The 60,948-nt window shown below is 48.8% G+C and overlaps 9 protein-coding genes and 1 pseudogene across 10 annotated transcripts; 6 read left to right on the top strand and 4 right to left on the bottom strand.

Annotated features, from left to right (window-relative positions):
* Nucleotides 1-3,093: 3,093 nt before the first annotated feature.
* Nucleotides 3,094-8,036, bottom strand: LOC117848657 (uncharacterized). 2 transcript variants are annotated; one of them, XM_034730145.2, is made up of 3 exons: nt 7,743-8,036; nt 5,362-6,727; nt 3,094-5,131 (listed from the first exon to the last, which is right to left on the bottom strand). In XM_034730145.2, exons 2-3 carry the CDS (start codon nt 6,666-6,668, stop codon nt 5,110-5,112), a joined length of 1,329 nt encoding a protein of 442 aa, XP_034586036.1. In that variant the 5' UTR covers nt 6,669-6,727; nt 7,743-8,036; the 3' UTR covers nt 3,094-5,109. The 2 variants fall into 2 exon arrangements, with proteins under 2 accessions (XP_034586036.1, XP_034586037.1); XM_034730146.2 differs by having other exon boundaries at nt 3,094-4,124; nt 7,743-8,034.
* Nucleotides 8,037-10,319: 2,283 nt separating this feature from the next.
* LOC140222172 (uncharacterized) lies at nt 10,320-11,495 on the bottom strand. The gene is made up of 3 exons (XM_072292377.1): nt 11,394-11,495; nt 10,522-10,910; nt 10,320-10,443 (listed from the first exon to the last, which is right to left on the bottom strand). The coding sequence occupies exons 1-3, from the start codon at nt 11,493-11,495 to the stop codon at nt 10,320-10,322; spliced, it is 615 nt and encodes a 204-aa protein (XP_072148478.1).
* A 3,592-nt stretch (nt 11,496-15,087) lies between these two features.
* On the top strand, nt 15,088-16,015 carry LOC140222171 (uncharacterized; annotated as a pseudogene).
* Nucleotides 16,016-16,405: 390 nt separating this feature from the next.
* On the top strand, nt 16,406-21,263 carry LOC117847520 (uncharacterized). Its single transcript, XM_034728733.2, has 3 exons — nt 16,406-18,089; nt 18,222-18,303; nt 21,151-21,263. Exons 1-3 carry the CDS (start codon nt 16,481-16,483, stop codon nt 21,182-21,184), a joined length of 1,725 nt encoding a protein of 574 aa, XP_034584624.2. The 5' UTR covers nt 16,406-16,480; the 3' UTR covers nt 21,185-21,263.
* A 318-nt stretch (nt 21,264-21,581) lies between these two features.
* LOC117847522 (GDSL esterase/lipase At2g40250) lies at nt 21,582-23,129 on the bottom strand. The gene is made up of 3 exons (XM_034728734.2): nt 22,518-23,129; nt 22,123-22,378; nt 21,582-22,002 (listed from the first exon to the last, which is right to left on the bottom strand). The coding sequence occupies exons 1-3, from the start codon at nt 23,127-23,129 to the stop codon at nt 21,809-21,811; spliced, it is 1,062 nt and encodes a 353-aa protein (XP_034584625.1). The 3' UTR covers nt 21,582-21,808.
* Nucleotides 23,130-24,128: 999 nt separating this feature from the next.
* On the top strand, nt 24,129-31,983 carry LOC117848825 (UTP--glucose-1-phosphate uridylyltransferase 3, chloroplastic). Its single transcript, XM_034730382.2, has 17 exons — nt 24,129-24,865; nt 25,233-25,386; nt 25,537-25,686; nt 25,988-26,149; nt 26,282-26,454; nt 26,541-26,607; nt 26,744-26,910; nt 27,412-27,570; nt 28,430-28,521; nt 28,622-28,716; nt 29,466-29,543; nt 29,737-29,832; nt 30,566-30,640; nt 30,717-30,808; nt 30,885-31,047; nt 31,124-31,184; nt 31,603-31,983. The coding sequence occupies exons 1-17, from the start codon at nt 24,144-24,146 to the stop codon at nt 31,713-31,715; spliced, it is 2,619 nt and encodes an 872-aa protein (XP_034586273.1). The 5' UTR covers nt 24,129-24,143; the 3' UTR covers nt 31,716-31,983.
* A 3,281-nt stretch (nt 31,984-35,264) lies between these two features.
* Nucleotides 35,265-39,190, top strand: LOC117846954 (ammonium transporter 2 member 1). Its single transcript, XM_034728081.2, has 3 exons — nt 35,265-36,802; nt 37,433-37,718; nt 38,365-39,190. The coding sequence occupies exons 1-3, from the start codon at nt 36,179-36,181 to the stop codon at nt 38,922-38,924; spliced, it is 1,470 nt and encodes a 489-aa protein (XP_034583972.1). The 5' UTR covers nt 35,265-36,178; the 3' UTR covers nt 38,925-39,190.
* Nucleotides 39,191-41,030: 1,840 nt separating this feature from the next.
* On the bottom strand, nt 41,031-42,063 carry LOC117847924 (uncharacterized). Its single transcript, XM_034729230.2, has 2 exons — nt 41,456-42,063; nt 41,031-41,364 (listed from the first exon to the last, which is right to left on the bottom strand). Exons 1-2 carry the CDS (start codon nt 41,882-41,884, stop codon nt 41,290-41,292), a joined length of 504 nt encoding a protein of 167 aa, XP_034585121.1. The 5' UTR covers nt 41,885-42,063; the 3' UTR covers nt 41,031-41,289.
* Nucleotides 42,064-42,079: 16 nt separating this feature from the next.
* On the top strand, nt 42,080-44,268 carry LOC117847923 (uncharacterized). The gene has a single exon (XM_034729229.2). It carries the CDS (start codon nt 42,356-42,358, stop codon nt 43,862-43,864), a length of 1,509 nt encoding a protein of 502 aa, XP_034585120.2. The 5' UTR covers nt 42,080-42,355; the 3' UTR covers nt 43,865-44,268.
* A 9,179-nt stretch (nt 44,269-53,447) lies between these two features.
* Nucleotides 53,448-54,992, top strand: LOC117847457 (RING-H2 finger protein ATL66). Its single transcript, XM_034728674.2, has one exon. The coding sequence runs from the start codon at nt 53,695-53,697 to the stop codon at nt 54,277-54,279; it is 585 nt and encodes a 194-aa protein (XP_034584565.1). The 5' UTR covers nt 53,448-53,694; the 3' UTR covers nt 54,280-54,992.
* The last annotated feature ends 5,956 nt before the right edge of the window (nt 54,993-60,948 follow it).

Here is a 60,948-nt window from a genome sequence, read left to right as displayed (position 1 = left end):
AGCCAGCCTTTGCACTCTTCCTGCGTGGTGCCGTTCGCCGCTCCGGCTGCTGATGAAGCGGCAGCAGACTAGCAGAAGTTGCACAAGTGGCTTGATGCTTTTGGTGACGAAGTTGGTCGGCCGCTTCAGTTTCCTCAAGGACCGCTTCTCCTGCAGTAGGGGCGAGTTTGCCTCAACCTCCAACTGCGCCGGCGGTGGTGAAGAAGAACAGAGTACAGAGCATAAAGGGGTGACCGCGGCAAGAAGTGATCTTAGACCTCTCCGTCGAGGGGTGATGCCGGGTTACAACAACGCGGCCTGGCCTCCGGAGATGGCTCCTTTGGAAGAGGCCAGACAGAGGGTGGGGCTCTGAACGTGCCCGCCGACGTGGATAACGTTCACAGTTCCCGGCAAGCTCCTCGATCCTGTGCAGCAATCATCACTTGATCAGCTTCCTCCATAATTAACTTGGCATCTTCCTAAAAAAAAATAAACCTGGCATCGACATGGAGAACGAAGGGTGCTAATTCGTCTGAGAGTCTCGGGAGAGCACATACATGAGGCCTCTTTGGTTCTTGAGCACAAACAAAAGTACTTTACACGTCTCTGTTAACCACAGACAACTTGCAAATTTTGTCTATACTATACTCATCCGATTGTTTCCAGTATCCCTGATAACACCTCAGAACGCCTGACGGTATTAGAGTCCTTGTCCACCTGGTTATATCGAAACTATTTGAAAGATCATTAGACCCAAATTGCCAATTTTCAACTCTAGCAAGGTTTTGTTTAACAACCTCTGGCATCTCACCACCATTCAGGAATCCCAGAACCCCTTCATTTACTCCATTCTTCACCGAAGCCCGTTACTAATTCGCACATCATTGGTAACAGTCTTTGGCAATGCACGTTACTTTTGTTCTTGCCTCAAGATATAAGCCGCTCCACCATTTCAAAATTGACAAGTTCATGGTTCTAATCCTAGCCCCCGTCGCTCGCCTACTCGTGCCCTAACAAGTCGCCACGGTCGACACTCGACAACCGCGCGCCATCCACCGCTGATGGATCCGCTGTGCACGTTCGGCCTCCTCATCTTCCTCATCGTCTTCTCTGGTGACCCGTGCACGGCTGCCGCCTACTTTATATGCTTCTTTTTACATATCGCTCCACTTTAATAAACCAACACATGTTCTGACATTATGGTTCTAAATCCAGATGCTCTGTCTGGTGCCGTTAAAATTAGTATTGCACATGGAATATCTTAATGTATAATTTTAGAAAAATATTTCATAATATTTATTTGTAAAGGGTTCAAGATCCTTATAGATTCATCAATTAGTAAGGTGATGCGGAGAAATATAACGCTTGCATCATTTTTTTAAGGATAACACTTAATTTATGTGTGCAAGATAAGTGGGTTGTCATAGCTAGAAAATCTCCCAGAATCCGACCAAATCCGAAGGATCCAGGCTCGACTCCAGGTCACCAACACCTAGATCGAGACTCAGATCAATCGACAAGCCCACTCTTGATCCACAACCTCCAGGCATTCTCAGAGCCGATCCAGGCATAGCAGATCCGACCATCGACGAGGTGACCGCGCGGGAGGTCGGCTGAAGCCAATTCGTGAAGAAGTGGTGGACCAGAATGCCCACCCACCAGCCCACCCACCAGTCAACAACAACGTCAACCCTCCTGCTAACGACAACGCCAACAACGGCCGTCACCACGACAATAATGACAATCGCCGTCGCTGTGCGAGAGGCGATGATGGCGATCGTGGCTAACTAGAACGGCAACATGATCTTCGTGAAGAGCTGCGCGACCTTCACCAGCAATTGACATCCGTCCCAACCTCAATAACTGCCACTATGAGCGTGAAGAGGCTGAGCTCCGCCGCTGCACCGAGTACGACCGTGACTACAGAGCTCCTAGACTCAACCGCAACATTGAACACGAGGACCATCGTCATCAGGCAGATGAGATGCATCGCTGCACCAACTATGACTACATGTACGGTGGCCCCGTATACAAAATTTATATACTATTTCTCCATAAAATTCTTAAGTTTTTGATCCCATACAAAATTACCACCGGCCCATTTAGAAGCTAGGGATCACATGTCAATCGGTCCACCAGCGCGGCAAAATCACCTAAAGAGGGTTATTTCAATAATTTCCCAAATTTTAGGAATTACTAAATATCCAATTTTATAATTGAGATACGTCAACCTTCGATATGTTGGAGGTTACGTAGACTTTCTCTTTTTCTTTAACACGATGATGTATGATTGTATGGTGTGCTATAATAAGTGTTTCCTCTGTTTGCAACACCGACGTAATTATATTATATCCATTTCAAAATTCAATTTTTTTAGTTTTGTTAAGTCAACTTCCTCTGATTTTGACTGAGTTTGTAAAGAGAATATACCAACATATACAGCATTAAATCCATTAAATCGATCATAATATGTATATTGATAATGTATTAATTTGGTATTATAGGTGTTAATATAATTTACATAAATTATATTTAAGTTGGAAAAAATAGCTTAAGATAAAATTAAAATATTTCATTTTTCAAGCGGGGAGTATTGATTATTATGATCAGCGCTGTGATTTCTACTTTCCAAAAATAATCATGGGTTTGTTTTCTCCGTGTATATTAGGTTTCTCGACATTTTTCAGCACCATCTATTACTACCGTCTATAATTTATATATAGATAAGTGCTAAAGTGCATGATACACAACATAAGTAGGTACGGCAAATGTCGTGCCTCGTATACAGAGAGGCAACACAAATATGCCAGCAGAAACATCCTTTCGAGTTTCGACTATAAAAACATCAGTACAAACGTCTAAACCAGATGGTAAGATTGATGGTTCTGCATTTCAACATACGTGTGGGAACAAAAAAACTGAGCATCAAGAACAACAGATCAAATTAAACTCAGAGGGAAGAACAAATCTGCTTGTAAGGGGATATCCTCAGAAATGCTTTCCAGACAGATACGGTTAACGCCAGTGTTAACTGTATCTAGGTGGTGGGCAAGCAGAGGCTGTCCACCCAGCACCTCTAACACCAATTTGAAAGTGTAGGAATGCATAGGAAGCTTTAACACAATGCTCCAAATAATGGAGGGCCATCTCATTCAGATATATCAAACGTTGACAGTACAATCTTTGTGCAGATACATGGAGCATCGTGAAGTCTCGCAGGACCTCAAAGGTTAAAAAGCTGATACCAAGTAGGCTAAACAATCCTGGCCTTTCGAAAATTTACGGTAAAAACACACAAACATGTAAGTACGCTCTCTTAAGAAAACCATTTAACCCTAATCAATAACATATAATTTAGAACGAAAGATCCAACCAACCTAGAAGAGGCATAATACTAAATATCCATTCACCAGTGTGTTGTTTTTTTAAAAAAAAACATGTTTCTATCTTTGGTTGCATCAGATAGCTGAGTGAAAAAAATTGATGTTGGAACAACAAAATCTGACAAGAATTTCAAAAAGCTTTAACTAATTTAATTGCACACCACTGCAATTGCAACTGCAAAGGGCCCTAACTACTTCAAAAGGGGGACCTTTTCAAGCTACTAGAACTGAACCAAATTGTTACTCCTTACCTGAGATGGAGAAAACAGTACATTCCATGTTCAGCTGTAGCACATTATTATGTAATATACACGAAAGTTTGGAATTTTCTAGAAAAGTTCTGTGTTTTATTAAGAAACGTAAAACTGCACATGTCAAAAGAGAGTAGAGTAACACAAATATGACATCCTAAACTCTACTTATCATGTACTGGAATGCAATATATTTTGCAATTTTTTCCTAGAACATTTTAATAAAGGAAAACGTGATGACAAAAAGCAAAATACATGGTAGACCTTGTAAGGCCAAAACATTTCTGCAACAACTGATTTCTCCCTAATAACAGCAACTGATTTCTACTCCTATCAATTTGAAGATATATTTGTTTCAGAAGTGATACTAACAACATGTGACATTTTGATCTCATAGTAACATAGTGACGACGCATCATTGTGGAATAATTTATTTGCCAGGGAGAGCCACACATATAGAATGGACAAACGTCGTACTTCAATTCAATCTTGTCCTCATGGTCTTTAACTCCTATCAATGATCCAATCATTTAGGCAAACATCATACACGTTTGAGGTTTTGAACATCAGAGGGGCATCAAAATATGAAATAACTGAATCAGAAATTCAACATGGCAGGACAGATCTTATATTCAAACCCTAATGATCAAGAACGATAATGAAGATGGTGCGATCATAATTTAAACTTCATGCCCATTAAGTATGTTTTTGGGTAAAATTCGGGCCAGCCAAATCAATAGAACTTAGCACAATTCACGGTAAACTTATTTCAATAAGTCTTCAATAAAGCTACTGGATCAGATTAATTAGAATATGGACATAGATATGGAACTCTGGTTCTAAATTTAGTTCGATGACCAATATAAAAGTAATCTATAAAAAAATGTATCTGCTAAATATGTTCTTTACAAAGTCAATTTACAATAGATCCATGTCTTCTCTAGCATAATTTAAAAAATATACTAACTAGATTGATAACATTGCATAGAATGTGGAAGATACATTTTGCATTTCCCCAACTTAATGTAAAACTGGAACATGAGTTTATTGATAAAAGCATATATGGAGGCTTTTGGGAGACTGTTTTAGCAGGAGTAATAAGGATTTTACCATACAAAATATTTATATAATTCATGACACAGCAAGAAACTTAAGTTAACAAATACAAAAAGAAGCATCATAAATAACAGCGGAGTAATAGCTCCTACATGCGTATTCTTTTAACGTGACTGCTAAGAACCGTCCAGAAAACAGGTTTAGAAAATAGATGGACACAGGAATGTGTTAAAACCAAAGAACAACACCTGAACAAACAAAAAAACACTCAATGGCTGAACAACAATCAGCACAGTAGTTGTTTCAGAGAGTGGGAGTAAACTAAATGGATGGACTGAAAGGGAAAAGGAAGAAGTGAATAGATGAAACATTGCAGACCTGTATGGATAGGGAAGATGGCTCTAGGAAATTTAGAGATTTAGTTCAATTTTGTACTGAACCTACGGATTTGGATCCCAACCTCTGTATATAAACAGGCCGCGAAAGTGCATTAGCATTGTTACTTTTTTAGTACTTCAAAATGGATAATCCTATTTATTTCATCATGATTCAGTGCCTTATCCAAGAACTAGAGAAGTAATAAACATATCAACAAGGGTACACAGAACACGAATTATATGCATGTAAAAAGAATGGAAAAAATAACAAATAACTACTTAATGTGAATGTGTAAACAGGAAGCACAAACTTACATTGGAGCAGCCTTTTGCAAGTGCTTGGAGAATTCACTAGGAAAGAAAGGCACATTTAAGAAGATGTTGTAAGAGGCCATCACGGGATCCTCTTCAGGGATGGCTTTGATATCTTTATATGACAACACCTTCTTGTTAACCATGTCCAGGGTAACCACGCAAGTCTTTGCACCAGCATCAAGAGTTTTCCTCTCCCTCAACACGAAGTAGATGATGTTGGGGTTGTCCACACTCATCAGTGGGAACAGCGGCGCAATGCGTGGAAGCTGATCATCGTAACCTTCCATCTCCCAGAGCTCATGCGACTCTATCTTGAGATCCTCCTGCCACCTCATTTCATCATAGCCATGCACCAATGTCGAGATAACAATGGTGAAACTAGAACCAGCAGATACCATTGGGAAACTGTCATCATGGACAACATTGATGAACTTCATTGTTTCATCCTTGGTGATGCACACAGCCCGGAATACCTGTGGCAATACGCTGCGGAAGGGAACAGGGTAGCCAGGCAAAACATAACCCACAGGCAACGCGAGGTACTGAAGCTCAGGGTTATCATTGTTCACATCGCAAAAGATCACACCCCTGTAGTAGTCCACCCAGCACAAGTACCTGGCATAAGGAACAACCTTGTGAGCTTCCCACCAACCATGAATGTCACGAAATGTAGGCTTGCCATCACGGACGCTCGTGTTCTTAACCTCCCACTCGCCAGCAGCGCCTGCCCCATCCGAGCGGAGCCTGAATAGCTCACCTTCCAGAGGTGCATCTACATCGTCCTCAAGCTTGGAAAGATTAAGACGGAGCTCAGCCACCACGAATTCTTCTGAATCGCCAGTGAGCAAGAGGCCAATACCTCTAAAGTTTGCCATACGATGCCGTAGCCTTCTCCTCCAGGATCCCTCCTCTGCTGCTGCAATCTCCTTTACTGTCGAGTAGTAGCGCGGGACCAGTGAGAGCTTGGGGCCAGAGGTGTAGGCCCAGTAGATGAAGTAGTCAATCGCTTTGCCCGTCAGCCCCTCAAAGTCGACCTTCAGTCGGAAGAGGACGGCCTTGCCGTGGGCCGCCACCACAGTGTCGAAGCAGGACAGATCGTGCCCCTCCTCGAGGTGCACGCATAGACGGGATGTACCCGGCAGTGCGCTAAGAATGAAGGAGACGCGAACCAGTTCGCTATTGCTAGCGCATACTTCTGCAGATGTCACCGCGTTGTTGCGAAAGGAGTCGAGGTCCTTCAGGAAGATTTGATGATCCAGAACCACCCAGTCAGGGATGGAAAAGAGACGATTCGATTGGACTTCCATGGGGCTGCGGGCTTCAATGGGGCTCTGCTGACAGCTCTGAATAGCAGTGGCAGAGCACACTGTAAATCACACAAATAAGAGTACAAACATTAATAAATTATGTTTAAATATTAAGATGGTACCTCCTATAAAAAGGTAGCAAAGTCATAATATAATTCATTAATTCAACACAAACCAGGATCCAAGAGCTAAACGAACCAAACCTTTTCGATTTGGAAAACAAATCAGTTAATTCATATTTTCCTGTTGCTAAAATAAATCATCACATGACAAAAAGGTGAAGGAGAAAGGCGTGCCCGCCATGATGCGCAGCTTCGACCTGTAAGGCCCTGTTTGGTAGGGCTTCTCAAAGTGCTTCTCCACCGGCTTTTGGTGAAGCCCTACCAAAGGGTCAATTTCAAAACGGCTTCACCACCAAAGCCGGGGAGAAGCCGCAAAACGGCTTACACTAGAGAGGAGAAGCCGAAAAAAGTGGCTTCACCGGCTTCTCCTCTCTCTCCAAGCATTAAGTGATCATAAAATTACATATATTGCCATTATGAAGCCGTTTTACCAAACGTTTTGCAAAACGGCTTCAGCTTCACTAAAAAAGCCACTCCACCGAAGAAGCTGAAGCCGAAGGCGTTTTATAAGAAGCCGAAGCTCTACCAAACGGGGCCTAAATAAATCAAGGACTTTACTAACGCCTGCACATGCAAGATTTGGGGCGACGGCATCCACAGTCCAGGTTCAATGAACTGGACTGCCCCTGCTACCGCCGGCAATGGCGCCGCTGGCCGCGCCACCCACAAGCCGCCCTCCACCCCGCCATTAGCTAACTGAGGAAGCCGCTCGCCCCCGCCGTCGGCCCTTCCCGCCGGTTGTCGTACGCCGCCCGCCGCCCGCGGCACCTCACCTCGCCACCCTCGATCCGCCACCGCCGCCGTGACTACTGCCGCCGCCAGACACTCTAAGCCCGCCGGCCATGGAGCCCTCCCCCGACGACCCCGAACCGGAAACCCTAACCCAGCCACCACCATGCCTCGATCCGAGAGAGGAATGGGGAGCAGGAGCAGGAGGAGGAGGAGGACCCACCTTGTCGCCGGCCGTCTACCACCACCGACCAGAGTTGGACGAGTACGAATCGTCGGAGGAGAGAAGAGAGAGCTGTTGAGAGCACGGACGGAGAAGTCTGGCTGTGGAGATGAACTCTGGCCGGTAGGGGGCCGTAGCCCGTAGGGGAGGGATGGCGGAGCCGAGCTATCTAGGGTTCGTAGCAGTGGTGCCGCCGTGATGGTGACGAAGAGGGAAAAAAAAGGGAAAGTGGTGGTTTTGGTGTTGGAAAGAGATAAGGAAGGGAAGGGGGACGGAGGGGACGCACAAAGCGGATGGGAAGTATGCACGCATCGGTACCTAATCCCGGATCCGGAACATACGGGCCAACAAAACCATTTGGGCTTTAGCGTCCCGTTCATATAATTTGGGTCATGCTTGCTGCGGAAATCAAATTCACAGTAAGGATTCCTTTGGAACACCAAGGGATATGCTGGAACGTGTATAATTAAAACATGATAAATAATTTTATAAATAAAATAAGATAACAGTTATTATAGGAATCCAAGTAAGCAATAATGTTCTCGTGCGATGATCGGCATATTACGGTAGAAATATGGGAAATTTTCAAACAATCAGAAGCTTGTCGTTGAGCAATAATGATTAAGCAGAAGTTCATTTCTAGCTCAGCTAGAAAATACAACACAAATATTTCATCTCATATATAACCCATCCCCCGACACTCTTAGAAACCTTTTTATACAGATGTATGCACACTAAATTGTCTCGTGCATTTCCTAGACTTTTTACCATAAGCGGTTCACAATCCTGAAGCATATATAAACTGCAGGACAATATATAGGGTTATTCCAAAGAACATGAGAACAGAGATATCTATACATGTACAATATAATAAATATCAACTGTGAAAATAGAATTGGCATGCCTCGTGACTCCAAGACATATCTGTAGACAATGTTCTTTGTGCCTTTTCCGTGGGATCCATATCCTTATTTTTTCTAGCAAGAGCCCATGTTGTCTTACGAGAAACACCTCTAGGTAGAGCCACATACAGCTGCCCATGTGAAAAAATAGGTTCGGGGAGGTAGATACCTACATTTGGTATTGTCTGACCCGGCGCTTTGTTAATGGTCATAGCGAAGCTTAAGCGAATGGAAACTGCTTGCGCTTGAACTTGAAGGGAAGAAATAGATCTTCAGAAGGTGACATTGGTATCCTTGGTATCCTGGTATGAATACCCTTTTCCCTGCATGCTGGCCATTAACAATCTCATCATCGATATAGTTTTTCTGGAATCCTCTAACGATCGATCGGGAGCCATTACATTACAGAGGCCATTGTGAGGATCAAGATTACGGAGGCCATTACAGAGTTCTTTATCGTCAGCTCGTGTGGAGGCAACCATTTGGTGTGATTGAATTGAGAAAATCCAAAGGATAATTATTTCGTGGGTCATCCTCTACTGAGTCAATTGTAGCACACCTGTTTACTGCCGGGGAACCTATCAATCATCATTGCATTCACTGCATCCACATGCTCATTCCTAGTGGAAAGGATAGCATGCTCACGCATGTAGCTCTTGATGTACAATTAACATGAAGGTTCGGGAATACGTGGTTAGTGAGCATATCAATATAGATGTCTTATGAAGGGCTATCAACAGAATGTCATCAGGCAACTGCACATAATCATCATCAAATGTTTCCTCGGTGCCATTATCGATCCTCAATAGATAATCTGCAAACCATGTGTCGCACTGGGCTCTCATGTTCTGGGTCAGTCGGATGCGCCTAACACTTTGCCATATGTATGACCTGAGCAAAGTAGCATCAGTGATCTGTGCTCTTGTACCATGGGCCACAACAGGAAGAACCTCTCTAAAGTCACCTCCAAACAACATTACCTTACCACCAAATGGTTGTGTACACTCGATTACATCTTGCAGTATCCTGTCTAGTGCCTCAACTGCCTGTCTCTTAGTCATTGCTACCCTACCCCAAATTACCATAGATGCTCTCCTAAGTAATTAGGCTATCCCACTCTGCTTTGTAAAACTACACATAGTATTATCACTTAACTTGATTGGAATCTTGAACCGAGAGTGGGCAGTGCGTCCACCAGGTATAATGGATGCTGCTATACCGGATGTTGCTGTAGCAATGGCGATTAAATCCATAGAGCGCACCTTACAAGCAATGCTTTATATAGATAGGTCTTACCGGTGCCGCCGAGACTATCCTCAAAGAAAATCTATCCCTTGCCCTTGATAACATGGTCAACTATGTCCTCAAAATCGGCCCTTTATTCTGCATTAAGCGTATCTATGATCTCCAAGTGTCTCTTCATAACCGAGATTCTGCTCCTCTGTAACCTCCCTGTAATGGTCTCTAGAGCATTGATTGTCTGCACAAAATAAGGAAACTTATCAACATTATTACCAATTATACAAATGATATGCAAAATTTAGTGGGGTAAAATTAAGTTTTTTCCATACAAAATTTAGATCAAACTAACCTGACCCATGTAGTTCTAGAAGACCATAATGCCTGATGTCTTTTCCTGTGGACGTCAGATTGTAAGAAAATCACGGAGCACCATCTACTCAACCACAGTGTTGTTGTCATTAGCACGCCGAAAATCCTCAGGCAATGATTCATAATGCTTGTCCCAAAGATGGCGCATATTGGTGCACTCGCAGAACACCATAATAGTGGCAAAAATCCTACAGAGAGAAGAAGGAAACCTGACCATAGCACATTCAATCAGACACTGACCTAATGACCTATTAGTATCTACAAACCCCATAGCTTCAGTAGCTGCTCTAAAAGTCTCATTTGTAATACCATACCATGTTTTGAGGTTCTCATATGAGGTTGCACCCCTCACATGGTTGAGCAGCACCTGAAGGTAGTATCTATCACCTTCAGAGGGATTTACATACACCAATCTACTAATATGAAGCCTGTTTCTTTTTGCAAATCTGGGTTTCCAATATTTTCCAGACTTGTTCCATGTGAAGTACTCTGCAAACTCCTTGTACAGGTACTGGTGGGCGTTAGGATTAGTTGCATTCATCTTGAAGTACTCAGTTAGCATTGGCCTCTGGGATTTTTGACACTGCACAACATCTTTCAGGTTGTCTGTTGACTTGTAGGCAACCATGTGCAAATTAGGAAGTTGTACTTGCATCTGCAGGACAGGTGGCCACATTGAATACAACTTAAAACCAAACAACATATAGACTTCTTCTATAGCTGTAATCATTCTTGCATCATGGTACTGCTTGATCTCATTGATTACCATGTGCTCATTTCCTTTTGCATCAGCGGTAAATGATGCCCCATCATGACCTTTATATATGTATTTGTACAGATATTTAACCGACTTGATGTTGCTACAAATCTCAATATTGATATAGCAGTTATACCACCATTCACTATACCAACCTTTGTTGGACTCCTTCAGTTTCAGATCCAAATATTCCTACACCTTCTTGGGCCACAGCGAGAATCTGCAACCCCCAACAACCCGACCTTGTTTACCCTTACTAATTACAGGCTTCAAGTGATACAAATACCGCCACAGATCAAAATGCGAGCGAATTCGAAGATATGCTTTGCACAGATGTATAAACACAGCAATGTTAAGAATGGAGTTAGGATTCAGGTGTACCAACTCGATCCGATAGTAGTGCAGCAGGCCTTGGAAGAAGTCCCCACACGGGATCCTGAATCCACACTCGAAGAATGGCGCGAAGACCACCATCTCCGCCATGTCATCCGACAGGAATTCTTGCGGCGGTGGGCTTCCACTCCAACAGCGCCTGCGGCCTGAGGAGCCTCTAGTCAACAAGGTCTTGGATGCGCTCTTGCGTCATCACGGACTTCATTCAGATGGAAGATGGCTCCGGGGCATTCACTTGCGCCATTTCTTCGAGCTCGACGCCTTGCGATTTAGATCTAATGTTGGCTAGGATTTTGTTGCGCATACGGCAGCGTGGCGGCTCGGGTGGCAGCGGCATGGCGGCTCGGGCGGTGGCGGCGGCGCGGCCTAGGGTTCGCAAGTGTGGCAGCGAAGTGCTTAGTGGGCCCAAGGCGGTGGCGTTGAAAGTGTTCAAGATAAGATTGAAACGGCTCCGTGACCCCTCACGCTTTTGAAGGGGATGATGACGTAACTCACGGATGAAAATTGCTGGCCTCCCGTTATTGCGGCGTAACGCGCCGGGCAAAACTTGCAAGTTTTTCCATTAGCGCCGCGTGTGTGGGATGGAATCTGTGGGTTTTTCCATTAGCACCACGCGCGTGGGATGGAATATGTGGGATTTCTGTTGCGCATTTAACGGCGTGCCTCCGTGGCCCTGCCAGTCCTCGTCCTCGAGGGCTGGGCGCCTAATTCTACTCGGAGTATCTCCGCGACTCCACCAATCCTTGTCCTCAGGGGCTGGGCACCTAATTCTACTTGGTGTGCCTCCGCGGCTCCGGCAGTCCTCGTCCTTGGGGGCTGGGTGCCTAATTCTACTTGGCGTGCCTCCGTGGCTCCGCTAGTCCTCGTCCTTGGGGGCTAGACGCCTAATTCTACTCGGCGTGCATCCGTGGCTCCGCCAGTTCTTGTCCTCAGGGGCTGGATGCCTAATTCTACTCGGTGTGCCTCCGTGACTTCGCCAGTCCTCGTCCTTGGAGGCTGGGTGCCTAGTTCTAGTTGGCGAGCCTCAACGGCTTAGCTAGTCCTTGATCTCAGGGGCTAGACGCCCAGTTTCAAGGCAATACGCCTTTGTGGCCTCATCAATCACTAGAACCAGATGCAGGGACATATTTTTTCTCAGCTACAACTCTATTTCCTGGAAAGACTACTGACAATACACATTACAAGCTACTGTGAACAGCTCTGGGACAGCTGACATCCCAGGATAAGAAGCTGCGACACAGAAAAAGAAAAAAGCACAATACATGAAAACTGTGTGACACACTTCCCTAGCGGTGTTCTGGACAAAGTGGTGGAGTTCACGATACAACCTCCTCACAAGGATTCTTCTAGCATCGTTACCTCCCGACTTCACCGCAGAGACTGCAAAGGAAAGGAGCACCCTGGTTTTCATCACAAGAATTCTTCTGGCATCACGCTTCCGAGTGGGTGCTACTCCTATCAAAGATCATAAGCTTCAAGCCTACAAGCGCTATTACTCGGGCCATGGCTCTTCGTGATGAATGTTGGTCTATTTATATCCTGGCCGCGTGCTAACATCCAAAGTGCTACAGTGGGCCCGTGAGGGTTCACGACAAGGCTTCCCAATACTGGTATGGCTCTACAGTGTTCACATGACGCTCAGGCTGATCCATAACTACTGCTAAGAATCTCTTAGTCGCTCAGGCGATGCAGTACTCCCATGAGCAGGCATTTTCGTCACTTACCTCTCATTGCACGACTCCTTATCCTCAGGGATTAGGATGTGTACTTTTGGCCGGTAGGCCTCCACAGCTGTGCCTATCCTTGTGTTCAGGCACTAGAATCTGCTTCAAGAAATAACTTTTTCTTTTTTGACTATTGGACCGATTATTCTAATCGCTTCAATGTCGAGGGCTACTCCTATGAAGTGCATCTTGTGACGTCCTCCGTAACCTTCGCTTCAACTTGCTGGACACCGGTGTCTATCAGTTCGGCACTCGACTTCTCTGCGTGGATGGCTCTACGCTCGCTCGAATTTTCTTCTTTTTTGGGCACTGCGCAGCCTCTCCGACACCATGACGCCATCGCAGCTTTAGCCGACTACATTCCAAGCTTCACTGTGATGACCTCAGGTTCCTGTTTGCCTACACATCGCTTGGGGGCTTGAGGGATATGGGTACCCCATGGGTCCCTACCGACCAAGATACTGGCTGGACCTGACAAGTGGGCTCGCCTGACCAGGGCGTGCGGGCTAAAAACATAAAGATACTTGGAGCACAAGACAAGGCAACTAGATAGTTCAAATATGTCCGGATATCGTCGAATGCGTATGGTAGTTCGACTCAGATTACCTTACATGTAACAACCGAGTAGATTAGATTCAAACCGACTTGTAACCCTAGGTTGTCAACCCATATAAGGCGGCCAAGCGAGCCTCCCGAGGGTATCAGATTTGGCATCGAGCAATACAAACCACAAAAATACAGGACGTAGAGTATTACTCTCCGGAGGCCCAAACTTGTATAAAACCCTCGTGTCCCTTCATGTTCTCATGATCACCTTCAAATTTTTTGTTTTGCAATCGCCCTCACCTACAAATCAACCACTTGGGTAACCCCCTGGTGGACTGCTGGGCTTATAAATCTAACACACGCGTGGTAAAAGTGCGACATGCGCGCGTGGCCCGTGCCATAAGGCATGACAAGACATGATGGCGCGATCGCCAGGCAGCGCCTCGGCTCCCGTACAGCAATCCTCAATCTCTCTGCCATGACAAACGGGCCAAGCCTAGGATAGCGGCCTGGGATCCGAAAGACAGCCCATCTACTAGGCTTGCGGATGTCCTAAGGCCCATTTATGATTAGAGCCAGGGACGGATGGGTGAGAAGGTCCCCGCGACTATGAGTCAGGGCGCCACGCAGCCCCCGACCTCTCACCCCTATGTTTGAGTCCTGATGAAAGCCCCCCCCCCCCCCCCGGGTAATCCCAACGAGGGAAGGCAACGAGCCCCCTAATCTCCCGTGCCGGAGGTCGGGGACCAAAGCGAGTGAGCAACCAGGATTAACGGGATGTCTCCCAATGAGACGCAGCCAAACTCCTCGCAATGAGGAGGTGATCGTTCCGCTCAAACTCCCCTAAGATGCTCGGCCGAGCCCACCCGCTCGGGCAACGCGATAAGAGACGTGCAGCTTCCTGTAAGGGACCAGAAAGGGCCATCCCTGACCACTCTAGCACACACCTGAAGGGGCCACGGGCTCAGGGGCTCGAAGCAGCTGCTCGCAAGGGCAACTCACGCCAGCACGGCAAAAAAAAGAACAAGCATTTATTCTGAAAGGTAAATCTTACAAGAAGAGCGCTCCATGCGCCATTTACAGATACAAAAAATTTTGGTGTCACCATGGGAGGCAATGGCCCACAAGGCATGCTACTACAAGGACGGCGTGAAGAGGTAGATGCTCATGTCGCCGACCTTCTTGTAGCACCAGCACCTCAGGGACTACCTGTGCGGAGGCAGTGCCGAGGATGAGAGCACTTTAAGCTCCAGCAAGTGAGGCCACCATCTCCCCTGGTGAGAGGGCCACTCTTAAAATCTCCCATCAGAAGCAAGAGGGGGTCGTGGTTGTACCCAACAAGCTCAGAAGCAGCGTCACGGCGTCCTTCGTCGAGCCCGCTAGTCCGCCGAGGAATTGAATGGGAGCCCCAAAGCTCCAAATGGTTTCAGAAGGACCTAGGGGGTGTTCTTGCGTGTTACCGGTTCCTCCCGCCGGATCTGTGAGGATCTTGGAGCAAGATCGGCAACGGGAACTCGTGTATGCTAAGCCCCTGCTCGCCTCCCACCTCCTCGTCCCCTCCCACGTCGTCGACTCCCAGCCCCGCCCCGGCCACGATAGCAACGTCACGAGCCTGCTCGACGTCGCCCGTGCCTCGAGCGGCGATGGCTTCCTCCTCCTCGATTTCAGGGATGCCCGTGCCACGGCACCCGTCGTGGGCAGGCTCTGCGCCCGTGCCGCTCAAGCACGCCAATCGGTCGGCATCGACATGAACCCCGGAGTCACGCGCGTCGTCTGCAACCCTCTCAACGGGCAGCTCTTCCGCCTCCCTGACATTGACTCCACGAGCGACACCATGTCCTGCCAATTGTTCGGCCTCCACACTCGGTCCGAACGCTCGCATGGGCCGCCTGACAGGCGTCGTCGCTGACCTCGTCGAGGACCACGGCGGGTAGGAGCAGAGCTTCGTCATGCGCTAGTTTCTCTCGCAGACAGGGGAGTGGGAGAAGCTGGTCGGCTTGCCGTCCCCGCTCCCGCTTGCGCGCAGGATGGTCGTAGACCACGCGGTGCTGGACTTCGCCGGCCAGCTGTGGTGGCTCGACGTGAGTTGGGGCGCCGTCTCCGCCGACCCACTCAGCGACCGACCGGAGCTCCGCTTTGTAGAGCTGCCGAGGGGCAGCATGACGAAGCCTGTGCAAGGGCTGCGGCGCTTGGCACGCACCGCCGCATGGGGTCAGCGTAGGGAAGCTGCGCTACGTCGAGGTGTCCCAGAAGGAACCTTTCTTTCTCAGCTCGTATGTTCTTGAAGATGACTGCAGCTCCTGGATGCTGGGGTGCAATGTCGCCCTTAGCGCACTCTAGAAGACTCATGGCCGCACGTCTGAGGAGAACGCGCCACGGATTGGTGCTATTGACCCACTGAAGCCTAAGGTTTATGTCACAAGTGATAATTTTGTTTTCGCTGTAGACATAGATGAGAAGAAGCTGGTTGGGTTCTCAGCGCTAGGTGAAGGTGCAGGACAAGCATCATTCTCCTCTGGTTTTCTTAAACCATGTGTGCTCCCATCGGGGCTTGAATCAAGCTGTATCCCATCTGCAGGTCAGTTACTTATCCTGTTATCCATCATCATTTACTTATAACTTATCCTTTTCCTCTCACGCTAAAGGATATTGTAATCTTGACTTAATTCTTTTCAGAATTCCAGTTCCTAGATGTGAGAGTTGCATTCTTTTTTAGATGGAGGGAGTACAGGACTAGGCTGGCTGCATAAGTCCAGAAACGAATCCAATTCAAACGAAACCGTATTATTGACAGTCCGGTCAAAAATGAAAAGGAAAAGCGTTCGAAAGACGGAAAGGTTGGCAACTTTTCCCCTGCAGTTCTCCTGCAGGGAAGCCTCGCAATCCGAGATGCGCGCACCGCGTCTACTACTCTACATGCACCGGGCCTCACAACCGCAGTGGCAAAACGCCGCCGCTGCTCAGAAAGAAGACCGGGCGCTCGGTGGAACAAGCCCACGAAAGGAGGGCGCTGGGCCCTCCCACCGCCATTGCTGTCAGAGCTCCGTGAACCAAGCCCCCGTGAACCCACCCAGCACCTCCTCGGCTTCTCCGATTCCGTTCCCCCAACTTCTCCACACCACCACCCGGTCTCTCTCCGAGAGCGCAAAACCCCCTTCCTACCCCACCCCACCGGCCTCCTCGGCCGCCGAAATGCAGCTCCTGCTCCACCGCTCCCTCTTCGCCGCGGCGTCCGCGTCCGGCCGCCTCCGCCGCGCTCTCTCCACGGCCACCCCGGGCTCGCGCCCTCCCTGGGCGCTGATCCACCGCATCTCGATGGCGACGCCGTCCCCGCGGGGTGCGTCCCTCTCGCTCGCCCCGCCCCCCAGCCCCTCCCACGTCGTCGTCCCCAGGCGCGTCTACGACACGGGCGCGGACCGCCCCGAAGAGGGCTGCATGGACGTGCTCGGCAGCGGCGCCCACGCCGCGAGCGCCGAGGGCTTCCTCCTCCTCACGTCCTTCAAGTTCCGCGTCCGGGAGCACCCGCTCTCGAAGCTTAACATCCTCCCCCTCGAGGTGCGCGCCAGGATCCCCCCGTTCGAGGTCGTGTCCCAGTACTTCTCGCGCTTCGTCTGCAACCCGATCAGCGGCGAGATGGTCCGCCTCCCGGACTTCGACGCCCAAGAGAAGAACATGAGCGACCAATACCTCGGCATCATGACCGAGGCCGCCGGCCGGAACGGGCCGCCCGAGAGGTACGCCGTGGCGCAGCTCACCGACGACGAGGACGGCGAGGGTGGCGGGCGGCGCTTCTCCTGGCGCCGGTTCGACTCGGAGGCAGGGAAATGGGACAAGTTGGTGATGCCGTCCCCGCTGCCGTCTGGGCGGCGGATGGACTTGAACCACGAGGTTCTCGCCTTCGGTGGCCGCCTGTGGTGGGTGGACGTGAGCTGGGGCGCCGTCTCCGCCGACCCGTTCAGCGACCGGCCTGAACTCCGTTCCATCAAGCTGCCGGCAGGCAGTGTGCTTCCTGACCAGAAGGGCGAGATGAAGCCGCTGATCAAACGGCGCCGCATCGGGGTCAGTGACGGGAGGCTGCGTTACGCCGAGGTGTCCGGGGATGAGCCATTTCTGATCAAGTACTTCACGCTGGACGAGCAGAGTGGCTGCTGGACACTGGACCATCAGGTGCCATTTGCCGCTCTTCTGTCCCGTGACGGCTGTTGTCCGGCACCGTTGCTTGGCGCTATTGATCCGGTGAAAGCCGACGTTCTCTACCTGTCAATCGACAGAGAGATTACGCTTGCTGTGGACATGCGCAGGAAGAAAGTAACCGGGGCTTCGCCGTTAAATCAAGTTCGTCCAAATAAGTGCTCGTCAAGTTTCTTTCTTCCATGCGTGCTTACGCCAGGGCTAGCATCAAGCCCAATTCCAGGTGACCACATTGTACATTTACTTCGAAACAGTTTCACTTCTTTAGTTACTGCCAGTTAGTATAAATCTGTGCTCATTGTTCGTAGCCTGATCCGAGTGATCAGTTTTATTCACTAAGAATAAACTTTGTCAGGCAAGAAGGGAGATGCTGGAAACAAGACTTTGGCGTACATCCTCCAGGCAGACAGCGAAAGTGATGAAAAGTATCATGTTGGGTAAGCCTTCTTTGGGTGCTCTCAGTCCACAATGCTTCTTGCTTGATCCCCTATTAGTTGTACATCCCCAGTTTGTCGTCCCTTCCAGTGTCCTACTGCATTTCTTGTAAATGCACCTGTTAGGGTACCCATACGGTATATGACTTGTAAATCACTGAGGTTACTCTGCACTCTGCAGCCAAACAGCTATTTTCTTTTTTTTTTGAAGGAAAAATAGCTATTTTCAACTCGTCCTCTTTCGACTGTCCTATATTGAATTGGGGACACCCATGTAGCCTAACGGTAGAGTACAGGATTGTGGTCATTGACAATATTGGCATTTCCATACACATAATTGACAAGTTAATGTTTTGTACTACATGACCCTGGGCTAAGTTTTGCCAAATTCACTAGTTATTTAGCACTGCATTCCTGACATTGGGCTCAAGCTCTGTCACTGGTGGTTGAGGTCGTGTGTTTAGGTCTGGTTCTCGCTTTAATTTAAGAAACAAGTTCCTCTTCCGTACTTTTTTTTCCTTTCTTGAAGCGAATGGGAGAAGCTCCACCCATTCCTTAAAGACACAACAAAAGTTAGAAGTTACAGCATACAGCAACCTTGTTTCTAAATCAAGTTTTTCATGGGTTGCACCCTTGTTGGCGTTTCAGTAGAACTTGTGATACTAGTTAAGGTCCTGTTTCTTTGAGCTTTTGCTTTCCGAAAACTAGCTTTTGGCTTCTCGTCCTAGAATGCTGGCTTTCTGAAAGCTGGGGTTCGTTTGGCAACCTAGTTTCTTTGAGGATGAGAATGGCCGGGCGAGCAGGGGTGGAGGGAGGAGGGCGGCGGCGGTGGCCGGATCCGGAGGGAGGACGGTGGCGGGCGACGAGGATGAGCAGGGCCGGAGGGAGGATGGCGGCGGGCGACGAGGACCGCGGCCCGACGCGGATGCGGAGAGAGGTGGAATTGATAGGGTTTGACGGGGAAGAAGGAAAAAGAAACGTACCAATTTGCAACATTACCGATGGCAGGCGGGTAAATAACGCCATAAGCTCGCCGTAAGCTTATTTTTCTCTCCTTTTGAGCTTTCCATTGTACCGTGACTTTCTAGAGCTTTTGGCCCACGAAAAATTAGGCTCGAAAGGTTGCCGTTTGTTTAGGCTTTTGTCTTCTGGGGGCGAGAAGCTGGCTGAAAGCCCAAACAAATAGGGCATAAGTTTCACAGTCTGTTTATGCTATCTATGCCAGGCGTTGACTCATTGTCATTCGTTAGGCTTGTATCCAAATTGTGGCAGATCACTTTTGTTGAAGTATGCTGCTTATTATTCCAACTTCCATGTAACTGAGGCTAACTCAGTTGTTGGAGGTGCCCTCACCCACCCAGGTTTGAATTGGGGTGCTTTTCTTGTAATAAAAAGATGCTTGCAATTCCTACTAGTTTGTAAACTACGAGATTGTCATAATTTTTAAGAAACTGAAATGTTCAGCCTTGCCATCCAGTTGAAACCCAGCTATTCGTTGTCCTAAATTATCAACTGCGAACAAACAAAACATGCTATTTTATTTGAGGCAATTCCTTACACACCGTTAAAAAAGTTTGCAATTCCCTACGTACCACTAGAAAAGTTCTAGTGCCTCTCACACCATCGGTTCAATTTTGATTGGGCCTTAGTACCACCACCGTCTAGTTTAGGAGGCAACAGAGTTAACAACGAGACCACATGTCCATTTTGCCCCTCTATTCCTCTTCAACCTCTTTGTCTTCTCTCTAACACGATTTCATTGACCCGATTTTGTCCGGTGGGCAACTGGTGAGCTCCTCCATCTTGGGCTCGAGCTGCCGGAATCCCGAGGACTGCGGCTTGCGGAGTGCCTTCTGCTGCCCTGGCCATCCATGTCCGCCTCTCTAGCCGTGCTGTCGCCTGTCGGCCGCCCTTCCTAGCTCCGTGTTCCCGATCCCGTTGGGCGTGCTGCTTCTCGCACCCTCGCGGTCTCGTGACGGACGCGTCGAGGCTCGGGCACCTCCACACCATCTCGCTGATGTCGTCCTCCGCCGCCTCACTTGCGCTCGCCGCCGACGCTCGCGTCCTCACCACGCCGGGCCCCCTCTACTGCTGGCGGCAGCAGCGCTGATGCTGGCACGGGCGAGCTTATTATCCGACTGTGCCCGAGCACTGCGGCCCGTGCCGGTGCGCTGGAGGAGCTAGCGGGCTCCGCGGCGGCGCTGCCGGCATTCTCTGCTACGGCGGACATCTTCGCGGTGGCGGCGCTGCTCGACTTCGCCGGCGAAACCTCCTTTCCCATCGTGCCGCGACTCCGCGAGCGGGGCAATGCATCTCCGTGCTGCTAGCTTCGCGTCCTCAGCCGCCAGCTCGCCATGTGTGGTTCCTGGCGCAGGAGTCCGGTGCAGCGTGGGGCAGGTACCTGTCCCCACCAGCTCGCCAAGCAATGCAGGCCATTTGTCATTTGTTCGGCTTGAAACGGGCCCAGCTTGTAGTAGGGGCATTTTGGCCATTTCCATAGAAATCTGATGGATCCTGAGAGCTTAACGGCGAGTTCTGCTAACGGAAGTGACAAAAGTGGCCTTAATGTCAACTCAAAATTCAACTGATGGCACGGAAGGGACTAAAACTTTTCTAGTGGTATGTAGGGAATTGCAAACTTTTTTAATGGCGTGTAAGGAATTGCCTCTTATTTGATTTTGCAACGAACACGAACATATTATGTTTCGATAATCATTAGTTTATCAGTAAAGGTACTAGGTTGGAAATACTAGTGATCTAGTTTATAATTGCGTTTATGCTGAACAGCTATTCGACAATCTTCATGTTCTTATTCTAGCATGTCCCTAACATTCTGCATTTCGTTTTCAGGGATTATGAAATTTCAACTGGCAGTGGCGTCTAAGTCATTTGGGCAGCTGGTTAAGGAAGTTTGTGAACCTTTCATTTTGGAGAAACTCTGGTGAATGTTTTTTTTTTTTTTTTGGGGGGGGGGGGGGGGGGGGGGGGGGGCGCTTCGCTGACAACAAACTCTGTTATTTTGGGGGGAAGTCTGGATGATGTTCCAGGGTATAAATTAGCATGCAAGACAATACGCTGATCATTTCCTGTGGAAAGTTCTTGCTTTTGCTGTTTAATTTACAAGTAATGTTTGGGTATCTCATCTGCTTACTCGTCCTCTGTTATTAAGAGATGCATGCGATCTGATATCATGTTTCGAGGCAGCAATGATGTCTGGCCAATGATCACTACTACAAATATCGTCACCTTGCTTTGCTGCAAGGCCAATCTAATCGTATGGGTAACCAAGCGAGTAAATCCTCTGTTATTAAGTCATCGACTCACAGCTCCTTCAAATAAGTGACTCTAAATTAACAAACTTCCATATGCAAAATATCTGTTCACTCTACAAATCCTGTAGTTCCTGGCTACCTAGCAGAACTGACCTATATCTCAATCTCCTATAAGCACCGAACCAGCTTCATATACAATGCCAGTTCTTAAAATACTCGACATATATCTAACTATATCACTTGATGAACTTGGGGATATGAGACTGGACGATGTGGTCTGCAAGTGCCTTGTAGGTGGTCTGCGTCGGGTGCACCGAGTCGAAGAACATGTACTGCGCCGGCGACAGGCACTGCGGCAGCAAGCTGATGCACAGCGCCCCCATCGCCGGCAGCCCGTTCCCGCAGCAGCCCTGCCCCGTCTCCGTGAAACCTGCAACAACGCAAAGCGACACGGCAAAAGCGTCAGCAGAATGCCCCCCTCCATGACTCCATCCACGCAATCAGCTTGGTTCTGCAGCAGCCTATGAATGATATGCTATCTATCGCTCACCGTATTTCTGGGGCTGCGCCGCCATGTCCCTGAGCGGGGTGTACACGTCCACGTACGCCAGCGTCGCGCCGGGGGACGCCGCCTCCAGCTTGGCCAGCATCTGCTGCAGCGCCGCGTTGTACCGCTCCGCCGCCGCGTTCTGGTCGGCGACGCAGTCTCCGGACCCCAGATTGCTGAGGGTCCTCATCACCGGGAGGCACCCCACCGGCGGCAGCCCGGCCACCATGAAGTTCCGGGCTCCCAGGTCGTACAGGTTCTGCATTGTTATTGGTACGGCATCAGCGATCAAAGTCACTTTTTTACTTGACCATTAGCTCCAAGAAATCTAGCCTTAATCTATAGCTCAACAGATTAAGATTAGCTCAAAGAATAGATCAGTTGATCATATCAAGCACCTGGATGTAACCCTGGAGCCTGTCGATGAGGTAGTCGCTGTACTGGTCGATGGTGGGGAAGCTCCCCGTGCGGCCCTGCAGGATGAAGTAGTTCATGGTGACGTCGTTGGTGCCGGTGGAGACGACGTAGAGCGACTTGTTGGCGATCTCGTTGGCCCTGGGCGAGCCGATCCTGGCGAGGAGGCCCCGGAAGTCGCTGATCTGGGAGCCGAACGTGGACACCATGGCGGTCTGCGCGGTGAGGTCGTCGATGCCGGACCCGCCGGACGCGAAGCTGACCCCCGTGGCCTGCTCCTCCACGGTGACCCCCGTGTCGTGGTGCGCCGGGAGGAGGTCCTTGATGCCGAGCGACTCCACGATGTAGTCGGTGATGAGCTTGCCGTCCGAGAACCGGCCCGTGGCCGCGCCGCCTGGGAAGTCGCAGCCGTAGGGCGCGTGATCCGCGCGCACCAGCGTCGTCATGCCGTTGTTGTTGCCCGGGTCCAGCGTCGAGTCCCCGAACGCGAACACGGCCGGGATGTCGTGGTTGGCGGCGGCGGCGGCCAGAGGCGAGGCGACGAGGAGGGCGGCGAGGAGGAACGCGGCGGCGGCGGCGGCTACGGCTTGCGCCATGGCTACGAGCAGGCGAGGTCGATGGGTTTGGACTTTGGACTTTTGATGCGGGTTCATGGGGCAGGGTATCCGGCGACGTTATATAGCCCGCGGGAGAGGCAGGAGATTAGGCGTGCCGAGGATTTAAACGTGGTGTCATACTGCATTGGGACATCTCGGTTGGTCGGAGACACGGGAGTCCGTCGGAATTGGGACAGCGAAAACGGGCGAGGTGGTTCAGCTCAAGTGTCCGGCACTCACATGTTCGGAGTTGCCCCTGTTTTTCGGTCGGGGAGCAGAGTCTGGGTGAAGTTTTTGACGGAAAACAAAGAGTATGAAGCAAGCTCGATGCTTGTCTCTAATATCTCTGCTAGTTCTATCTGTGACTTTGGAACCATAAAATGGATAACAATAGTTTCCAGAGCTAGTAGGACTATATAGTTATACAAAAGAAAGAGGAGTCTTATCCATCCATCCACCCATCTATCTTATTCTGTATGTCTATACGACTAAATCTATATACTACTAAAAGCCTGTAAGCACTATGTTTTCTTATGCTTTCCTAATGTAGTGAAATTTTTTCGTCCAATTTTGTACCACTAGGCACAATGGATTTTCTGGAAGAATTATTGCGATTTGCGAGACGCGTGTGATGGGCCAGCATAAATTTTTGACAGGCTTGGACCTTCTTTCTTCTCTGCCACCAAGCCCAAAGATTTCGCAGGCAGATGGGCGGGCGTTCACATAGCCCAAACTTTCCAGAAACAGCCCACGTGCCCGATCAAAAGCAAACGGCCGACGCGACGGCGCGACCCGTGCCGTACTGCCGTGTGGCCGCGCCCACAGAGGGCACCCGGGGCGACGAGAATCCAGACGCTACCGTATCGCCCAAGAGCATATGCCCGTCCGCCCCGCGGCCTTTCGCTCTCGCGGCCCCTCCTCTTATCCCCTCTCCCTCCCGCTCTCTCGCCTCTACGGCTCTACGCGCCGGCCCGCCCGCCCGTTCCCTCCCTCTCCCTGCTCCCCACCAACATCATGGCCTCTCGCGCGCAGCCCCCTCCCCCGCCTCCGCCCGCGCACCTCCGCCCGCGCCTCCACGCGGTGCCGCTCTTCTCCCGGCGCGCCCCGCGATGCCGCGGCGGACGCAGCCGCCTCCTGTCCGCGCTCCCGTCCCCGTCCCCTTCGCCGCCCTCGCGCTCGCAGCGCGTCTCCACCGCGCCGCCGCTCGAGCGCGGACGCGGGCCCGCGCCCGCGCCGCCGTCCACCGAGCAGCAGCCGCAGCAGCCGCACGGGAACCCAGTGCTCGCCGCGGAGATCGCCCGCCTCTCTGCCGCCCGCGCGCGGCTCCGCGCGGCGCGCACGCTCGGCGACAAGCTCCGCGCGCTCGACGCCGAGCCCCGCGTCGCGGCGTTCTTCGGCGAGGAGTCCGGCCGCGGGGCTCTGGGCGCGCTCGAGCCCCGCGAGGCGCTCCTGCTCAAATGCCTCGTCGCGGCGGGGCAGGAGCACGTGCTCGGCGATGAGCTCGACTGGTACGGCGGCGGCGGCGATCATCACGAGCTGCACCGCCGCAATGGGGCCAGCAGCGGGAGCGCGCTGCGGGAGGCGCTGTATAGCCTGGCCGGTCTGGTCGGGAAGTGGAGCTCGGAGGGAGTGGCGGGTGGCGAGAAGGGGAGCGGGGAGACGGAGGCGCTCCGGAGTCTGCTTAAGTTCCTCAGCGACGTCGAGGAGTTCTACGACTGCATTGGGGGTATCATCGGGTGAGCATTGTTTGTTTGGATGCATTACTGGTGTTGGAGACTTAGTAAACGACGGAGCTGAACAAGTTGCCAAAGGTGGTCCATGCTGAAATCGGAAGTTAGTGACAGTAAAGTAGTAACAACCTTTTATGAGCTAAGACATCACATTAGAAGTGCAGTTACACGGAACTGTAAGTTGCCTCATGTGTTTTTTATTTTTGAAAAAAAAGTCGCCTCATGTTCTGAAATAATAACAAGCCTTGGAACACATTTTGATTAGCAATAACCTGATGACCCTAACTTATCGTGCTCGAGCCATTGCATTTGTCTGACAGTTATATCAGCAATTAGTACTGATAGTATTGATGCTCCTTTTTATTTGCTTCAGCTATCAAATTATGGCATTGGAGCTCCTTTCAGCCTCAAAGGACCGCATGCACCGACCTAGCAAAGACAAGTTTGTTGATTTCCATGTTCCCAGTGGACTTAATCTATTGGAGGATACAGAGTATGCATCTCAAGCAGCTTTGTGGGGAATCAAGGTTGTTTCGCATACCACATTAACTAAAAAGTTGATAATCAGGATATCTTTAATTATTTGTATTAGCTTTGATATTCTTATTTCAAGTGCAGATTGCTTAAGACATCTGTATTCTCTCACAAGGTGCAAACTGAAATATAATCTTTTCTAGGGTTTGCCAGAACTGGGTGAAATTTATCCGATTGGTGGTGCGGGTGATCGTCTTGGTTTAGTGGACTCAGATACTGGTGAATCCCTTCCTGCTGCATTGCTTCCTTACTGTGGGAGGTCTCTATTGGAAGGGCTGATACGGGATCTGCAGGTGCTTTTGATTTGCATATGAAACTTTTCTTTGCATATGGTTTCTTTTTTACCGACTTGTGGCACCGACATACATTAGTAAATTGGTGTTTCTTTCTACTGTAACACCTGTTTTTAGGGACATTGATCCTGTCAGTTTTTTTAGAAGGAAAGAGCACTGTAGCAACTAGTTTTTCAATTCCTTTTCGATTTGTGGAAGTGTCATGATATTTTTGGACTACTTAAGTTCATAAAAGATTAAATTTGTTATAAATCTCTATAGGCAGTTATATAATTATGTGGGGCACTACTTTGTTTGACAGGCTAGAGAGTTTCTTCACTTCAAGATCTTTGGACATCAATGTATAACCCCGGTTGCAATCATGACTAGTTCAGTGAAGAATAACCATGAGCATATAATTACGATATGTGAAAAACTTGATTGGTTTGGCCGAGGCCGTGACAATTTCCGGTTGTTTGAACAGGTATTCAACTAAGGATCTTTGATAATATCCACTCATTAGAGTGTTCCTTTGTAGCCCATAGAATCTGAATTTACTCAAACTGGCCAAGAGTTTAATATAGCTCTAACGAAATTTCTTCAATGGTTTTTGTAGCCATTGGTACCTGTAGTAAATTCTGAGGATGGTAAATGGTTAATCAGCAAATCACTTTTCCCTGTTGGTAAACCTGGTGGTCATGGTGCTATCTGGAAACTTGCATATGATAGAGGTATATTCCAATGGTTACAGCGACGTGGCAGAAAGGGTGCAACTGTACGCCAAGTCAGGTTTGTTTCAAGAATGATTTTTTTTCCGTTGTCAATCAAATCATTTTTAAACAGTAATAACTGAGGATCTTGTTTGTTATTTCCAGCAATGTTGTTGCTGCAACTGATTTGACCATGATGGCATTGGCAGGAATAGGCCTCCGATGCAATAAGGTAAAGTAAACATTGGACAAGTGTTATCCTATTCGATTGCTGATACTTATCTGAAGTACAATGCCTATTTTTGCACCATCAAATTCTCGTAGTGCATTGTTTTCTAACTTTGGAGTTCTGACATATTGTGCTTCAGAAATTAGGTTTTGCATCTTGTGAGCGAAGACCGGGTGCTACTGAAGGGGTGAACGTTCTTATTGAGAAACAAAACCGCGAGGGACTGTGGTCATATGGTATCACTTGCATTGAGTACACTGAGTTTGAAAAGTATGGCATCCCAGAACCTACAGTAACTGCTGGCAGGTAATGTTTCTTTGAACCATTCCGAACTGCACGCGGAAATTAAAAAACATGTAATGTTGACTTTTAGAAATTGGAAATGCAAGTATGGACAGTTATGGGGAAAACGATGGTTATGTGGCCTTAGCAAAATACCACTTGAAGTGGACCAGAAAAGTTGAGTGGTTCACAAAGCCAATTCCCCTACTGTCTTTGTTGTTGAACTAAGCTACAAAATGTGGATGACAATCATTTGTTGGTATTATATGATGATAATTGCGAACGGGTCTTTGTTGGTATTATATGATTATAAGTATTTTTTTATATGATGATAATTGTAGTTTTTAGAACATTTTCTTTCTGTGCTTCTTCCCACTTTGAAGAATATCTGCTTCAGTTCAGTCAGTTTGGTGGGATGAAGAGAGCCAGAGATGTATTTGACATTGATTTTTCGCTCTATAGATATCAAATAATACAAATGGGCAATATATTATCAATTATTTATCATCTACTCTCTAAATTTAGTTCGCAGGTTAGCTATCCAGCAAATACAAACATTCTCTATGTTGATCTGCAAGCAGTAGAGGAAGTTGGATCCCGTAAAAATGCTAGTTGCTTGCCGGGGATGGTGCTGAATTTGAAAAAGTCAGTATCTTATGTGGACCATCTGGGCTTTGAGTGTAGGTACTCCCTTTTCAGTAATTCACCTTAAACTTCCAATCTCTTATATAACCATTGGCAACTGCTGAGTTTTCGGTACTGCATGCTTAGGCTTGGGCTCATCGCACGATAATTAACATGCTGTTTCATCATTTATTTTATTTATAGAAGAATTGTTTGATATTTTGGCCTAAAATTATTGCATATTGCTTTGTTGCTGATGTGAAGTAGCAAGAAAACCTATAGTAATTTATCAACCGCACTGAGGTAGCTATGCTTATTTAGTTATTTCTGGCAAAATATAGATAGACATTCAAATTGGACCCGATTCTTATTTGCTGTAAGATAATTTCACACATCGTATAATCCAAAATCACCAATGATTGTTAATTGTTTGGTGCAGATCAACTGCTCAACTCTTTTTGTTTATAACTTATGTAGTTTACTATGTTCACATTTTCCTGAGCATGTCTGGGTCTTCTGTCTTGCTGTGCACAACTACTGTTAGCCTATACACATTCAAAGACCTAGTTTAACAGACATTGATGACTTGATGGGTCTTGATTCTATAATTTTGAATGCCTTACCTGCTTCAGGCAATCAAGGAATCTGTAATAAACCTTTGATTATTTCACTGTAGATTGACAGATTGAACTATTCCAACACATGCTTCTGATTGATGGTGTAGTGGTTTAGACTTTATTTGTTATTGCGTTGTGTTGAGTATTAATGGCATGTGTGCTTGTGTCTGACTTGTGAGCAGGCATAAATTGTCAGATAAATGCAACTCTGTTCAATCATTATGATCCTACTGCTTATCATTTTAAGTAATTTATTGTGATTCTACATCTTATTCTTTTTAATAAATTTTTGTTTGTGACAGTGCTGCTGGAGGCAGGCTAGAGTGCACAATGCAAAATATTGCAGATAATTTTATGAACACATATAACTACAAATGCAGCAAAGGAATAGAAAGTATGTAAGTAGTTACATGTTTGGTAATCAATTTATTGATCTCTGCGCAATGACTTGTTCCCTTTGTTATGTTGAGTTTAAGCTATTTCCTATTTAACAGGTGAGCTTGACACTTTCATTGTATACAATGAAAGGAAAAGAGTCACTTCATCAGCTAAAAAGAAGCTGAAATCAGAAGGCAGATCATTGCACCAGGTTAATGTCTTACTCTGCGAGCAATGCATAGATCACATGCTATCCCATGCAGGACTGCAGATTAGAGATGACGACCTTCTATCTGTCTTGCTGTAACCTCTAATTTGAAGATGATTTATTCTAGGGGGGAACACTTACACCATTTTTTAATATATATGATTTATGATAGTTTTTTCTCGGACATCCTTGTGTTGGTGTACATTCATAATTTGTCTGGAAACCTGGATTTAGTCTTAACAGGGTAAAGGTCAAACGAGTGGATCACACAAACTTGCTTTTTATACAAACTGTAAAAGTGAAGTTTGATCTTGTGTAAGTTACTTGGTGTTCCTGAGTTCAGTCTTTAGTAGGTCAGCACTCGGCAATGTGTATGCTAAGCATGTGGTCTGATATGCTGGTCTTGACTTAAATGAGTTTGGTGGCCTCAGCTGGTTACCAGGCCTTATTGGAATGACATTTGTTCTGCACCTACAGTTGGATACGTCAGCCCATTTTCTTACAGATATAAAATTGCTGACTCACTTAATTTCTTTTGGAGACAAATTGTGTTGATAATATCCAGTTATCCACTCAAAATATATTTGTGTTGATAATAGCATCATAATATTAATTTAAGATCCTTTTGGAACCATTAGATTTGTATGTAGTGTGTTTTATTGTACCAATGTTACAGAATTTGCAGTAGTAACTTAACAGCTGAATTTTTTTTCTGAATCATGTTTCAAAAATACACTTTGGTTGCTCTACAGACTCCAGAGGGTTCACTCCTTGACATTATGCGTAATGCTCATGACCTCCTTTCTGGATGCAGCATAGATGTTCCCATGGTAAATGTCCTATGCTTGGCCTACCTAGTTTTCATGAATTTATTTCACATTTAGCATGAGGTAGCGTTCCATAAGGTATTGCTTCTAGGTGTTTTGCTGGTCATCTTTCTCATAATTTATTTAAAAAATTTTTTAGTCTGGAGATGTTTTCTAGAATTACCTTTCTTATAGATTATTTAAATTTTTCAAACAGGTCAAAGATAACAGCGAGTATTTGCATTCTGGACCACCATTTCTCATATTTCTTCATCCTGCTTTAGGTCCATTCTGGGACATCATACACCAAAAGGTATATTACTTTAACAGATTAGCATTCGATGGGTAAACATGACATCTGTAGCTTTCTTCTCTCCATTATTAGATAATTTATTCTACATGAGATATGTCTTTGAGCTGCAAAAGGTTATTCGCTTTATGTCTCTCGTGAACTTTGAGCAGCAGTTACCTGTCATGTGACAGTTCTTGACACATGTCTTGATACACTCTTTGATCTGCATTTAGCTCACATATACCAACAATTATGTAAAAAATGATCAATCTGTTGTTTGGGACAGAACACATAGTACCACAGTATCTCAATGCCTATGAAATAAGTACCATTATACTGTTTGGTGCTGTGACATAATGACATGTCCTTATATCTGATATGTATAAAACACAAATGTTGATCTTGAGCGAGCTGAGCATGAAAGAGATGGAGCTGGTTTGGATTGCTTGTAAAAGATGTGGTCAGTTGCTGCACAAGAAGAAACTTGAAATTGAAAGAGAGAGTAGCTGCTTGCTTCATGTCAAATAGATAAAAGGGAAATGTGGTAGAATTACCATTACAAAGTGTGTGAGATGGACAAGTTGGTCCTTGTGCCATACTGCCCTGTGGAGTATGGACTGTGGAACTCCTGCAGACTGTTATGCTTTGTTGCCAGTTCTTGGCTTCTTACATTCTGAAACACTGTACTATATCTAACCTTTCGGTCTTTACCTTATCTATACCTTGATGGTCACCCAAATTTTCATCCACGCAGTTCGTAGGTGGCTCTATTTCTAAAGGTTCAGAGTTGCAAATAGAGGTTGCAGAATTTCTATGGAAAAATGTTGAGGTAAAAATCAAAAATATAATTTTGCACGTACTTTGCCCGTTTGTACCAATCTAAGTTTATATGTTAAATTCTTTAGCTGGATGGAAGCCTTATTATTCTAGCTGACAACATCATGGGTTCAACCAAGAAGAACAAAAATGGTGAACACATACTGCACTATGGTGCAAGGTAGCATCCTACTTTAAAAATATGGTTGTTATTATATCCCCTAAGTATGGATTTTTAATGCAACTTTTGTTGAAAGGTGTGGGAGATGCAGACTGCAGAATGTTAAAATTGTGAATGAAGGGATCAATTGGATTTCTCCTAGTAATGTCTATTGGAAGCATGACGTTGAGAGATCGGAATCTGTAAAAATTATTCTTCATGGAAATGCGGAATTTGAGGCAAAGGATGTAGTCTTGAAGGTGCGGTTATTCATAAAAAGCACAATTTACAACTCAATGTTCTTTGTCTTATTTTCTGATCTCCTTGTTCTACCAGGGTAACCATGTATTTGAAGTTCCCGATGGCCAGAGAATGTGCATCATTCAGGACAGAGCAGGTCTTTTAGTTAGATGTATCCTATGATGCTTTCTGTGCTCCTTTTTAGTCGTTTACTAGTTGATGAGCGAGCAAACCCTTTTTTTCGCGTAGTGAACCTTCTTGCTTTCTACTTTGATATAATCCAATCCATTGTGATTAAAAAATATGTTCTGAATTGTGATCATTATATTCATGCTAGTATATATATGCAAATGTTATGACTTGGTCTAATTTATACTTAATAAGACTATAAGAGTACCTGTATATAGATTTCTGAAGAGTCATGCAAATATGCATAAAAAATTCTGTAGGGCTAGTAGTGCAACACATTAGTTCTGAAAGTCCAATCTAGAAGTTTGCTTCTATCTTGACTTCTTTTTGTACTAATAACTTATGTAATGCATCCTTTCCTGAATGAGTTTCTTGTTGCCCATCAGGTTTTGTTGTTAACTTGGATCCTATAAGTGAGGACATGATGGACAGTGGAACCTGGCACTGGAAGTATACAGTCGATGGTGCCCATGTGAAGTTGAATTTGATAGAACTATAAGGACATAATATCAATCACAGATTCTTGATTCATTGATTTCCAGCCAGCTTAATTTTATTGAGAGCACGCCGGCACGCATGACGTTGGTTGACTTTAGTCCAGATTGTAGGTGGTGTTGTAAAAGATAAGGGGGTATTGATTTTGTACAGTGCAAGTGACCTATTCTCTTCCTGAAGAGGTGATGTACAAGAATAGATATTTTCAAACATGAGGAGAACACTCGTTCTCCGAAAGTTGTCAAATAACATTTTTTTTTCTGTTTGGCTTCCATCATTTTTGTACTATTTGTAGTCTCTGGATCACTGGGTGTCTTATGTCAGGAGCAGGACTCAGGACCAACTTTTAGTAAAATTCTATTCTGTAAATTGTATTGCCTTTTGAAATTATGTTTTGATCTTGTTGGCAATTTCCAGAAAATCTAACATTTTGGCTGCCAGCATTGTTATCAACCTGGAGCAGTGGTGGTGAAAACTGAGACTGGTTTCTGCCAGGTATACAAAACTATGTAGCATACTAAGAGCTCTTTTACGGTACACAATACTAGGCTATACTAGTGTTCGAAAAGGACTAGTATACAAACATCCAACGGTCAAGATTAATTGTATACTACTGAAACATTCACCGTAGTATACATGAGTAGTATAGGTAGTATAAGAGTATCATGGTAAAAGAACACAAAATAACATCATTAAAATTTTATTTTTGACACTAACATAAACTTTAAAAGGCCATTCCATTTGAAATATCACTTTTCACATGTAATAATTACTAAACCATCCATAATCATGAACATTTAGATCTTATATATACTATATACAACTAAGTAGTAGTATTGGGTACCGTAAAAGAGCTCATGTACCAAATAGTTGGTAGTTAACAAAAGGGCCCTTGATAAAATTAGAGAACTCAAACATGTTGAGCTCGCAAGACATATAAAGGAGATATTTGGCATCAATTTAATTCACCTATTCAAACGTTGACCATCGGCATTTATGATGATACCTAATGTAACCTAGTCTTAAGACTTGGTTGATTTGATGCATGATCAAATTCATTGGATCGCCGCCGTATTTAATCTGGTAGATTCACCTTGCCAGATCCAGGAGGCAAGCTTGAAGTTGATTACTTTGATCTTGTTTGGCATGGCTCCAGCTCTGGGTGGAGCTGCTCTACTCCAAAACTTCAGGTAGAGTCAGCTCCACTCCAGAACTCCAGAAATAAAATGGGGTGTTTGCCTAGATGGGTACTCTCAGCTAAAAAAAACGATTTCAGTGTTAATTGCCATTGTTGCCCCCAATTCAGGCCCCACTTGTCATCCTCTCCCCCCTCCTTTCTTCCTCCTTTCTTTTTCCTCTCTCTGCCGTTGCCCACTGGTCACCCGAAGGAAGAGGAGGGGAAGGCACCGTTAGCAGGTGGGTGGTGCTGCCGGCGGCGGGAGGGTGCGGCCGGCGGCGGCCCCGACGGCGGGGCTCGGGCGGGCGACGGGGGGTGCGGCCGGCGGCGAGGCTAGGGCAGGCGGCGGTGGGGGCGACCGGCGGCGGGGGATGCGGCCGGCGGTGGGGCTCGGGCGACGGTCGTGAGAATAGAGGTGACGGAGGGAGGCGCGGGACGGGGAATAGCGGAATAGAACGAAACGTTTTTTTTGATAACAAGTGGCATTGGTGGGTAATTATCCACCAACTCCACGAGGAGGTTCAAAAGAGTGGTTTCTGGAGCAGCAAAAGAGGTGCTCCAAAACTCCACCTCCTTTGCACTACAGCTCCATGGAGTTGGCAACTCCATGGAGTTTTGGAGTTGGGGTGTTTGGCTGAATTTTTTGATGGAGTTGCTGAAGTTTAGGAGTGGAGCTGTGCCAAACAGGACCTTTATTGTGCCACCAGAAGAAGTTTATCTCAACTTGCTGTCTATCATAATCCAGCAATGTTACATGATGGTGGACATGTCTCCCATCATTTGAGCTCCGGTGAGTGTTCCGGTATACCTGGTCGCCTTGTGCGATCTGCATTCATAGTTGCATGTAGGGTAGTACTATAATACTCTGTAAATTGTTATTCTGGTACTGGTCGCTCAGGTCTCCGGCTGTTTGCCACAGTGTGCGTTCATGTGCTTCACTTCACCTGTTGCAAATTGGATAATCAAGTTGTGTTTAGAAAAATCTCTGGTGGGGATAAACTAGAGAAGCATAGGTAGACCATGCCAGTTGGGATTGCCTGCTTACCACGACCATAATTATGTGGGAATCCGGTCCCAAACCCTGACATTGAACTATTGAAGTTGCTTCACCCGGTGAGCAGAGCTGGCAGTAAGTACTAGAGCAGTGGATGTCTTTGAGTTCATTCGAGTGAAACAATGAAGTCCGGCCCCAGCTCATCGGGTCGTGTTGGCAATGTATAAGCTCTTTCCAAGAAACTGCCTAGGCTTTACCACACCGTACACTTTGTTCATTGCCCGATTCTGTGGTCAAGGGTTCAACGCAATGGAGGGCCATAGTCAGTCTGGATGTCAGAATATACCGTACCAGCCGTTGCCAACAGCGACTCGACAAGTCTGAGACAAGGAGCCAGCAAATTCCGAGAAGACGCGGTGCCTGCTGCGAAGTATGCAAACCCCGTCTTCTTCTTCCATCGATCAGCCTTGCTGGTCTTGGGTTTGACACTTCGACTCAGGAATGGCAGAGTGTGGTGAGGTGAGGCGCCATATCTTTCAGTATCTTCCTCCAACAGGTTTGACAGTCCGGGTTAGGAATCTCCCTAACTAGTTAGGGTTTGTTTGGCAAGGCTCTGGCTGTGGCTGAAATGGCTCCGACTACGATTTCTTTGGTGGAGCAGCTTCTCCGTGGAAGCTAAAGCCGTTCTATAAAGTGTTTAGCAAAACGGTTTCTCCTGTATTCTTAGAAATGGATGTGAGAGATCAAATATCCTATATACCCTTAGCTACGTGGATTGTTTGAATTGATAAATTGGATGATTAGCATTACTTCGAAATTTGAGTTCATTAGAAATAGAGTTCATTAGAAATTTAAAAAATAAATATGAGAGTGAAATGTGCTATCTACCCATAAAGCTACTACGTGAGAGGTCTTTTTTTTTTCCTTCCTTATTTTTCTTTTTTACTTTTTTCTCCATTCATTTTTTCCTCCCTTCCTTTATTCTTATTTTTCTTATTTTTCTCCCTTCTTTATCTACTCCCTGGTGCTGGCAACCTTATCTTCTTCGGTCCTGCTCGTCCGTCTCTTTCATCCGCATCGCTTCCTCCGCTCCCTGGCACGCCGCGTTGCTTCAAGTCCGTCGCGCCGCGCTGCTGCACTCCTCTGCTGCTCCAACCTTGCCATGGCGCTACCTCGCCGCCCTGCGTCATGGGCTCCCTGCTGCTCTAACGCCACCGCATTGTTGTGACCCTGGGGCTGCCAGGCCGCGCGCTAAGGTCAGCCATGGCAGGTTCGGCGGGCCGCAGAGTTCTCAGGTTAGTTCAATCTTGCACAGAATGGCATTTTGAGTGTAATTTTCATGAATTTAAAGAACACATGCTACTGGGGCAGCTACGGGAGGGGAAGAAGCCGCAGGGAGCCGGTTTTTTTGGCTCTCGCTCCGTCTCTTGGCTCCGGTTAGCGGGATTTCAGGGTTTTTTTTCCCGAAGCCGTTTGCGCTACTGCTGTTTGGTAGGGCTTCGGGTGAAGCCGGTGGAGAAGCCCCTCCCGAAGCCCTAGTCTAAAGGTCCACAACTTATAGAAACGACGAAATGGACGTATATATTAAGGTCATGTTTAGTTCCCTCCAAACTCCCAACTTTGACACTATGCAAAAAGAAGATTCCCCATCACATCAAACTTGCGGTACATGCATGGAGTACTAAATGTATACGGAATCAAAAACTAATTGCACAGTTTTGTTGTACTTTGCGAGATGAATCTTTTGAGCCTAATTAGTCAATATTTGGATAATAATTCACAAATACAAACAAAATGCTACAGTTGCGCATTTATAGCAAAATGCCAATTTTGCCACTCCCAGATTAGGAACTAAGGCCTAAAACAATTCCAAGCCGTGGAACGGCCGATCGGTTCTTGTCATTTGTCTTCAGAACAATCTAAAGACATGTCGCCATCTAGATTCTCGGGAGAAATGAAAACAGATCCCGTAAATGAATTGACGATGGGGAAGTGCTCTACGCAACACGCCGTATGCCGTGTGCCATTCGTGGCTGCCGGGTTGACCTTCCTGCCTCGTCTGGTCTCTCCCCCTCTCGCAATCTAATTGGCCGCTTCATGCCGCTCACGAACTGAACTGCCCCTTATCATCCACTTGGTTAACTTAACCTTGCATAACTAATCGCAAACTTGCATCGTACTGGTATTAAACGCGCGCGCGCCCGGGCACGGGGGCACAAAAGCAGCAGCCACCCACCCATCCGGTCCGCGCGCGTCTCCTCCCGCCCGGCACCGGCACCGGCACGAGCGGAGCGGCATGGCGGCGTCCAGCGCGTACGCGGCGTCGCTCCCGGCGGTGCCGGATTGGCTGAACAAGGGCGACAACGCGTGGCAGCTGACGGCGGCGACGCTGGTGGGCATCCAGTCCATGCCTGGGCTGGTGGTGCTGTACGGCAGCATCGTGAAGAAGAAGTGGGCCGTGAACTCGGCCTTCATGGCGCTCTACGCCTACGCCTCGTCGCTGCTGGTGTGGGTGCTGGTGGGCTTCCGCATGGCGTTCGGGGAGCGCCTCCTCCCGTTCTGGGGCAAGGCCGGGGTGGCGCTCTCCCAGGGCTACCTGGTGCGCCGCGCCTCGCTCTCGGCCACGGCGCACGGGGACACCCCCCGCACCGAGCCCTTCTACCCGGAGGCGACGCTGGTGCTGTTCCAGTTCGAGTTCGCCGCCATCACGCTGGTGCTCCTGGCGGGCTCCGTGCTGGGCCGCATGAACATCAAGGCCTGGATGGCCTTCACCCCGCTCTGGCTCCTCTTCTCCTACACCGTCGGCGCCTTCAGCCTCTGGGGCGGCGGCTTCCTCTACCACTGGGGCGTCATCGACTACTCCGGCGGATACGTCATCCACCTCTCCTCCGGCGTCGCAGGCTTCACCGCCGCATACTGGGTACGTGCTTCTACATGTTGTGCCTTCAATTTTTCTCCCTTGTTCACCCACGTCTTCGCCGGGATGGTGACGTCACTCTCGGTCCCAACCGGCCGGCGGGCGGCGGCGACGTTTGCTAACGTGTTTGGTAGGCGTGGATTGCATTATTATGTTAGTTTGACCCAGCAGCCAGCAGCCAGTGTGGATTCCTCGCGGAGACGCTACTGTGGGAATGCACGCGCGGGTGCCCACCGCTGCATCACAGATTCACAATAATAGAATCAGCAGCAGCGCGTCTAGATTCAAAGTCACCTTAGACGGAGAGATTAATGCGTCCCGCTGCAGATTTTTCTTTCTTCCTTCTTCCTTTTGACAACCACATGACATTCGTATTGCTGATGGCTGCACGCGAAAAGGCTTACAACTTTTACCCCCCAAAGGAAGGAACATGTGAACAAGTTGGATTGGATGTCCGCTCTCTGGGTCTCGGCTGCTGGTGTGATAGATGGTCGATGCAACTTGGCGATGTTGCCGTCGTTTGAGGTCTCAATCGCCGTGTCATACATCTTGCAATGGCGAGAACGCAACTAGCTAGGCAAAGTATAGAGATGATGATGGGCTGCTAATGAATGGGTTGCGTGCGGCTGGCAGGTGGGCCCTCGTCTGAAGAGCGACCGGGAGCGCTTCTCCCCGAACAACATCCTGCTGATGATCGCCGGCGGCGGGCTGCTGTGGATGGGCTGGGCCGGGTTCAACGGCGGCGCCCCGTACGCCGCCAACATCGCGGCGTCCGTGGCCGTGCTCAACACCAACGTCTCCGCCGCCACCAGCCTCCTCACCTGGACCTGCCTCGACGTCATCTTCTTCGGCAAGCCGTCCGTCATCGGCGCCGTGCAGGGCATGATGACCGGCCTCGTCTGCATCACCCCCGGAGCAGGTAAACCATTGCTCTTGCTCTTATCTTATCACCCCTATGCCTATCTCCCTTAGCGAGCACGTACGGCCTTTCCTCTCCGTACATCTCAGAAACTTCGGTCTCCCGGGTCGCGTACGCTGAGACGACATGCTCCTGCTGATCTGGCCCCATCCATCGTCTCTGGGTCGTCGGAGCATCCGACATCTGGTTGTATCATCAGGTTCCATTTCAACATCAAGCGATCAGAAAATTCTTCAGAACGGATGGCAAAAACTAATGCACGGTCAAAAGAGGACGGAGGAAAACACGCAGCAGGCAGCCAATCAACGCGCGCGCCGGGCTCGAACGAAAACGAACAGTGCCGCGTCACGACATAACGGGATTCCTTTCTTTGTTCTTATTACTAATCTGTCGAGCGCGATGGCTACCTTTTCCTACTCCTAAGTCCTAAGAGCCAAGTCCCCGGCGCCGCGGCTCACTAGTCGCCGTGCTAATACTTTACGCGACACGATTAGGCCGCCTTAATTAGCTATAATGATGTAAACATGATCCGATTCAAATCAGTACTACTAGTAGTCAAAATTGTAGTACTAGTAAGTAGTTTTCACTTCATATTTGTGTGAAATTTGATGAATTGGCAAAAAAAAAATCGTGTGATTTGCTGCAGGGCTGGTGCAGACGTGGGCGGCGGTGATCATGGGCGTGTTCGCGGGCAGCGTCCCCTGGTTCACCATGATGATCCTGCACAAGAAGTCGGCGCTGCTGATGCGGGTGGACGACACGCTGGCGGTGTTCCACACCCACGCCGTGGCGGGGTTCCTGGGCGGCATCCTGACGGGGCTCCTGGCCACGCCGAGGCTCCTGGAGATCGAGTCCCCCGTGCCGGGCCTCCGCGGTGCGTTCTACGGCGGCGGGATCGGACAGGTCGGGAAGCAGCTGGCCGGCGCCGCGTTCGTGGTGGCGTGGAACGTCGTGGTGACCTCGCTCATCCTGCTCGCCATCGGCACGGTGATGCCGCTGCGGATGCCCGACGAGCAGCTCATGATCGGCGACGACGCCGCGCACGGGGAGGAGGCCTACGCGCTCTGGGGCGACGGGGAGAAGTTCGACGCCACGAGGCACGACGCGGCCAGGGTCGGCGGCGGCGGCGGCGGCATGGAGAGGGAGGGCTCGGCGGAGCAGCGGCTGTCGGGCATGGGAGCCAGGGGCGTCACCATCCAGCTGTAGTAGGCGCGCGACGGCGCGGGAGGGCGGAGTGTTTGTACTGGTAGCGTTTATTTTCGTGACAAAAGATCAGTGTTGTAGAGAAGTTATTCAGATCCATGATCAGTGGGAACTGGGAAGTGACCGTAACCTTCTGGATCATAAACGGGCCGCATACGTGACCCACGGCCCGTTTAAACTGATATCGAGCCCAACGGATCACGTTTTCTTTGTGCCGTAAACAGATCAGAATTAGAGAGGAAAATCGTACATATTTTGATTTTGTGCCATTTTATCACTCTGCCCTGAAAATGACGGTCCAGCCCACTTGAACCCTGCGGCCGTCATCAACGTTCCACTTCCACCGTTACCTCACCTCCTGCCCGTTTCGGCCCCTGGCACGCTGCTGTCACTTCTCCACCGGCGCCAACCTTCGTACGCGGTGACCGACCCAGTGCGGTGCCCCCGACTGGAGATGGGGCGTGCCGGCGTGGCCACCGCGCCTACAGGCCAGCGCCGAGCGGGCAGCGGTCACGGGACGGCCCTGCGTGCTTCGACGGGTTTCGTCGGATGATCGGGAGCCCCGGACGTGTTTCCTTGGACGGCTACGGGCCTACGGCACTATTGAGGGCACGTACAATGAACAGCCGGCTGCCGTCTATTTGCGTACACGTCAGCGCAATTAGCCTCCGTGGCAGTCATTAACTGAAGAGAGAGGGCGTTGCCGTCGTCTCGTTCCTCGACGGCACGCGCGCGTCCTCCGACGCAAAACGCCGAGTCCCGGAGCGCGTTGTACGTTCCGCTCCGTGTCATCGACGGCGGCGTGGATCCGTTGTGCTCGGCCGCGCGCGTGTTTTTCCGGCGTTCCGTCTAGCGCCGAAGAAGCACGCGCTTCTTCCCCCAAATCTTCCTCTCCGCCATGCTCCTCCCTAAATAATCCCCTCGACCCTGCACCGGCGACTAACCCTACCAGCGGCGATAGCAACTATGCGGCAAGCGGAGCAGCAGGGCAGCGGTGGCGGCGCGAGATCTGCTCAAGGCGGAGGTAGTTTTTCATGTGAGAGCACTTTGATTATAATAAAATGACTCATACAGTCATACTGCACAATAAGCTCAGTAGGAAAATTGATCTCACTGGGCTAAAATTAATACTTGTTTGGTGAAGATTATCTTGAGCATGTAGACCTGGAGGATCTGGAGGAAGAAATCCCAAGGCTAATGGGGCAAAAAAAAAAGCTAGAGCATGCAAATACAATGAAGTATTTGAAGAAAAAATTATTTTCTGATTACAACTGAGGTTAGTGTAACAGTTAGCTCTATAGCATCTAACAGCTCACTTTCTCAGTTCTAATAAAAAGGCTGTTGGCTGTTGGATTTTAGACTGTTCTGATCAAGAATGTTGTTGGATGTTTTGAGAATGTTGAGTCTGTTATGACTTATGATATATCTTGCAGGTTCTGGTCATTAAAGTCTGTCAAGTGCATTTTGTTTCTGTTAAGTCTGTCAAGTGAACTATGATGGCGAATTCTGATGGTGAACTGTGATGGTAGTTTCATCTCATTTCTTATATTGTGTGAACTGCATTCTGTGTGTCATGCACCGTGTGAACTGAAATGCACCGTGTGAACTGATATCCTGTGAATGGCTGGTGGAATGGCAGAGGCTACTAGCACGCACGCGTTAAAAATGACGGCTTGAGTTCTCTCAGTTAAGCACCGAAATAGTTAAGCACCAAAATATTTATAAAGATCAAATGTACATGAATGAATTAATATATAAAGATCAAATGTACATGAATGAATTAAATAGCCTGCGGATATTTATTCTTTCTTACGGTAAAAGGTGTCTTTTTTTTTAAGCTGTTGGAGTACAAATCAAATGCTAGGCAGCTGTAAAGCCCTCAGTAGTATTGACTAACATGTGCAAGTGATGTTTGGTATAGTACATGCCTAGTGCAAGTGGATTTTCAATACCAAACACCACCCAGATATACCATGTGAGAGAAAGGTTCACCTTTAGATGTGTGTTGAAAATTCAAATATGAATAGATACTTCTTATTATCGTCTACAGTCATGTAGAAATTAGGATAAAATAAAAATTTATGCAAGAAGAAACAAAAAAGAAATCAGTGCATGAACCACCATGGATCGGGAGCAGATCGGGAGCAGAGCATAGGAGCACCCTAACCCGCGGGAGCACCTGAACCTTTCCTTTTTTTAAAAAAAAACATCACCTGAACCTCTCTACCACATGATTCACTTCACGACCACAACTGAGTTCTCTTTTATTAGATCAAAATTACAAGGTTGCCACAAATATACAAGGCACACCGCCCAACAAAGATTCAAGAACCCAGAACCCATAACAGTACTACGTGGCGGTGCCTCCTTAGAACAGGGCGACCAGCTCGGCCTCACCAAGCACGTGTCCCTCGATGGCTTCCAAGAGCTTATCCTTAGTCACCTGCAAAAATCACGGCACAGCCCCAATCATTTCATCAGCACCTCCACAGACGCAAAGAAGAAAATCACGTCATGGCACACGAAGATTTTACCTTGTTGCCGAGGTGCACCTCGTCGTCGAGCGCGTAGAGCTTGAACTGGATGCGGTGCCCGCGCGACTCCGGCACGGGCCCGCGCCACCCGGGCTGCTTCCAGTCGTTGACGCCCTCCTGGACGCCGCCGTACTCGCGCCCCGCCGCGGCCTCCTTGCCGGAGAACCCCTCGGGGAGGCCCTTGGTGGTGGGCGGGATGTTGGCCACCACCCAGTGCGTCCACGGCACGATGGGGCCCTCCGGGTCCGGCGCGTCGATGTCCTCCACCACCAGCGCCAGCGACCGCGTGCCGTCGGGGACGCCGTACCACTCCAGCGGCGGCGACATGTCCTTCTTCGCCCCCTGACCCTCCAGCGTGTACTGCCGCGGCAGACGCCCGTCGTGCGCCGCGATCGGGTGCGACACCAGCCTCAGGCTCTCCTGCGCCATGCTTGCGACTATGCCGGTGCTGCGATGCTCCGCTTCGTGTGTGCGCGCGCGTTGTTTGGATGAGTGTTGTAGCGTGTTCGCTCGAGCTTGGCTTGACGACGGCGAGGGTGGCGTCAGGCGTGGGCTTTAATAAAGGAGCGCAGCGGCGTGGCCGGACGCGTGTCCCGGCGGCGAGGGGGGGTACGTGGTGACGGGCGGCTGGAGGCGTGTCGCGTTTTCAGGACGGGAAGTGGACTAGAGGAGGGACCGGGGCACCGGCCATGAGAAGATTCGAGAAACTTACAGGTCAAGCATCGATTAGCGCTAGAGAACTGGTTTACGCTGGTCTTGTGTGTCCTTGCTTTGTCCAGATGCTTCGAGTTTTGACACTAGCGCGGTCGCGCCATTGCATTCCGGCCGGCGGAGAAAAATTCTGGAAAAAGTGACGCAGGATTCGGATTTTTAGCTGGGCCGTATCTGTTCTCCTCTTTGATGAACCAGTTCAAATTTAGTTGGGCTTGGCTCGTCACCGTCTGCCTAAACAAATTCGGCCCGAGTAATTCTACCGGCACGATCCATTGCCGAAGTACCTGGGCTTCCCCTGTTTTTTTGCAGCGGCTTGTTTACCCACTGATCTTGCAACCACCTCCCCTGCACCCAACGGCTTCCAGAACAAAAAGGGACCCCGCGCCGCGCAGCAGGCAGCACCACCGCAACGCCTTCCAATCCATCGATCCCCGCCGTCTCCCCTTCCGCAATCCACCACCGAGCTTCCGCCCCCCAACTCCCGATTCCTCGGCCCCCATGGCTGCGCCGCGCCCATGGGCGGACCTCCCCACCGACATCGTGCTCGAGATCTTCCGCCGCGTCCCCTGCGCGATCGACCGCGTCAACATGGCCACCGCCTGCCACTCGTGGCTCGCGGAGCTCGCGGACGCCCCGGCGGCGCCACCCCAGCTCCCGTCGCTCCTCCTCCCGTCCGCCGACGTGACGGGCGTCTACTGCTACCTCAGCGGCCGCCGCGACCACAACAAGTTCACGGCCCTCACGGGGCCCCGCCACTTCGGCTCGTACGACGGCTCATGGTCCTTCCTCGCCTACGGCCAGACCCACGGGCACCGGCTGCTCAACATCCGCACCGGAGAGTCACACGCCGTCCCCGACGTGCTGGAGGATGACCACGACGACCAAATCCACAGCATGGTCATCCTCGCCGCCACCCTCTCGTTCCCACCGGATCGCCTGAACTGCGTCGCCGCCGGCATCGTCACCTATCAGCCGGACGCCGACGCGCCGCGCCGGCGCCACTTCGCGTTCTGGCGCCTGAGGGGTGAGGTGGCATCCTGCAATGTCGTGCCTGACCCGCTAGTTGGGCACGGGTTGGAACTGGAGGACGTCGTCTACCACAGTGACTCCTTCCATTTCCTCAGCCAAGGCGAAGACATCCTCGAGTGCACGCTGTTCTTGGATGGAGATGGGGCTGTCCTGGGAGTAGTGGCGGATTTAATCCGCTTCCAGAACGCGGGCCGCAGCCGCAGCTACGCCGAGTTCGTCCGCGCTCGCTACCTCGTGGCGTCCCGCGGGGAACTGCTGATGGTCGTCAGGTTCGCTCCCAATCCTCACGCGCCGACATCGTCGTTCAAGGTGTTCCGGATGCTCCAACAGCAGATGCCAAAAGATGACAAGGAGGAGGAGGATGTTGATGAGTACCCCCGGTGCTGGAGCGAGCTGGACACGCTGGGTGGCCGGATGCTGTTCGTGGGGCGAGCCTGCTCCAGATCCTATGAGGCGGATCAGTACCCGGGGTTCAAGGACGGCGTCTACTTCTTGGATGATGGGTGCTTCTACGACGATGAGATGATGTTCCGAGGTGTCAATGAGAGGCAGTACCCCTGCAACGACATCGGCAAGTGGTCGGAAGGGCCACCTCCCCATGTAGACGGCTACTTCCCGGAGCAGGGCCCTTCGCACAACTCTCCTCCGGCTTGGCTTCTCCCTTGAGACGGCAGGTTTTTTGGCTACGAACCTCCACCACCATTTGAGTTTGTGATGTTTGAGTGCCATAGATGATGTGTGGGTTTGTCTCGAGATGATTCTCTCTTGATGTCTGAATGCCTAGCGTTGCTGTTAAAATGTACTTTGTGGTAATCCGATCTGAAAATGTTTGTGATAGTGCTTTGATTTTTAGAATCAATTCTACCATGGAATTGGATCGATATGCATGGAAACTGTACTGTTTGAATTGGTATCCTTAGCTTCATTTACCATGGACGCTGCAACAAGGAATGGATGCAGCTGAGCATCTCTGTTCTGAATTCTGATGCTCTAAGCATAAATGCAGAAACTAGGATGGTAATCTTTTTCAAAAATAAAAAAGAAACTAAGATGGCTGAATGATAATTCTTTTGCTAGTCTTTCCGATTGTTAGTTTTACATGATGATTTTCTCTAGCCTTGCTGAATATCCGTGTGCAGTTAAGAAAAGAATATTCAGTGTGATCTCAGTGTTGCACAATGCATATTGTTTATGAGAGTTGAGAGTGACTTTTATGAGAATTTGTATGAATACTGTTTCTATTCTTTATGATCGGTTGGCATGGAAACACACAAGATGCCACTTGATATATATCCATGTGCTATTTTGCTCTTTCTTTGGATACAACCTGGTCCAAGCTAGTACTGAATTTTGTCCTTGTTCCTTAATGTATAGCTAGGTTGACTATGTGGAATTTATAGTATTTATAATTGTTTGACAGTTTTTCTTAGAAGTAGGACGGCCAAAAAAACTGTTGTTGCCAGTGCCCCATGAAATCATTATACGAGCTTGCTATCATTATGCCCTTTAGTAGATGCTGCATAAACTCCAGGAGTTGCTGCAATGGAGTTTCATGTCATAAGATGCATTACTTTTTCTGTTGAATTGAAATTGATAACTCGCTCTGAAAATGTGCATGTTGATGCTGATGAGATGTGCTTTCCAGCGTTGCCACGGATCTGTGGCCGTGTTCTCCATGGGATAATTCAATGGAGAGAACAGTGCTGTTAGTGCTTAGCTTTCCCATCCATTACATGACATGGATTTGCACTGAAGCTGGATTGCATAGCTTATATTTGGTTCTCAGTTAAAATGGTCTTTGCTAGGTCATGCAACTGAATAAGCTCTCTTGGCTCTAGTTAGTCAGAACACAATTGCTGTTCTTGTATCATGAAGAATAGAGACCCCAGTGATTTTTTTGATTATGCAACATTTTTATTCCTGTCCCTTTGAGTCAGCCGATGTCCGATACATCATGTGCAGATGAACACTGTTCTGCATTTGCAGTAACATGTGAATTGCTTAGCAAATGATTATTGACAGTAAGCTCAGGTTGTTGATGGGTGTTATACTGTTATGATGCTCTCTCTAGTCCCGGACTTCTGACTTCTGAACTGCTAACACCCATCAACAGTTACTTTGATGGGTGTTAGCAGTTCTTACCGGAGGATAGTTTCCCATCTTCTGAACTTGTGTGATGATGACCTGTTGAGAATAGCAGAATGAGAAAAGAACCAGGGCAAAACCTACGGATCGCCAGAATGGGCCAGGAAGGCCTGCCTAATGAGGTCGGTATAGTAGGTAGGTAGGCCAATCTCTGAGCTCGAAAGGCCCAACTTATGCTTTTTGTCGCCACTAGGTTGCTGGCCCGGTCACCTGCTGTTCTGCTGGCGATCGATGGGCCTGTGGCGGTGGTATCCAACCGGGTCACGGCTTAATCTTTTTTTTAGGGAAAAAAAAGTACAACCGCAAACGCCGTAGGAGCAAACAAAAATCGTGCAGCCCCAATCAAGCAAGATCAGCAATATGCAATAAGCGGGAGCCGTCTCCTCCCCTCTTTTGCAGTAAATCTGCCTAACGAAAACGAAAATCCGCGGGGGGAAACAAATAGTGTCAGGTTACCATCAGCTTTCCACGAGCTCAAACCACACGACACTCTATCTTCAAAGCATTTGCAGCTAGCTTACCTACACAACTGTAGCGGTATGCCCGTAGCACCACGAATACGCATGCACTACCGTTCGGCGATCACTTGGCAACAATAATATAATGTCAGTTCGTACCAAACAAGGCTAAAAGATGTACTAGGCCCCGGCCACTTTCGGCCGTCGCGCTCTTGTGCACGAACATGTTTTATCCTGTACCAGCAAGGGGATAGATCAGATGAGCCGTTCCGTTGGTCCATCTCAGCACCTGCCATCGCCATGCATGAATGCATCCTCCCCCGCGCACTGACGCGACCCGTCAGGGCCATCCGATCCAGCAGCTGCAGCAACTCCTCGCTCATCAACGGCGCCATCATCGTGCGGCGGTGGTCACCCGCGAGCTTTCGCATCGGACATGCACTCACCCCCCGCATCTTTTGATCTCTACTACCTGATCATGACCAACTCATCTACGACCACGATCTATCTACTCGTGGATCTCCTCATCAGCTGTGCAATTGTGCATGCACCGCTTCTTGCATTGGAGTTTGGACACAAAGATCCAGTGGGGCGCATCCACCCTACCCTATCTCACATCATGGCCGGCCGGTCAGCAGCTGCCAGCTGGTACAAGAAGGCCGCCCAACAAAGGACGTCCGATCCACCCGAGCACACGACTATCTCCTGTACGGCTCCCGCGCCACTCGCCGGCCGATGCGCACGCATCTGCTGTTGCCGGAAGAGTGAGATACCTGTGCCTACTTGCGCTCGCACGTACTACAGCAACTGGATCGATGGAGGCTGTACGAAAAGGGCCACGGGATCAGGCTATCGCCAGGGCCCTGGACCCTGGTAGTGCGATGCCGGCCAGGACACGGCCACTTTTGCGTGCCCGCCCGGCTGGAAGCCTGGAACGAGCGCCGCCGCTCTGACCTTTCTTGCTTCCCTCCCCGCACAGCTTGGCCGCACCTTGCCGGATGCGGCCTCGGCAGGCCCGAGTGCGGCCCTCTCCCTCGCACCAGCCACCACCCGACCCAACCAAGCAACCACACAAGCTAAGCTAGCTACGCTACGCTCCTCGGGCCGGGTCGGCCAGTCGGCTAGCTCACCACCGCGCTGCGCTACACGACCATAAAGCGCGCGGAAAGCGGGGGCTCATCTTGCCGTGCCGGCCCGGGATATTTTCGCAAGCCGCGCGCGGTGCCGGGTGCCGTCCCGTGCTCCGGGCGATTGGGCACGCGGTTCACCCGGCTTTTTCATCGTGCCCCCGCTTTGCAGCTCGCGGCGTGCCCCTGTCGTTGTTGTGGCGTCGATTAGTTTATTGACGGGATAGGGTTGATCGATGGATCGGGGGTTGGAAAAAGTGGTGATTTCTGCCGCTAGCGATATGGATGGTCATCCGGCACTCAGGCCTCGGCAGAAGGGGGTCCCATGTTGCACGGTCTCTTCACTTTTGTGGCATCACAGCCTTATCTCCCGAGAGATCAAAGGTTAGTGAGCGAGGTAGCGTTCGCCGGACGCCGGCGTCGCCGGGCGACGGTGGATTGCACGTAACGTCGCACCGGCCGGGGACGTACCGTGCGCACATGTTGTTGCCGTGTTCCGGCGGCTGTTAAACATATGATGTAACAGATAGCGTGGATTGTACCTGCCAGTAGTTTGAATTGTACTAGAGATAGGACTTGTGTAAATCTCTTTCGTTGTAGATAGAGCCTGGCCGGCCAACTCTCTTTGCTACATATATGTAATCATCTGCGTCACATTAGATGCATCTATTACCACAAAACCGTCATCGACCCAAGATACGGTGTTGACGTTCCACTCTTTCGCTCCTCTAATTTTCTACATGGTAATCAGAGCCTAGGAAAACTAGTTTCCAATCTCCATGGCGTCAAGCTCGTCTGCTGCCAATCCTCTCCTCGGTGCTCAAGTAACCGAGAAGTTGACGCGCCAAAACCACGCAGTGTGGACGGCGCGAGTTCTTGCGACCTTACGGGGCGCGAGGTTGGAGCGCTTCATCAATGGCAAGGCCATTGCTCCAACCTCCGAGATTGAAGTAAAGCAAGCTGATGACACGGTCATCAAGGTGGACAATCCCGCCTATGAGGAGTGGTTCGCCTTTGACCAGCAGGTCTTAGGGTTCCTCTTCTCCTCCCTGTCCAAGGACATCTTGGGGCAGGTAGCCTCCGCGAAGATGGCGGCCGAGCTATGGAAGATGATTGGTGACATGCTCGCCTCTCATACTCGTGCACGAACTATCAATGTTCGTCTCTCCCTCGCCACCACCAAGATGGATAATCTGACAATATCTCAGTACTATGGGAAGATGAAAGTGCTCTCATACGAGATGGCAGCTGCTGGGAAGCCCCTGGAAGATGAAGAATTGGTCGTCTTTATTCTCAACGGGCTAGACTTTGAGTACAATCCATTAACCTCCGCTCTTGTAACTATGGGTCAAGCCAATTAAATTACCTGAAATTATACTCTCAGTTGTTGAGCTTTGAAACAAGATTAGAGCTGCAACAAGGAGGCAGCTCCCCATCCTCTGTCAATTCCGCAAGAAAAGGTGGCTGTGGTGGTGGTTAGCGTATGCGGAGCTCCAGCAACTTCCCCAACCAACATATGCATGGCCGTGGTGGACGTGCTGGTTCTGGCCGTGGCTTTGGAGGTCGTGGTCGTGGACAGCAGGGGCATGGCAACTTCTCCAACTAGCAGCAACGCAAGCAATATCCCAATATCCCAAGTCAGGATGACAATGGTCGTCCCATCTGTCAGGTTTGCTACAAGGTGGGACACATGGCGTCTGGTTGTTGGCACAGATTTGATGAACACTATGTACCTGATGAATGCCATGTCGCTGCTGCTATGAGTTACTCTGTGGACATGAATTGGTACACAGACACTGGAGCCACCGATCACATCACTAGTGATCTTGAGAAGCTGTCCATCTGGGAGAAGTACAACGGCAACGACCAGATACACACGGCCAGTGGCACAGGTATGGAAATCAAATATATTGGTCATTCAATTGTTCAATCCCCAGTTCGGAATTTACATCTAAAACAAATTCTCATGTTCCAAAAGCAGCTAAGAATCTTGTATCTGTTCATCGCCTTGCTAAAACATAATTCAACATTTCTAGAATTTCACCCTGATTGTTTTTTCATTAAGGATCGAGCCATGAGGAACATCATCCTTAAATGGCGCTGTCACAAAGGGCTCTATCCTCTTCCTTCAACATCCCCAATAAAGCAAGCTTTTGGAGTCGTCAAGCCATCTTTTGAAAGGTGGCACAACCGCCTGGGTCATCCTTCAGCTCCCATAGTGTAAAAAGTCATTAGTAGTAATAATTTACCTTGTGTTAGCACTAAAGGAAGTGAGTCGGTTTGTAATGCTTGTCAACAAGCAAAAAGTCATCAGCTCACCTATCAAAAATCAAATAGTGTTTCGAGTCATCCTTTACAACTTATTTTTTCTGATGTTTGGGGTCCTGCATCAAATTTTGTTGGAGGAAAGAAATATTATGTTACCTTCATTGATGATTTTAGTAAATTCACTTGGATATATCTTCTTAAGTTTAAATCTGAAGTTTTTCAGAAATTTCATGAATCATGAATTTCAAGGCCTTGTTGAGCGTACTTTCGGTCGTAAAATTGTAGCTGTTCAAACCGACTGGGGAGGTGAATATCAGAGACTCAATTCCTTCTTTAGTAAAGTTGGGATTTCACATCTTGTTTCTTATCCTCATACACATCAACAAAACGGCACTACAGAAAGGAAGCATTGCCACATAGTTGAAGTAGGGCTCTCTCTTCTTTCTCATGCATCAATGCCTCTCAAATTTTGGGATGAGGCTTTCCTTACTGCCACCTACATTATTAATCGTCTTCGCAGCCGAGTTATCCTTGATGACATGCCTTTAGAGCGTTTGTTTCAACAAAAACCCGATCACACATTTATGCATGTTTTTGGGTGTGCTTGTTGACCAAATCTTAGACCTTACAATGCTCACAAGCTTCAATCTCGATCGAAACAATGTGTTTTTCTCGTAGCCACTCTCGTAAAGGTTATAAATTCCTTGATGTTTCCTCTGGACGTGTCTATATATCTAGAGATGTTGTTTTTGATGAGAATGACTTTCCCTTCTCACAACTTCATTCCAATGCAGGAGCACGCTTAAGAGCTGAAATTTCTCTTCTTCCAACTATCTTTTACCATTCTCATTTGATCATGGGGGAGAATATATTGATGATCATATATTTGATTCTCCTAATTTGCCTGCTAATAGTTCTGGTGAAGATTTTGCATAAAATATAAATTTTGGTGCAGATGATGGGGTGGATGAAGCAATAGCACCAGCCAGCGTGGAGCACGAGGAGGATTTGGCATCGGGATTGCCGCCTGGCAGTCCGGACAGCGCTCGCTTCAGTCCGGCTGGCGGCCAACCCGGTGCTGACACGCCTCCCTCCGAGTGTGTTCACTCCGTGTCTGGGAAAACGCGCATGCAGGAGGAGCAATCCAGCATGGACACGTCCCCTGCTCCCGCCCAAGCGCGTTCGGCAGCAATAGCACAGCAGCAGGCCAATCATTGGCGCCATCATTGTCGGGCGCTGAGAACCAAGATGATTTGCCCGGGGGATTTTCTACGCATGAACTAGCTGCTGCTCCACAGCCGCAGCTTCATGTTCCTACTTGATCTGATGAAGGGCTTCGACCAAGGACTAGATTACAAAGTGGAATAAGGAAGGCAAAGGTATACACTGATGGCACATTTAGGTATGGTTGTTTTACTTCCTCTGGTGAGCCACAAAATTTAGATGAAGCTTTGGGAAATAAAAAATGGAAGGAGGCTATGGATGCTGAATACTCGGCCTTAATGAAAAATAAAACATGGCATTTGGTTCCTCCTAATAAAGGTACCAATATTATTAATTGCAAATAGGTCTACAAGATTAAGAGAAAACAGGATGGGAGGTTAGACAGATACAAAGCACAATTAGTAACTAAAGGTTTTAAACAAAGATATGGGATAAATTATGAGGATATTTTTAGTCCTATGGTTAAACAAGCTACTATTAGAATTGTTCTGTCTATTGCTGTTTCTCAGGGTTGGACCCTTCATCAACTGGATGTGTAGAATGTTTTCCTTCATGGTATTTTGGAAGAAGAGGTATACATGAGGCAACCCCCGGGTTATGAGGATCATTCTTTTCCCAATTATATTTGCAAGATGGACAAGGCTTTGTATGGGCTCAAACAAGCGCCTAGAGCTTGGTACTCTAGATTGAGTGCTAAGCTGTGTCAGTTGGGCTTCAAGTCGCCTAAAGCAGACACATCATTGTTCTTCTATAACAAAGGGCATATTACAGTCTTTGTTCTTGTCTATGTTGATGATATAATTGTTGCTAGCTCCAATCCGGATGTGACTTCAGTGCTGTTGCAAGATCTTAACAGAGAATTTACCCTTAAAGACTTGGGTGATCTGCATTATTTCTTGGAAATTGAAGTAAATAAGGTGCGTGATGGTATATTATTGACACAAGGCAAATATGCTTATGATGTGTTGAGGCAAGTTGGTATGAGTGATTGCAAGGAAGTTGCTACACCTCTCTCTACTTCGGAAAAGTTGTCGGTTCATGAAGGTGAAATTCTTGGACCTAGTGATGCAACGCAATACAGGAGTGTGGTAGGAACTTTACAATATTTAACCTTAACAAAGCTAGATATATCTTTTTATGTTAACAAGGTTTGTTAGTTTTACATGCTCCTACTACAACTCAATGGGCTGCAGTAAAAAGGATATTAAGATACCCGAAGTACACTTTGAAGCTTGGTAAAGCTTCATCATTACTTGTGAGTGCTTATCCTAATGCAGATTGGGCAGGGTGTCTGGATGACCGGCGTTCTACATGAGGTTTTGCTGTTTTTTTAGGACCCAATCTTGTGTCATGGAGTGCACGTAAGCAAGCAACAATATCTCGCTCGAGCATAGAAGCTGAGTATAAGGCTGTTGCTATTGCAACAGATGAAGTTATGTGGATACAAACGTTGCTTTGTGAACTTGGAGTTCAGGCGCCTAAGGCAGCTAAATTGTGGTGTGATAATCTGGGAGCTAAGTATTTATCTGCTAATCCTATGTTTCATGCTTGCACTAAGCACATTGAAGTTGACTATCATTTTGTTCGAGAACGAGTAGCTAAACGGTTGGTTGATATAGAATATATTTCAACCAAGGAGCAAATTGCAGATGGTTTTACAAAGTCGCTTGGAGTACGACAGTTGCAGATGTTCAAGCGCAATCTTAACTTAAGAAGTTTAAATTGAGGGGAAGTGTTAAACATATGATGTAATAGATAGCGTGGATTGTAACCGGCCAGGAGTTTGAATTTACTAGAGATAGGACTTGTGTAAATCTCTTTCGTTGTAGATAGAGCCTGGTCGGTCGGCTCTCTTTGCTACATATATGTAATCATCTGCGTTGTATTAGATGTATCTATTATTCCCCTCTTTTGCTCCTCTGATTTTCTACACGTGCATCTAGTGGTGCTCGTCAAGATTTATCGGCAGAGGCGACAGAGGCCGAGATTGAAGTGGACAGCTGGTGATCGATGGGGTGAAATTATTTGCCGAGCTGATCGGGTAAAGCCGATCCATGATTGATCGATCGCCGTACAGCTTTGGCTCGAGCAGTCCATGCATGTCGATCCTGCCGTGGAAAGCTGTTACCGAGATTGCGTGTGCGCCAACTACTGGAACACACAAACGCGCACAGTTTGCATCAGCACGGGAGTTCATTGCAGAGCTTATTTTGAGGAGTGTGGGTGTGTGCGCGCCACGGAAGACGGAGCCATTATTCAGCCATGCACGACGCCGCCGCCGATCCACCCGGGCGGCGTATTGCGTTTCGTGTCGCGCTAGACGTGTGTGTGCTCTTGCTTAGCCGCCCGTCATCTTGGACAGCAGCTCCCGTTCTGTAGGCGCAACGGACAGCGACCTCGATCAAACGCCCGTCCACATGTACATGTTCACGCTGACACGCATGATATGTGTGCCCATTCGTAGCTGAGTCGGAGGAGACATGCGAGTCAGAGTTGCCCGTCTGAACGCATTGACCGTGGTCTATGACGATGGAACAGTGCAGGCTGCGTCGCTTGCGCCTACACAAGTCCACCACGACTGTTACAGGTCCAGACGCTAGCCTAGCACGCGACCGAATCTTTCAAACTAGCTACACCCTGAAAACGAACCGCGCCGGCTAGTCAAACGACCCCGCGCCGTCGGCACCCCGGCTGAAAACTCAACGGCATGCAGTCGGCGGATCCTTCTCTGCTGGAGCCTGGTTCAACCAAGGGGGTTCTAATTTCAGAATTTCAATACCCAAGTTTTCTCATCGTTTTTGCTCAAATTCAGGCCAAATTCAAAAGATTCCCGACGCAAATTTCCTAGTACCGTCCCAGTTTGTGGCCTCGTGCTCATTCGCTGTTGCACACCGAGCAATAATCTGGTCGTCGAGAGTTTGGGGGGGGCTTGCCTGTTGCCCCACTGGCTGACGGCTGACGCCCACTACCACTGGCGCGCGGTAGCCTCTCGCCAACCTTAAAAGGGACGGCCCGGCCGCTTTCAAATTTTATAACCACACCCATCGCGGTTCATCTCACGCCACCCCCCGCCCCCGGCGATCGCTCTCGCCGCGCTCGCCGCCAAGCTCTCGCCACCCCGGCCCCGGGCCGCGCCGAGCCACACGCCACCGTGCCACTTGCGCGCGGGCGTGCCGAAGCTTCGTCGTCATCACTCCGTAGACCCATGCCCCTCCGCCACAAATAGTGGTAGCCGTGCGCGAGCGTGCAGGTCGATCGTCGCCGGCGGGGAGCAATGGCAGCGCAGGAGGGCGCGGCGGGCGGGAGCCAGCAGGTGGTGATGCGGTGGCGGTACGGGGACGTGGGCGACAGCAACTTCGCGGTGCACGGCCGCGCCGTGCCGCTGCTCGTGGGCCTGCTCTGCGCGGTCGTCTTCTTCGTCGCGCTCTGCCTCTACCTCCGCTGGCGGTGCCACCGGTACACGCCCGACCCGGAGGCGGGCGCGTCGTCGTCGTCCGCGGCAGCGGCGGCCACGGCTTCGATGCCCGGCCTCGACGCCGACGCCATCCGCGGGCTGCCCGTCACGCTGTACCGCCCGCCCCCGTCGGCGCTGCCCCCTCGCCTCCCGGGTAAAGGCGACGACGGCGTGGACGGCAACGAGGAGGTCGACGACCACGCTGCGGCGCTGTGCTCGATCTGCATCAGCGCGCTGGTGGCCGGCGAGAAGGTGAAGGTGCTTCCGCCCTGCGGCCACTGCTTCCACCCCGACTGCGTCGACGCCTGGCTCCGGTCCCAGGCCAGCTGCCCGCTCTGCCGGTGCCTCCTCCTCGCCGCCACATCCAAGCCCGCCGCCGTCAACGGAAGCGACGACGCCGTGTGACTGAATAATGGACACTTGACAAAACAAAAGTATCCTCCCATGGCAAGCGGGCCCCAGCTGTCAGCGTCCCCCCAAGACCAAGACCCGGCCTTTGAATCAGCGCGCCATTTAATGATGGCCGCCATGACCGCATCAGATCTACTCGTCGTAAGTGCGCTTGTTTTGGGCCTGGTCACCAATGGCGTCGGAAAATGCAGTTGCCTGTGCAGGCTGCCCTCCCCGGAGTTCTTTGGAGCATGGGTGGGGCCACTCAGTCACCTGACCCCGCCGGCCGCTTTCCTACTAGCTACTAGTACGGAGTAGCTTTCTCCGATCAAGGCTCTCCAATGCAAGGGAAAAGTGGTGTAAGCTGTACATAGCTTTTGAGTGTTTATAAGCAGAGGGAATTTAACGTATGCGGTGGTGGTTCAGGTGGAATCTGTGTTAGCGTAACAGCAGCACTGATACGGGCAAAGCAGCCCTTTAATTAGTTCGCAAGCTCTCTAGTGTACTATGTTATGTTGCACCCCTTTTTGTTTTGATTCCACGGAGCGCAGCCCATACACGTATACCTTTTGTAAAAGTGGTGTTTGCAAATATCTCGATTATATGTAAGCTAAATACATCGGCGGTATTGTTAGAGTTGTGTAATCCTAGGAGTTCTAGCCTAGCTCGGTTGATTAAGGGTTCAAACCATAACAATTCAAGTTCTCGTTGAGACGGATTTTGATGTATATTTGTTCTTACTCCTTCCATCCCAAATTATAAGTTGTTTTTAACATTTCTATGTTTATAGATTTTCCTACGCACCTAGATGCATTATGTCTAGATACATAGTAAAAGTTGTGAATCTAGAAATGCAAATGACATGTAAGTCTATAGAAGAGCATTCTTCCACAAATTTATAGCTTTAGCATTGTGCTCGAACAATGGTTTTGTCCTTATTCAATTCAAGATTCAATTGCGATTATAACTAGTTTCGCCTCTACATATTCTCCATTTCGTTTCCGTACGCATTTTAAAATAGGCTTGGGGTTCTTATAGTAACACTGTTGGGGAATGCGCCTTCAGTATCGGATCCAAACCCTCCTTTAGTACCGGTTTTGCAACCGGTATTACTATTTCGGTACTAAAGGGACCTTTAGTACCGGGTCAAATAACCGGTACTAAAGGGGTATTAAAAATGAGGTATTTTCCCTTTAGTACCGGGTCAAATAACCGGTACTAAAGGCGTATTAAAAAATGAGGTCTTTTACGGTACACAATACTATCTTATACTGTTGTTTGAAAAGGACTCGTATGTAAGGATCCGACGGTTGAGATTAATTGTATAATACTAAAACCTTAAGCTGTAGTACAGGTAGTATGCATGAGTAGTATATGTGGTATAAGGGTATGATGGGAAAGATGTGAAGTGGCATTATATATGTTGTGCTAATTACGCCGCTTCCTGCTGCCACCCGCCGCCGCCGCCTCCGGCGACGACGATGAGAAGGCAGATAGCGCCAGTAGCACGCTCGGGAGCAGCACGGTGAGGCAGAGCAGCGAGAGCGGGAGGAGGCGCTTCCTCCCGTGCCGGTGCCGCCGCGTCTCCATCACCCCGCGTCCGTTGTCGCTTCCCGAATGAATGAGGCTTCGTGGTACGTGTCTAGATTCCGAATGAATGAGGCTTCGTGGCATGTGTCTAGATTTGACTATGTATACTGCAGCAAATCCATCAATTGTTGCAAGATCGCGACTTGAAATCCCTGAATAATATATATTATACTAATTATAATTTTACCCATACTAAAAAAACACCCTATACTCTATACTACCATCTGGTAATATTGTGCACCATAAAACAACTCAATAAAATAAAAAAATCCACCGATTGGAGCCCCGCCCGTACCCCGCCACCATCCGCCAGAGCGCCGGAGCCCTGGTCGCACACCACCTGAGCCCCGCACCGAAGAGAGAGGGGGGAAGGGAGGGAGGGAGGCGGCGTACTTACGCTGCTCAGCTACCGCTGCCGGTGCTCCTCAGTCCGCCGGTTGCCACTGCCGCCGGATCTGAGGGAGAGGTGGTCGCCGCACCTTCCCTTCTTGGCACCGCCGCTCCTCGCCCCACCGCCACTCCTCGCCACATGTAAGAGGTGCGAGGTGAGTGGAGGGGGAAGAGAGGGGCGACGATGGGATCTGCGTGGGGAAGAGGGAGGGGATTCAGCTGGGGAGAGAGAGGGGATTCGGTGGGGAGAAGAAGAGAGAAGCACGGGTGGGTGGATGAGGGGACGAGCGGAGCGGATAAGTGTGGGGAGGGGGGGGTGAGCGTAGGGTGAGAGAGAAGGGGGGGTTGACGTGTGATGGTAGGTTGCAATTTAGTACCGGGTGAAGCCTCCACCCGTTGTTAAAGGCCCTCAGGCACATTAGTACCTGTTGGAGGCTTCAACCGGTACTAATGGGTGACCTTTAGTACCGGGTGGAGCCTCCACCCGGTACTAAAGGGGGGTGACGGGGGTTCCTCGGGGACTAGCCGTTAGGTCCGGTACTAACGCTCATATTATTACTGAGCTAAAATGCAACCGGTACTTAGATTTGGGATGAATGTTGAGTTTTCTAGTATTGTAAGATGGTGGCTGCTTGATATATCTAGTGGGTTTGGGTTTGGTTAAGGGGATAAAGAAAAGGAGGATGGAAGGGATATGTTTGACGTCGATTCAATGATCATGACATTGGTTTGATTTGTCCTTTAAAAGATATATACTTTTATAGTAGCAACCAGCAGATAACGTTTCGGACAAACTTTGAAAACTTTAATTAACAATCAATGAATCAATAGGCGGTTTTCACTGAATGTTTTATTTGTTTAAGTGGGCATCTTCTTAGGCACTGCATATGTTCACATATGCAGATGAAGAAGCAACTTTTTGCCCAGCACCACCACTTGCAGCCGCAAGATCTCGAAGCAACTTGGATTCTAAATGGAGTTCGAGATGTCCTATATATTAGGCTGGATCCTTGGAGTTATCACGAACTGGGGCACCACAGCACTGCACAAATTCTTTAAGCTCCCTGCTTGATTAATGTTCACGCATGCACTGTCCATCATGTCGTCTCCCGCTTTCCCCCAGCCGAGACATTCGTTCTGATCAGGTTAAAAAAACCGTAGAGCAGCAGCAAATTAGCAAGTAGCAGCTAGCAAGTCGATCGGTCCGGAGATATTCGCTATCGAAAAGTTAGTGAAAGATATCAAAACTGGGTGTTTCGGTGTGCTGCTTTTGCCTGCCCCACAGTGCACTAGCGCGTATTTAAATTCAGCTTGGATGTGTGTGGATTTGAAAAAGGAGAGACAGCAGGACAGGATGGGGTTGTTGTTATCACTAATCATATCACGATCAGCCAGTGGCTCCAGTGCAGGAGAGCCGCAGGGAAATGGTGCACCATGCATATGCCTCAGTTGGAGATGACAATCGTGCGAATTTTTTCACCTCTTATTGATGGAGATTTATCGATAGGATTATCTAAAAAAATAATTAATTTTTTCTGTTCGAAGTATGAAGGTTTGGTTTTATTCCACCTCACGGATGTGTGATGCCCACAAACCGGCCCTGTTGAAAACATGGCACCGAGACTGTAGCTGGAGACCAAATATGTGCAAAACCCTGATCACTTTATATAAGTAGTGTACGATCCAGGACAGTGCAGCAGAATAGCAGATAACGCCTGTAATTTTCCGCAGGAAAATGGAGCTGTCTGGTTGTACCTTGATTATTCGAGATTCGCTCCCGGAAGTCAGGGCACCTCGGTCGATCGCCATGCTCCTGCACGCGCTTCTGCCGGCCATCATGCACCACGCCTTTCTTGTCGCTCGTCACACCACCGGCCTAGATGCGAGGAGGAGTGCCGTCGCCACCGCGCCACCGCCGCCACGGCGGAAGATCGCCAAGGTCTGGGTCACGCGGGCGCTGCTGGATGGAGAGCTGGACCAGCAGGATGCTTGTCATCCTAGCCCGTATGCTGGCCTGCGTGGCTCACACGGGCTCCTGATTTTACGCTGACGAACGGCCCAACGTCGAGCTGCATTTGACTGAGCTCGGCCTGGTCAAAGCTTTCGGCCCAAAATAATTGTATATAAATAGGCTCTCGCGTCCCGCATCACAGGATGAATTTGGTCCGGTTGGATATATCTAAGATACTTTTATATATCCAACTGGACCTAAACTGGTGCGCAAAAAAATAATATAAAGACATAAAATGGATATATGATGCAATCAAATATGTCTAAACAATTTTTTTCAAATATTTGTGTAATAAAATATTTGTGCAAGGAGAAAAAAAAATCAACACTTGGGCTGCTTGCTGATTGCATCTGAATAGTTGCACCAATAATTATTCAAATGCCAATTTCTCTGTTTGTTTCTCTTTGCACTAGTTTTGGCTGAGCTCTAATTTTCCATACATGTAATTACATAGATGATTGCATCCTCCATTCTAATTTTCCATACATGTAATTATACACCGTTTAGATGCTACCGTATCTAGCAACATGGCAGCACCAGATATGGATTCATCCTAGGATAACTACAGTTTCCTACCGGGAAACCTTGCGTTCTGCCAACTTTTGGTACAAGATGCTTCGTCAAACACACACAAAAGAAAAGGAAAAAGAAAGACAAGGCATTTCAAGAAAGCGACGGCTTAGTATTTTCCCACTCAAAACTTTGCAAAATGGTGGATGGCACTAGCAAAAACACGTCCTGCGTGCTGCCGCACATGCCTTTGCTGTCGGCTGCATGTATTTTCTTCTTGCCATTAACACGAGATGAAAGAATTCTCGAACAGTCGAACTACAGAGTACAGCTTTACAAAAGAAGAATCGATGAAGATGACCATTGAACTTGTTAAACTACATTTAACGTGTGAGTATCACACAAGTATCACCTCCACTTTCCGCTTCCAGCCGTGCATCCAATGTCCGACGCCACCGGCCGACTCCACGCCGCCACTTCTCCGTTCCGGCAGGCCGGCTGGGTCATGGGTGGCACACGCGACACGCGAGTTTTGACATCGTGACGTGCGCGCAGGGCACCGGGTCGCCATCGGTTTGACCCGAACGCTCCAGCCCCCGCCACGTTGTCCTTGAGCGCGCGGAGGCGGAGAGCCCCGAAGATTCTCCGTCGATTCGTCGTGTGTCCCGGAATCCGCAGATCCCAGCTAGCCTCCCTCGCCGTTGGGTTTGCTCGCTCCGGCGCCCGCAGACTCGGACGATGGCGCCGCACGGTTCCTTCCTGCAGAGTGCAGGCGTGCTGCAGGTTCCCGTCGCGGTGCTCGGCTGCTCGCACACGTGGGATCAGGAGGCTGTGTCGTGCATACCGAGTACAGGCACCCATGGGATGGATCCTGAAAACAGAGAATATACACCACCCGTAGTACGTCGCAGCAGCACAGCTTCACATCGAATATTTAGAGACTAATTAGAAGGACTGAATATGAGTTAATTATAAAACTATTTACATAGATGGAGGCTAAACGACGAGACAAATACATTAAGCTTAATTAATCCATCATTAGCAAATGGTGCTCTTGTCAAATTATGGACTAATTAGGCTTAATAGATTTGTCTCGCCGTTTAGTCTCCATCTGTACAATGGGTTTTATAAATAGTCTATATTTAATATTTCTAATTAGTATCTAAACATCTTATGTGATAAGGGTTAAAGTTTAGCTATGAGAACCAAACGGTCCCTGAGAATCTTCGTGGTTGTAGTACTAGTGCCGGACCTGATTCATGGCCCGTGCTTTGCAAGTAGTCGTTTTGTGAGCTTATATCATGTGGGTAATCAGTGGGGGGACACAAGTTGAGCTTGGACGCCTTTTGGCTTTGAAAAACTTGAAAAAAATGCAGACTCGGCCGCCCAGGGGCAGGGCAGTATGGGGGGGCACCTGAAACCAACAGCAACCGGATCCCTAGTTCCGACTTCCAAGCCCGATCCCCACTCACTCCACCACGCTTCTATTTCCGGCGTTTTCCTTGCCGTTCTTGTTTGACTGTGTTCGCGTACGATGCCAAAGCCAAATCAGTCACTGTAAGGAGCTTGTGCATCCTTCAGAATACCCCGTCCCACTTTCTACACGATATTGTGATTGTGAAGCACAAATTCAATAGTCAAGAGGCATGGAACGATCATGGCCACCCGAGAAGCCAAACTAAATGAAGACGCTTGATTTGTATTGGTGTGGAACCATGACAGCGACAGTGTGTTTGTTCGGCTTCCACCCCGTGCGCATACATTATAATTTACTGATCGGCTTAAGGTTAATTAAACGCCTGCTTGCCTTCCAAAGAATTACTTGATTGTACAGTACGTAATCTTCAGCCGGCGGCGACAAATATGACCAGATGACGCACGCAAGGTAGCCACCCACCCGGCAGAGCGAATCGCCGAGCAGCGTTAGCCGCCGACGCAGGCGCACGCAAGTGTATAGCACTGCGGCCGCGGCGCCCGAGTGGAAACCATGGGGACGGGACGATGGCAAGCCTGGGGCGCACGCGGGCGGTTCGGCGCATGGAGCATTGGAATGGCCGAATGGGAACGTGTGTTCACTGTTCACCAGTTCATGCCATCAGGGTCCAGGTGGAACGAATGCACAATGCATAAATAAACCTTGTTCAGACAAAGACGGCGGCCTATTTAACAAAAGCTAGTTTTTC

The sequence above is a fragment of the Setaria viridis genome, chromosome 3 (genome assembly GCF_005286985.2).
Source record: "Setaria viridis chromosome 3, Setaria_viridis_v4.0, whole genome shotgun sequence".
Taxonomy (NCBI): Eukaryota; Viridiplantae; Streptophyta; class Magnoliopsida; order Poales; family Poaceae; genus Setaria; species Setaria viridis.
The sequence above is the reverse complement of the archived record's forward strand: the minus strand, read 5'-3'. Positions and strand labels throughout refer to the sequence as shown.

Coding starts and splice junctions, on each gene's coding strand:
- LOC117847520 (XM_034728733.2), top strand. CDS start 16,481: ATGAAAAGGAAAAGCGTTCGAAAGACGGAAAGGTTGGCAACTTTTCCC. Junction 18,090..18,221: donor AGCATCAAGCCCAATTCCAG/GTGACCACATTG, acceptor AAACTTTGTCAG/GCAAGAAGGGAGATGCTGGA. Junction 18,304..21,150: donor GATGAAAAGTATCATGTTGG/GTAAGCCTTCTT, acceptor TTTCGTTTTCAG/GGATTATGAAATTTCAACTG.
- LOC117848657 (XM_034730145.2), bottom strand. CDS start 6,668: ATGGAAGTCCAATCGAATCGTCTCTTTTCCATCCCTGACTGGGTGGTT. Junction 5,132..5,361: donor TTGCAAAAGGCTGCTCCAAT/GTAAGTTTGTGC, acceptor GTTTATATACAG/AGGTTGGGATCCAAATCCGT.
- LOC117847924 (XM_034729230.2), bottom strand. CDS start 41,884: ATGGCGCAGGAGAGCCTGAGGCTGGTGTCGCACCCGATCGCGGCGCAC. Junction 41,365..41,455: donor AGGTGCACCTCGGCAACAAG/GTAAAATCTTCG, acceptor TGATTTTTGCAG/GTGACTAAGGATAAGCTCTT.
- LOC117846954 (XM_034728081.2), top strand. CDS start 36,179: ATGGCGGCGTCCAGCGCGTACGCGGCGTCGCTCCCGGCGGTGCCGGAT. Junction 36,803..37,432: donor GCTTCACCGCCGCATACTGG/GTACGTGCTTCT, acceptor TGCGGCTGGCAG/GTGGGCCCTCGTCTGAAGAG. Junction 37,719..38,364: donor CTGCATCACCCCCGGAGCAG/GTAAACCATTGC, acceptor GATTTGCTGCAG/GGCTGGTGCAGACGTGGGCG.
- LOC140222172 (XM_072292377.1), bottom strand. CDS start 11,495: ATGGCGGAGATGGTGGTCTTCGCGCCATTCTTCGAGTGTGGATTCAGG. Junction 10,911..11,393: donor ACTACTATCGGATCGAGTTG/GTACACCTGAAT, acceptor CCTGTCCTGCAG/ATGCAAGTACAACTTCCTAA. Junction 10,444..10,521: donor GCAGCTACTGAAGCTATGGG/GTTTGTAGATAC, acceptor TTCTCTCTGTAG/GATTTTTGCCACTATTATGG.
- LOC117848825 (XM_034730382.2), top strand. CDS start 24,144: ATGGCCTCTCGCGCGCAGCCCCCTCCCCCGCCTCCGCCCGCGCACCTC. Junction 26,150..26,281: donor ATTTCCGGTTGTTTGAACAG/GTATTCAACTAA, acceptor TGGTTTTTGTAG/CCATTGGTACCTGTAGTAAA. Junction 29,833..30,565: donor GGGACATCATACACCAAAAG/GTATATTACTTT, acceptor TCATCCACGCAG/TTCGTAGGTGGCTCTATTTC.
- LOC117847923 (XM_034729229.2), top strand. CDS start 42,356: ATGAACCAGTTCAAATTTAGTTGGGCTTGGCTCGTCACCGTCTGCCTA.
- LOC117847457 (XM_034728674.2), top strand. CDS start 53,695: ATGGCAGCGCAGGAGGGCGCGGCGGGCGGGAGCCAGCAGGTGGTGATG.
- LOC117847522 (XM_034728734.2), bottom strand. CDS start 23,129: ATGGCGCAAGCCGTAGCCGCCGCCGCCGCCGCGTTCCTCCTCGCCGCC. Junction 22,379..22,517: donor GGCTCCAGGGTTACATCCAG/GTGCTTGATATG, acceptor ATAACAATGCAG/AACCTGTACGACCTGGGAGC. Junction 22,003..22,122: donor GGCGCAGCCCCAGAAATACG/GTGAGCGATAGA, acceptor GCGTTGTTGCAG/GTTTCACGGAGACGGGGCAG.